The following is a 53,762-nucleotide window of genomic DNA, read 5'->3' on the forward strand; positions in this document are numbered from 1 at the left end:
GTGTATATATATATATATATATATATATATATATATATATATATATATATATTATAACAATGAAACACTCATTCTCCATTTCCTCATTGTATGTCTTTGGAGTGCAGCAGTAGAATCCTCTTTACCCATTTCTTTCTTCCAAGATAAACCTGCTACTCTCCGTATCCCCACCTGCATTTAACCAGGTGATTTTTTTTGTGGTTATGTGATAGAAATTAAAATGAATATTTTAATAACAAATACTCTATCATCCTACTGAGATTAATTTATACACCGGATAGAAAATTCTATATAGATTGCTATTACTTGCACAACTGCCAGGCGTATTCGCCCTCTGTGTAAGAAAGCAGGCCGTGTGACTTTCTGACTTGATTTAGAGACCATGTTAAGAATAAAATGAATTTTGTTTGTTTACATACTGTTTACAATGGCACAGATTTCCTTTTTAATATGCTTTATACAACTTAAAGGTATTTATTGCATAGGACTTAAAACAATGTTTGGTTAAACCTTTGGAATATGTTACATTTCTATGTACAGATATTGGGTGGCTTTGTTAACGTAGTTAGTAATTTTTATGACTACTAAGTGACCAGTTTTCTGTGCCTTTTTTTTCTCTGCTTGATGCATTATATCCTATTTATTAATGTATGGAAGTCACTGAGATGTGTATTTTTGTATTCTTATGGGGACAATGGTTGGTTTTGTTGTAAACAACTGAGTTGCCGCCTTTTGTTTGGCATTCAGTTGAGCTCTTCCGTATCAAATAAACATACATTCACTGTACATGAGCCCTGTGTTTGTGTCCGTATATTGTCTCAAATGGAAAACTCTGCAGATGGGTTGTACGTTAGCTGGGCCAAGTTTTTATTATTAATTATGAAGAACAACCATGTGGATGCATACAAGAAAATGTGTGAAATGGGTAATGTCTAACATCACTTAGTCTACCAATGTGAAGAACACCAGTCATGTTATTTAGTATCTGGGTTTAGGATACTTCAGAAATACTTATCTCCATTTCACAAATTCCTGCAAATTCAATTTGCTCAGGGCTTTCCAAGATGAAACTGATGTCAAACTGATGCCTGATTGCTGTTTTCCTCCCTGATTAATTACAAGTGCTCCACTTTCTCCATGTACATTATGACTTCTTTAGTACCCCAGAGTGTTAAATGGCTCATCCAGAAGACACCAGGGTTGTCTCTTTCCAAGTGTCATATTTGTGTTTCCTTATTATAAATACACTAAATCAGTGAATCCAAACCCTCAACAAGTCATATTTTGAAGATTTCTGTGTGTGGGGGCAAACAACATAATACTGACCCAGCCAAAGTATATGTGATTTAAAGAAATCCTTAAAACATGACTTGTTGTGGGTTCCTAAGAGCTGCAACTGAAAAACACTGTATTGTACTATATGGTATTCTATAAATTATGCACTTGGTTTATGTTATACCCATAGAGGAATCCGTATGTAATACCACCGGCCGCATGGCCGACTGTTCACATCCCGACAGCGGAAGCCCGGCAGGGGTGAAAATCCTGACAGCTAAAAAGGTATTATAACTAACCCTATTCTACACCCTAACCCTCCTTTAGGGGTGTCTAACCCTAACTTCCCCCCCCTAGTGCCTAACCCTCCTCTAAGTGCCTAAACCTAAGACTCCCCTTCTAAGCGCCTAACCCAAACGTCCCCTCGGGGTGCCTAACCCTAACCCCTCCTTCCCCTAGCCTAAACCTAGCCCTCTTGGTGGGGGGGGGGGTGCCTAACCCTAAGTCCCCCCAGGAGCCCTAAAACCTAAAGTGGTTGTCCGCGTCCGGCTTACCTTCGTTTGGTAACTGGGCGTCTGGCTCCCGGCATAGGTCTAATGACAGGCATCGGGATTTCAACGCCTGTCATTAGTATCTTGCCAGGATTTGACAGGAAGCCGGCGGTCGGCATTGCGACTGTTGGCTTCCTGACTGCATCCCCCCATAAAATGTGCAAACAGTGTTCATTGAAAATAAATCAAATCTGGTTCTTCTGCATGGTGGAAAAAGCACCACCTCTCAAATATTTTCCCATAATTTGGTAAGCAAATGACACAATTGCATAAAGATCATCCTCCAGAGCAGCACAAATCACTGCGCAGTCACATAAGACTTAGTGGAAGCATGAATCATGGTGTTATGTTGGGATGTAGTTATGATACCAACAGCCGGCATCCCGGCTGATGAAATCCTGACTGGAAGACCGGCGCCGGAATACTGAAATTAGTGGACATCCCTACACCGGAATACCGATAGCCGGGATGCTTGTTAGGACAGCCACGGGGGAGGGGGAGGTTAGGATTAGTTAACCCCGAGGGTGGGTTAGGCACCACTCCGGGTAGGGTGGGGGGGGGTAGGGCTAGGTTTAGGCACTATCGTGGAGGGTTACTATACTTGCCAGACCCTTGTCGGGATCTTGAGCATCGGGATGCCAATGTCGGTATATTGTCAGCAGGCACCCCGACTGCCGGGATTTCATACAGATTCCGTTCTGTCAAAACAAATGAGAAATTGGTTTTGAACTGCAGTGTTCTAAATTACGGTTTTCAATTAATATGAAGTTGTAACATGACTAAATATTATCTTTATATATCATTCCCTTTACTGTATAGATTAACATGAGAACAATTTGCATCAATAAATGGTCTGTTAGTGGTTCTCAACTCTAGTCCACAAGTACCAGCAACAGGTCATGTTTTGTGGATTTCTTTAATCATGCACCAATGAGTTAATCTATGTTGCTGGGTCAGTATTTATCCCACCTGCGTCCACAAACAGAAACCTTCAAAACATGACCTGTTGGAAAACATGAGAGTTGAGGCTGAGAATTACCTATTAAGGGTTACAAAGATGAATGTGGTCTAGAATATATGTCTGTTTTTAATGTCACTGGGACAGTCTGATTGCAAATGAAAACACTATAGTAGTAATATATTGTTAGAGTCTTCTGAAGATAGAATGAAAACCAGTGTCAGAGATGTGCAATGACAAATTAACCGTGTCACTTGTAAGGAAAATATTTACTTTTTAATCTACTAAATTTAATTTACACAAAGAGAATGGCCAATCATTCATTTTTCAGGTTGTTAAATAGTTTCTTTAAATGGCATTTTATTTAGGTTTTCAGAATCTGCTGAATATCTGTGCACAACATGTAATCTAGAACTGGCCATCTGGAGGAGACAAAAATAGATGGCGTAATTATATTATGGTGCCATGTATCCAGGCACTTCACCGCTTACCTATAAAAAATGTAGAAGCTCAACTATTATCTTATGGGTAAAATGCCTGTTACATGAACTGGATAGTTAGATGTCACACCAAGGTTTTGGTTGAAGATAAAGATAATTTTGAGAGAGATTGTGCTGGAAGAGGGGGGGTTCCAGGAGATATTTAAAGAACTGTTGACCTTGGTGCTAAAGCAGGTATCCAAATTCAGATTAGAATCTGGTTTACCCAAAGCAAAATAAAGTAGCAGAGGTATCCAACCAAATTGGCAAGGCATAGGTCTCAGATACTTATTGTTTGTGTAATTCCTAAAGTCATTGAGGGTGACTCAATTCAGCGGAACTTGAATAGTGCCGAGAGGGGTCCCATTCAATTCAATTCAGCACACTGTTTAGTCCGACTAATGATATGCCAACAGTAAAGCATCCCGAGACCATTCATGTGTGGGGTTGCTTCTCAACCAAGGGAGTGGGATCACTCACAATTTTGCCTAAGAACACAGCCATGAATAAAGAATGGTACCAAAACATCCTCCAAAAGCAACTTTTCCCAACCATTCAACAGTTTGGTGATGAACAATGCCTTTTCCAGCATGATGGAGCACCTTGCCATAAGGCAAAAGTAGTAACTATGTGGCTCAGGGAACAAAACATCGAAATTTTGGGTACATGGCCAGGAAACTCCCCATACCTTAATCCCATTGAGAACTTGTAGTCAATCCTCAAGAGGTCGGTGGACAAACAAAAACCCACAAATTCTGACAAACTCCAAGCATTGATTAGGCAAGAATGGGTGGCCATCAGTCAGTATGTGGCCCAGAAGTTGATTGACAGCGTTCCAGGGCGAATTGCAGAGGTCTTGAAAAAGAACGGTCAGCACTGCAAATATTGACTCTTTGCATAAACTTAATGTAATTGTCAATAAAAGCATTTGCCACTTATGAAATGCTTGTAATTTTACTTCAGTATACCATAGTAACATCTGACAAAAAGGTCTAAAAACACTGAAGCATTAAACTTTGAGAAAACCATACTTGTGTCATTCTCAAACTTTTGGTCATGGCTGTATATACAGTATGTGTTTAAAAAATGATATCCATAAATTATAACTTAAACAGTTTTTAAACTGATATCTACTCTTCTCCAACTAGTCAGTACTTTTAGGACCAAAGAAGAAGCAGCGCACTTCTCTCCACATTGAATTACAAGTGGGACTCTATATCCAGTGGGGCCCTTTAGTGTATTGTCATCAGCTTCCAAGCACTTCCGGTCTGCGGACCGGAACTGGAAGTGCCACCATCTTGTCTTACCTGCACTTTGCTATAAAAAGAGAATAGGTATCCTCTCTTTTTCAAGGCATAGAGGGAAAGGGCTATCTCTCGAAATGCGTCTGCCAGAGGAGGCTTTGAAGTGTGGACCTTCTGATCCTGCTGCCCAGAGGAAGGTATAATCTCTATTTTATACACATCTAGCAGCACAGGAACCAGACCTCTTGGGCTATTTGTTGTACTGGGGTGGGGGCTTTGTCTCTGGGTGGAGGATTAGTCACCACCTAGCAATGCTTTATGTTTTCACTCATATTTATTTTGTGTGATATGCTGAGATTCTCCCCTTTTTTATATGTGAATTATTAGTATGTCAATAAAGTACTTACCTTTTACGTGGCTGGACTGATTTCACACACAAATCACAAAGAAACCTTGATGGGAGTCAACACAGCCTACTAGTTGTATTGGTACGCATTCACACCAGCTAGTCTTAAAGATACTTTGATACTTGCTACATATGCTTAAGCTTTGTAAGTAAGGTACGCATCCTGTACCACACTTCTAAAGAAAACAGTTCTAGAATGTCAACATGTTTAAAATGTCAACAAGTACATCTTGTCTTCACCCAATATTGTGCCTAACCTTAAACCCTAAACCTATCCTTTCTATTGTTTAATAAATGTCGACACTTTGCAGGTGTTATCATTTTAACAATTTTGACATTATGGTGTTGACTGTATTGAAGTGCTTCACATTGCAACAATACAGAAGATATTTCATTAGTACAGAGATATTAGACGAATAAAAAAGAAATCAGATGACCAATAGATAAATAACACTGGAAGAATATATTCGTTTAACAGATAAGAATGAGATGTACTGCACAATAAACGGAAAAGCTGCCACTGATCTACAAATAGCAAATAAAAATGTAAGTGTGCCCAGCACAAGGTTTGGCAAGGGGGAGGGTGCAGTTTCCATAGTCCAATCATTGAAAATTGGACAATCATCCTAAGCGGTGTTTGTAAATTCTTGTGGATTTAATATCCAGTGGCATTGGGAAGTGTAATGCTGACAGATACATTGGCCGATCAATTGATCGGCCAATATATCTGCTGCACGTCAGCCAGTGTGTATCCGCGATATGTCGGTTAACGTCGTTCACCAACATATCGCATTGGCTGTGTTGCACAGCCGATGGACAGGTATGTCTGCAGACATATCTGTCCTTCGGCAGGTGTGTATGTACACACACAGCGGCAGCCGCGAGTAGGGGGGCGGGACACGCTCCAGATCTGCCCACTGGGTCCTGCCCCCCGGGACCCGAGGGCACAAGCAGATGATGGCCGTTCAGTGTGTAGGAACGACCATCATCTGCAGATCACTCGATCTGCAGATATGTCAGGTGTGTACCCACCTTATCTCTCCCGAACAAGAAAAAAAGTTTTTTCCCATTATGTGTCAATCCAGTCCATTCTAAAAAAATATGCCTGAACATCTCCCTGAAAAGAGAGGAGGGTAGTTTTGAATAATGTTTTTTCTACCAGCTGTGCTTATTGCTAAAGGTAGTTTCTTACTACCTCTAGTAAATCTCTGGCTCTTGGAAAAAGCCCCCAACACTGGGTCAAAAGGGACATAATGTATCTGATGTTTAGTGCAATTATGTACCAGTAACCAGAAGCTTCTAACTAGAGGACATTTGCATAAACAAATAGATCTGCCTAGCTGTGATTACATTTTGGATGATAGTGGAAGTCTGAAAGCGCCATCAGATAACGTCTCCTTGGTGAGAAGTAGATATAATGGAAAATGTTAGGGAATAATTTAATGATCATGCTAGATTGTAAGGGGTATATTTACTAAAGTGCGGGGTTTTAGAGGTGGAGATGTTGCCCATAGCAACCAATCAGATTCTACTTAACATTTATCTAGCACCTTCTAGAAAATTCTAGCTAGATTCTGATTGGTTGCTAGGGGTAACATCTCCACTTCCGAAAACCTGCACCTTAGTAAATATACCCCTAAGAGTCTACAGAAAGAATGAAAGGTATGAACCATTTGCGTAATAGTAAGGGAGGGGAAGTGAGGCAGCCATTGGGGCAGATGTATGAAGCTCTGGGAAGTGATAAAGTGTAGAGTGATAAACGACCCACTACTCAGCTCCCAACTGTCATATTACAGGCATTTTGAGAATTGACAGATGGGAGCTTATTGGTTCGTCATTTATCACTCTCCACTTTATCACTTCCCTGAGCTTCATACATCTGCCCCTTTGAGTCATACCAGTCTTAATTAAGGAATGATCTACTACCGCTCTTAAAAATGTGTAATATACATTAAAGAGCTTTTTCAAAGATGGGGGTTGTCTCAAAACAGGTACAAGTGCATTGTTCCAATCCAATTCTGAGAAAGCCCTCATAGTATTACTGTCATAAATATTGGGCTTGTAGGAAAGCCATATGATCAGATCTTAATCTCAAATTTGTCCGAGACCTCAGCAAATGTAAGTGGGCCTTTACCTGTGGTATTGACTAGAGAGGGATACTTAATGCACACCACCTACTCATCATATCGTATAAGTGGTAAGAAGCCATGCCACCTTGATAATCTAGATGGTTGATGAATGATGCATGGACTGATTTATGTGCGTTCAGATTGGCCTTACGGCGAAGAATGTGCCAAAGTTTACAAGTACGCCATAATACAGGATTCTCTGAGAAGTCTAAAAGAATCTCCTGGCCATGTTGTTTGGAGGAAACTATTAAGGTTTATAGGGTGAACAATGCACTGCTCTAGCCCAGTACAAGTATATACTTCTGTGTTATTCAGCCAATCATGCAGGTAACTTAAAACGGCTGCATGGTTACAATCAGTGATATTGGGAAGTTAATTCCTCCATTATTCAGCGCCGGCCTGACCATTAAACTTGGAACGCTGGTGTGTAAGGTGCCAGGCAAAACCCTGCCCATCCGCCTCATCTCCGGCTCGACCTGAAGGGGAAAGAGCGGCAGAGGGAGGGCACAAGAAATTTGCAGCTTCCCAGCTGTAATCGGGTCTGTTCATCCCTGCAGTTATTCTGATGTAACTTCCGAAGGCTGATCCAAGCACATTCACCTTTCCAAATAAAGTTGCAATACAAATAATATGTTTGGTATCTTTTTGAGTATGGAGAATGGAAAGGTACTGGAGTAAATACATCAGGTTAGAGAATGGGACCATTTTAATTTAGAGTGGCTCTGCCAAGTAATGAAAATAGTTAACGATTCCAACATTTTACCACTGGTAATATTTAAGTCATAAGGTTGAGCAGAGTTTTTAGGGAGCCTGATATAGAAGGCTTGTGGTGACCCATTGTAGAGGGATAGAGCTTCTCTAACATGGGCACGTTTGAGTGGTATTTAGAAGCATCGCAGACAATTTTTTTTGTTATTTATAGTAAAACCTGATATGGAGCCATATTCTTTACTTTTCTCCAGAATGGTCGCCAGAGACCATTATAAAAAAGGACATCAATAGTAAATGCAGTCAATTTAATCTCATTCCTAACTAAAGAAATACCCTGAAAGTGGTCCATTTCTGTAAGAGTTGTAAAAGGTGGTTCCCTGACAAGTTCCCCTTTCCAATTCAATGCACTCCCCATGTAGCCCATTTATTATGAGGACTTGGGACAGGTATAAAGAAACACAAAAAACTCAAATGAATAATTCCAGGTCGAAGGCCATTTGATCCAGTAAAGTGAACAGATGGGGCCATAACACAATATCGATTGTGTCTTATGTGCATCAAGAGTTGAAGGTCTCTATCTCTGGGAGGCCAGAATTATTATTACCAATTTATATAGCGCACACATATTCCGCAGTGCTTTACAGAGAATATCTTACCATTCACATCTGTCCGGCCCCAGTGGAGCTTACAATCTATATTCCCTTCCACATGCTCACAAACTATGGTCAATTTTGTGGAGAGCCAATTAACCTACCAGTATATTTTAGGAGTGTGGGAAGAAACCCACGCAAGCACAGGGAGAATATACAAACTCCACACAGAGCCATAGTGGGAATCGAACCCATGACCTCAGTGCTGTGAGGCATTAACACTAACCAGAATGGCCACAATAGCAGTGTGAATACCTTTCACTGTGTGACGAGTTGGTGTTCAGTTAACAAGTCAGGCAATATAGACTGGAATTCTTAATTTGGCTAGAATTTGTGTAATTAGAGTGATCAGTGTGTACAAGGTAAGTAGTTGTGATTCAGCATTTGACTCTGAGAGTAGTTTTAGTATGGGCATACTTATATGTGGGAAAAGGAGGTATATGTCTATGTAAACAATGACATAATTCAACCAAGACTGGTAATATGTTCCAGAAGCTTATAGTAATCGCCTGGTAGCCCTTCAGGACAAGACAATTTTGTGAGGTTGTAAGCCTGCAGTTGCCGTGTTGACCTTTTGCTAAAGAGATAACTTGAGCAAGAAATTCCCTCTGAGAGGAAGTTAGTGAGGGAAGTTGAGCTTTGCGAAATAGTTGTCTAAGCAGTGCTATCCACAGATGTACCCTTACAGAGGTTCTTCTAATACAGGTGTGTCCTGATACATCTGGCCTCAATACACTACATGTCTCGAGATGCCTGATGCAAGTGAGCAGCAAGGTCCCGTGCAACTCTGCTAGCGCTGGGCATCCTTTTTTTTGCCAAGAAATTAGTTATGGTAGACTTACCTAGATAACTCCTTTTCTTCGAGGTCCACATGGATACCATGGGGATATTATGATTGGAAGACCAGGCACCAAACAGTTAAAGCTTCTGCTCCCAGAATGCCCTGGGTCCTTCCCCATATATACCCTGCCCCTAGCCATAGAACTTCAGTTTAGTTAACAAGCCTCAAGGTAAGAGAAGGAAAAAGAAGAGATGCGGGCAGAGGCAGGCTGCCATGCCCTAATCATCATTTGAATTACAGAACTAAAAACCTTTCACCTTTAGGATGCAAGATTCAGGAGCCATGCCGTCAAAGCCAGAAGGGGTAAGTCCGGTTTTCGGCAGGGACCCTGTGTTAGCAAATCCTGCCATAGTGGAAGAGGGTATGGACTGTCTATGGACAGATTCTGTATGTCAAAGAACCAATGATGTCCGGGCCAAGCCGGACCAACCAGTATTACCGTTCCACCTTCCTGCTTGAATTTTCTAAGAACTCTTGGGAGTAGAGAAATCGAAGGAAAGAGATACGCCATCTTGAAATCCTTTCTTACTGCCAGTGCATCCACGAAGGCTGCTGATGGGTCTCTGGACCTGGACCTGTACCTAGGGACCTTCTGGTTGTGGCATGACGCCATGAGATTTATCTCTGGTAGACCCCATTGTTTACCAGGCGCTGAAGCACTCACGGATGGAGAGACCACTCTCCGGCATGTATGTCTTGGCGACTTAAGAAGTCTGCTTCCCAATTGATTACTCCTGGTATGTATTGCCGGGATAGCCGGAAGGTGACATTCTGCCCAATTCTGTCACTTTCTTCATGGCTGCAAAACTTCTTATGCCTCCCTGATGATTGATGTAGGCCACTGTAGTCGCGTTGTTGGTCTGGATCTGGACCGGCCTGCCCTGGAGCAGGTCCTGTTCCATAACAATGAGCTCAGTATACTGCTCGCAGTTCCAGAATATTTATTGGCAGATGACTTTCTTGATTTGTCTATCTTCCCTGAAAGGTGTGATGACCTGTTACTGCCTCCCATCCGCAAAGGTTGGTGTACGTGGTGAGAAACGCCCAATTTGGAATCCAGAACGGGTACCCTTGGTTTAGATGATCCTTTCTTAGCCACCACAGGAGGGAGTGACAAACCTCTGGAGTGAGAAGGAAGTGAGAAGGATCCTCTGAGATGATGATGTGGTCTGTTCCACCTGGAGAGAATCAATCTTTGTAGAGGCCTGGAATGGAACTGACAATACCCCACCATGTTGAAGGTGGATACCATTGATCCCAGGACCTGCATTGCTAACAGAATGGATACCCTTCGCTTGCGTAGCAGCTTGCGTATTCGCAATGATAGATCCGCAATCTTGTCCTCTGGCAGAAACACACTTTGTGCCCGAGAATCCAGAAACGCTCCCAGATGTACCATCTGCTGTGTTGGAATAGTGATGATTTCTTCCAATTGATTATTCAGCCATGCCTTTGTAGGCAGGCTATGGTCATTTGAAGATTGTTTTGTAACCTAACTGGAGTCTGCGCCAATATCAGAAGGTCTTCCAACTATGGCAGAATGCTGACTCCCTGACGACTGAGAGAGGCCGTCAAGACTGCCATTATTTTGGTAAATACTCGGGGAGCCGTAGATAGGCCAAAGGGTAGAGCCTGAAATTGGTAATGTTGCTGAAGGACAGCAAACTGTAAGAATTGGTGGGATGGTATAAAAGGAACATGCAGATATGTATCTTGAATGTCCAGAGAAACCATGTAATCCCTCTGCTCCATTACCAAAATAATTAACCGGAGAGTTTCCGTACGAAACTTGGGTACATGGATAAAGCTGTTGAGGATTTTTAGATTTAGGGCCGGATTCAATTAGACACGAAAAGCCGCAATCCGCGAAAGTTTTGCCTATTGCTGCTTTTTGCGTGTTTGCGTTTTATCTACAAATTCAATTCCAGGACGTTTTTCGCGTACGCGGAAACTCAATTCACTGAAATAGGCGGAAAGTGTAAGGCAGGTGTAAAAAAGTGCAAAATCTCTATTTTGGGGTGCAAATGGTGGCAATTGATTCAGAACCCTTTGGACACCAGCAAAAAATAGGTCAAGACAATAAAAAAATTGCCTCAGAACACCACAAAAATTTCATTTTTGAGGCAAAAATGAAAAAAGTGGGAGGACGAGGATAAAAATTAGTGACATAGGTTTCTTGGGGGGCTGTTTCAATGGGCCAGGTGTTTTTAGGATTGCAGGTGGATTTTTGACTCTTTTAAAAAGTGCACGTTAGAGATACAAATATATTCTAGTACCCATTTTCAAGTACCCCATATTTGACTGGACTATTTATTTTCACCAAAAAATACTGTTTTCGATCATTCTTCACCATTTTTACAAAAAACATTCTAGAAAGCTTTTAACACAGCTTAAGGACACAAAGTACATTTATTAGGGTTAATAGTAAACATCTATAATGATTTCCAGTGTCAGTGCATCTTATTTTGGGGTACAGAATGATTCCCCCAATCTATTCAGTACTTTCCGTCTGTTATGCATCCACCTATTTGCGTTTTCGCCTGTCCTGTAATTGAATAGGGCGAGGATGCGCATGTCGCAATTTCGCGTCTCAAACAGGCAAATGCAGCGGAAAGTACAATAGCCGAAAAGCTTCTGACTTTTCGCGTCTAATTGAATATAGGCCTTAATATAGCGCGATAAGCCCCATTCGGTTTCTGAACCAGAAAGATTGGAATAATAACCTCTTCCCTGTTGAGACACAGGAACTGGGCTTATTACCCCCGCCTGCAGCAGGGAGTGAATGGCTTCCTGAAGGGCCAAGGCCTTGAACACATCTGATGGAAGATTTGTGCAAAAAAAACTTCTGGTGGGGATGTCTAATGAAAGTGAGGGCATACCTCTGAGAGACTACTTCTCTGACCCAGGCATCTGTAGTTGTCTGATGGCAATAATCCGCAAACTGAAGAAGTCAGCCTCCCACCCTGGAATCCCCCATGAGGAGGCCCGCTCCATCAGGCCGAGGGCTTGTTGCCTGGCTTAGAAGCTGGACGTCTTGCCAGGCCAGACCTCTTAGTTTGTCGCTTAGACTTGTGGAAACTAGTTGGCCTAGAGAAAGACTGTTCCTTTCTAGTCTAGTCTTTGATGTAGATGGCAGACTTTCAGATTTTGAAGCTACTAGAGAAATAATTATATTATCCAACTCTGCACCAAAATGTACCTTTCCATAGAAACGTAAGACTTCCAGAGCCCTCTTTGATCCTGTATCAGCTTTCCAAGATCTTTACCAAAGGGCCCTCTGTGCCACTATTGATGCTGCTGATCCCCTAGAAGCTAAAATTCCAGCATCCAGTGCAGCCCCTCCCAGATAGGAAGCTGCTTCCCGTATGTGGGAGATATTCATCATCTGTTCTTTGGTAGCATTTGGTAGCGGATCCTCCATTGTTCCACAGCTTTGGCTACCCAGGCTCCAGCCATAGCTGGACGAGTAGCCACTCCAGATGATGAAAATATTGCTTTAAGACAGGCTTCAATATTTTAATCTGTGGAATCCTTCAGCGAAGACACTGATGGAATAGGCAATGTAGCATTTCTGATTAAATATGTTACATGAGCATCCACAGTAGGAGGTACATCCCATTTAGTACATACACAAGGTGGGAACGGATACAATGATGGTTTTTTAGTCACATAAAACAGTTTATCAGGATTACCCCATGCCTCCTCGATAAGCTCTGTAACCTGTTCAGACAGGGAACTCCGTTTTGACCACCTCCCAGTGGTGATTAAGCATTGGAGCCTTCTTACTATGAGCTGATTCATCAACCTGAATTTCTAGGACTGATTTAACCGCCCACACCAACGAAGGAACATTCACTGTGGATGGATAATCCTCCTCCCCAGAGCTAGATCCTGAAGAGGAACCCTGTGCATCATCTGATTGCCCTGATGATGTGTCTGAATCCATATGTTGAGCAGCCTTATAGAAAGTTAACTTGGATTAGGCGCTTTGGTCCCTACCAGTCTGTTATCAACATCAGATGGTCCCATACTCTCTCTAGAATGGCCATAAACATCCTTCCATGAAGAATGCATAGGAGATGCAAACATAGTATAGTGTGGACACCCCATCCAAGGAGGCATTGTAGGAGCAGCCATACGATCCACAACCTTCATCATAACCTGGGACATAGAGGAAACCCAAGATGGTTCTTGTCCAGGGACAGGTAAACTGGATTGGTGAAGTGACGCTTTGTAACAGACAACACAAACCATCCTTTACATCCTGAGAGGACACATAAGCCGTACATGCATTACATGGAACCAGCACAGGCTGCTCACCATCCTGTTTCCCTTTATATATTGACATGGTCAAAATCTTAATTGAATGGAAAGTACTTGGAAAGAAATCTCCACCCAAAAAGGATTGAGAGAACAGTGATAGTTATAATTGACAGATTTAGAAATAAAATACAGTGTCAATCAGCAGCTAGCAAACAGTCACATACAATGCACATGTAATATAATTACATTGGCTCTAAATCAACTACAGCAATGCAAAGGAATGGTAGGACATAGAGCACCATATACCTTAACCAAGGGAGAGGTATACAGGGAGACTGACCCAGACCCTCCTGAGACCACAGCTACAGGGCGCACTAAGCATGGATTGTGAGTGTCTCATATACACGTGGAGGGTAGCCTGAGCAACCCAGATGCGTGAAACCCTTTGTAGGGACTGCGTCTGGGTCTGGGGGGAGCGCCTACCTCACCTAGGCTGCGTTATCCAGTCAGGTACGCTGGCCTCGTGGCAGCGGAAGTGTCTGCTACCGATCCCCAGCATCAGACGATAAGGCACCGGCTGATGTAGTGAGGACGCGGACAATCACGGTCCCTGACAGCAGCGGCTTCTGATTTATCTCTGACACCAAAAGCAAAGACTGCCACGCGTGATTCCTTGTAAGCAAGGAATCGTCTTACCTTACATCTCCGAACATCCGGTGCAGTCCAGGTCGCAGCATTGCTGCTACCTAATCTCAGCTGCGACCCGCTGAAATCACCAGCACAATTACTGATGTTGCGGCCGGCGGAGGTAGATGGAGTTGCATGATCACGGAGTACTGCTGACTCAAACATAAGAAAATAAAATTAAACATAAAATAAAAGCCGACTTTCTGCACGATGCGGCCAAAACCAGGAGGTTTTGGTCGGAATGTGTAGAAAGTCTGCAAGTGGATAGCCGGCAAGGACCAGCGAAGCACGTGCATGCTGGGTCCTTGCTGACCCCAACTATCTATTGAACATGCCCGTCAACCTAACGACAGTCATCAGGTTCGGCATGTTAATAGATAGGGAGGTCAGGCTCCTGCACTGAAGACATTCAGTGAACGTCTTTCAGTGCGGTGCCCGCACCACAGCAACATGAAAGTCTGAATGCTGGATGTTCAGACTTTCATGTCGCTAAATGGATAGGCCCCTTTAGGACTGCCAAAGCAGTCCCCTGTTACAAAGGTGCGTCTTGATCCTGCCGCACCAAACTAACAACTAAAGTCCTATGGCTAGGGCTGGGGTATATATGGGCATTCTGGGGGCAAAAGCTTTAACTGTTTGGTGCTTGGTCTTCCAACCATAATATCCCCATGGTATCCCTGTGGATCCCTATGGACCCCGAAGAAGAAATGTCTTAGTCACAATTCGATGTACTAGGATGCACCACAAGACTGTGCTGATTAATTTGATATGTGACATTTGTATATCTGTATGCGAAGCACAGTGGAACTTGGCGTGGAAAAAAGCTGTGGCCACTGCATCGTAGCACTTCGTATATAGATTCAGAGACTCAACCGCACACATGTATACAAGTGTTGCATATCAAATTAATCATCAGAGTCTCCTGGTGCGTCCGTCCTACATGCAATGATGCATGAGGGAAGAATTTCCTTGGAGTCCGTATGTAGGATGTTAGAGAAAAGGTCCTTAAAGCCACATTATAATTCCTTACACTACCAGTTTTAGACGGTATCCAGTCAGAATGTCGACATGGAGTTTAGGTCACCAACCAATATGTCGAAATGATCATAATGTCGACATTTAATGTATCAATTAAACAAACATGCCCTTATCCTGTGCTCACACAATAACACAACAATACACAATCAGATGGCTGCACCTTTATACCCGACCCCCTGTTTGTATGTTGGGATCAACATACAAACAAATACAAAAAAAGGACAAAAAGGGCGCTTTAAGTGGAATACTCTTCACAGTTGCTACGAAGCATACAATGTGGCTTTAATATATGAAGAGAATTGCCGGCCAATATTTAGGAGGTGTAGACGGACCAATCGAAACTTCCAAACGTCTTTGTGTGAATTCTCCTTAAGATAATGTTTGGTTTACATGACCTTGGAAGCCATCAAAGGGAAGAATTTTGAAACACGGACTAATCCGGCGAGTTCCTGCAAGTACACCCTTGCACCAGAAGAAAACACCCAAACAATGGCCAAATGGCCAACCATTGCACAGTATTTAAAAAAAGGTTTATTTCCACATTAAAACCGACAAAGCATAATAAACTGTGCTTACATGGAATGTATTTGATAAGGTGCAGTTTCTGTTTGCTGAACCACTGGTGGATGGCACCGAAAAACCTCTTCCTCACCCAAAAGGGTGCGAGCTCGTGGTAGCGGACCCAAGGAGTTTAGCCCTAAACGGACACCTTCAACCCGACGCATTTCATCCCTTGATAGGACTTTATCAGGGGTAGATCTTAACAAAACATATAATGGGTGTATCTTCACAATGCATATTGAATACAAATATATATGTACAAGTTCTTAATAAGTTCAATTACATAAACAACGTGTGCTCATATTTGATATGCAATGCTACATACCTTAATATATCAACAAGCCACTGACATAAGCAGCTTCAGAATATTTCTACGCAGTAGAACCCGCAAGGGAAACAATCTGTCAAATGTATATAAACATTTTCATAGTATAAACATCAAAACTAATCTAGCTTCCATGGTGATAAAACTTCTTTAAATGCCTTAGCAACAATTCCAATAGGACCTTTCATTTAGTTGAATGGTTAAAATCTCATTAATTCAGATAATGTGATATTAACCTACATTTAAAGTTAAAATTGAAAAAGCTCCAAGAGACTTTATACATAAAAACTTTAAGACCTTTCCGTTAAGTCTAATGGTTGAAATGTCATTCACACAGTTAATGTGGAACTACATTTGTGATCAAAAATAGAATAGAACAAAGAGCTCAAATAAGGATATTATATACAAAACAATTAAGATCATAATAGAACATAGAAACAGAGTGACGAGAGACATCAAGCCCTTTTAAAGCATGCAACAAAATTCCATAGTAAGAATCTGCAGAAGGAATCCAATAAGTACTTAAACTCAGGGTGACTATACACGACCAACTCTGAACTAACCTAATCCCAACTGCCTTTTTATCCTTCTCTTGGGAATGACATCACTTCCTCTCATCAAAATATATACTGATAGAAGCCGCTTTTAAAAATGACTTAGGCGCCACTTAACAAGACTTGACTTCCTAAACATTAGAAAGCCACAGGTGGCCAATTCTCCCATTCGATGAACAATGGTATAAAAATGCTGCAAATTCATAATAAAACCTAAAAACTGAATACTTCCGGGAAAAATCTACATTACCCATCAGTCACCTGATCTGTGTTCCACATACCGGAAGTGCCGCGATGTGCGCAGCAGGTGATAGTGCACAGACTGAGGGCTGAATTACATGAGGGGACTATGATCTAAATGTCTGTGACGTATCCGACTACGGTGGACCTATGACTGGGATCTTAAACTAATACTTCAACGGAGCTGAATTGGAAAAATGGCAGCCATTTTCCGGGCGCCTTTTCCTCAAAGGTAAAGAACTTTACCCTTTCAAAATATCCACTAGAAAATGTGACTAAAAATAGGCATAACTAGTGATACCGTCACTTACAATGAAACTTAATAATATCTAGAAAATAATCTTAATAATATGTGATGTGCATATAATGTGGTCCTTTCAACCTTTTCTGATGAAAACGCAATAACTCACCCAATATTAATAAGGGAATATGAAACTGACCATACTCCGAATAAGTGAAAGATAATGAATGGATGTACCTGCTTGTGAACCCATTCATACTCAAATATGAAACAGACCTGATATCAACAAATGGAATGACCTATAAATGTGTGAATACTTACTTGTGAAACCATTAAAGCCTATGTGAAATAATATGGACACTGGTTTCTCTAAAATCAATCCCCTTAATGTGAGTGCCCTAGCACCCAAACCTTCTAAATATCCCAAAAAACTCTGATTAGATCAAACATTTAAATTAGCCTTAATGATATGGGGCGTAATAAATACAAATACAAAAAAGAATTGAAAAAATGAATATAAATATACTTGGATTCCATATGGGATTTTGACTTTACAACAACAAATTAATTTGGAATACAACTTTAGACAAGGTTATTTGGAATACAATTTAAGACACCTGTATCCAATGGAACGTCACTATAATCTACTACTACAGGAAGGAAACTATGTTGATACCTTCATTATGACCTAAAGGGTACAATGTGTTTAAGGAATAGATCCAAAAAGATTCTCTTTTGGAGAGCTCTAGCTCTCTATTACCCCCCTTGGATTTTCTCTAATGTTTTCCAATACAGTGAAGGATAAAGATTTCACTTCTGACTGATGAACTTCTGCAAAATGTCTTTGAAGACTATGGGTAGTTAACTTATTTTAAATATTCCGCATATGTTCCTGTATGCGTATTTTCAGGCATCTCTTTGTTTTACCTATGTATGCCTTATTACACCCACATATAATACTATAGATGACAAAATTGGTGTTACATGTAATGGTATCCCAAATCTGGTACTTTCTGCCTTCATCACTAACCCAAACAAAGGAAAACAACCTGACCTCTTCATCAAAAATCTCTGATTGTCTTCCACTCCTGTTTTAACGTTTGAATTAGATTTGAGCTTACTCAGGACTAATATACTTTTAAGATTGCTTGGTCTCTTAAAAATTAACTTGGGTTCTTTTGGAAGTTTAGGCCCCAAAATGGGGTCTGTAAGCAGAATGTTCAAATGGCGCTTCAAAATTCCAAAAATTAACTTGTTCTCCTTATTAAATTGTGTTATGAACGGTCTACTATTAAAGGCACATTTCTCTTTTACAAATGGTCGTTCCCTAAGTAAATCCTCCCTATTAAGCATTGAGGCTTTAATGGCAGCTTTTGTTATCAATTCTTCAGTATAACCCCTGTCAATAACCTCTGTTTAAGTTTCAACGATTGACTACAAAACATGGTGTCACTGTTAGTTTTTCTTCAATCTCAAAAATTGAGAGTAAGGTACGTTATTGATCCATGGTTGGAAATGGCAGCTGGAAGATGGTATAAAGCTGTTAGCATGTATCTCCTTAAAGTGTGTACTAGTTTTTATTATTTCGGTCGGTACACCTTCCAAATAAATATCCAGATATTCGATACAGTGTGGATGTTGTTTGAAAGTGAACTTTAAATTAAACTCACTCATTAATATAAGAGATAAACTGATCGATGCTATTTGACCCTCCCTCCCAAATGAGTATCAGGTCATCAATATAGCGTTGATATAGTTTAATATTAGTTAGATCAAATACAGAACCATAGATGTACCTTTTTTCCCTCTCACCCATCAGAATATTAGCATAAGACAGGGCAAACTTCGTACCCATAGCCATCCCGTTTTTTTAGGAGAAACACCCTCAAACTCGAAAAAGTTGTGTTCTAATATGAAGTTTATACTTTTTGTTAGGAATTCCTTCTCTGCCATGGAAACCTCTACATCACTAGACAGGATCTTATCTACAGCCTCAATGCCTTCTTTGTGAGGAATAGATGAGTATAGTGCCTGTACATCTACTGTAACCCAATGGAAAGCAGAGGACCATTCAAAATCTTTTAAAATTCCTAAGATGTCTGTGGAATCCTTTAAATAGGACCTCAATTTTCTGATGTATGGCTGCAGCTTTAAATCAATAAAGTGTGACAAATTTTCAGTTAAATTATCGGGTGACCCAGAGGGGTTTCCTTGTTCTTATGTATGGGATATGATAAAAAATGGGTGTTCTAGGATATTTGACAAAAAGGTGATCAAATTCCTCTCTGCTAATTAAACCTTCTATTCTTGCTTCATTTAACAGTTTAAACAGCTTCTCCTGATACACATTAGTGGGATTGGTTGGAAGTCTCTTTCAAATAATTAGCTTTAGAACCTAAAAACGGAATACTTCCGGGAAAAAACTACATTACCCATCAGTCATCTGATCTGCGTTCCACATACCGGAAGTGCCGCGATGTGCGCAGCAGGTGATAGTGCACAGACAGAGGGCTGAATTACATGAGGGGACTATGATCTAAATGTCTGTGACATGTCTGACTACGGAGGACCTATGACTGGGATCTTAAACTAATACTTCAACGGAGCTGAATTGGAAGAACGGCAGCCATTTTCCTGGCGCCTATTACATAAACAATTCTGGCTCTAGTGTAAGAACGGCGGCCATTTTTCAAGTGTCTATTACTCAGACAGCTTTGTAGTAAAGTAATGTGTTCATTAATGGACTGGATTTATATTTGAAGTTCTAGTGGGACAACAGTGACTCATTTGCACTGCTAAGATATATACAGCCTTTCAATGTACTGTTAAAGGATGATATTTAACACACATTTCCTCAAAGGTAAAGAACTGTACCCTCTCAAAATATCCACTAGAAAATGTGAATAAAAATAGGCATAAATAGTGATACCATCACTTACAGTGAAACTTAATAATATCTAGAAAATAATAATAATATGTGATGTGCATATAATGTGGTCCTTTCAATCCTATCTGATGAAAACTCAATAACTCGACTAATATTAATAAGGGAATATGAAACTGTGACTATACTCCTAATAAGTGAAAGATAATGAATGGCTGTACCTGCTTGTGAATCCATTCATACTCAAATATGAAACAGAACTGATATCAACAAATGGGATGACCTATAAATGTGTGAATATTTACTTGGGAACCCATTAAAGCCTACATGAAATAAAATGGACCCTGATTTCTCTAAAATAAATCCCCTTAAATGTGAGTGCCCTAGCACCCAAACCTTTAAATATCCCATAAAACTCTGATTAGATCAAACATTTAAATTAGCCTTAATGATATGGGGCATAATAAATACAAATACAAAAAAGAAATTAAAAAATGAATATAAATATACTTTGATTCCATACGGGATTCTTACTTTACAACAACAAATTTATTTGGAATATAACTTTAGACAAGGTCATTTGGAATACAACTTTAGACACCTGTATCCAATGGAACGTCACTATAATCTACTACTACAGGTAGGAAACTATGTTGATACCTTCATTATGACCTAAAGGGTACAATGCGTTTTTAAGGAATAGATCCAAAAAGATTCTCTTTCGGTGGTAAATTTACTAAGAATCGAGTTTGGTCAAGTTTTTTTAGCTTTTAAACTAACTTTAATTTTTACCTAAACTCACTTCTTAGTAAATTTGCGAGTTATTAAAGGATAAAGCAGTTTTTCGATGGTGAAGCAGATGGAGTTTTTTTTCCTCCAAAATGCAAGTTTAGAGGAGAGTTTCGAGGTGAGTTTAAGGAGAGCAAGCAGCCTGCACATATCATATCAATGTTAATTGTGTATAACCTTGTGGTTACATCAATGATACAATGTAGCGGGTCCCAGCATAACTTCAATGGAGATTAATCTACATAGAAGTCTATGGGGAGACGCGCTGACCGCATACAGCCCCAATAGCTGCTCCGATGGAGATTCCCGCTGATTGGCGGCCCCTTCAATGACTGGGCACACGTGTGCCTGGTCATTTGCGCAGAGTAAAGCTATATGTACACACACATACCTTTACTCAGTCCGCTTGGATTCGGGTACACTCGTTTTTATTTTAACCCTTTGGATGCCTACCTGGAGAAGAGGACGTGAACTACGCATAGGAGAGGTGAGTATGGATTTTTTTTTATAGGTACCCCTATGGATTACTTCGGATACTAGGTGGGTATGTATGCTATAATAAAATTATACTTTCACGGTGTATGTTGTGTTTATTTACATATTGCTTTGGTTGTGGAACTACAAGTGCCAGCGGGTCCGTAATGCTCCGCATGCTGGTATTTGTGGTTCTCCAAATACCAGCATATGGGGGAAGCTTGCTGGTATGTGTAGTTCCACAACTAAAGACAATATATAACCATTGATTTTACACTACACACTAACACTATCAACCTGGCACCCACCACCCTAGGGTGCTGGGGATAGCCCCGGCTATCAGCCTAGAACAGGGTGCCCTGGAGAGGGGGACCCCTTTATTGGAGGGCTCCCTAGGGATCCCTGGCCTGACTAGCGGTCAGGGCTGATGCTGTGGCTGGGGGGGGCCGGTGAAAGGGCTCCCCTGGCTGTGGCATCAGTCCCCCGCTATAAAGGGTCTGTAGCTGTTTTTAAATATACGGGGGATCTCACGCCATTTTTTTTCTCCGTATATTTAAAACCAGGTCTGGCCCTGCTGCCTGGTGCTGGTTCTTAAATTACGTTGGAACCCTAATCATTTTGTTCCCCATAATTTTAAGAGCCAGGACAGGCTGGCAAGTCTGGGGCTGGTTATGCTTTTTTTTTGGGGGGGGGGGCCCTATGTCATTTAAAAAAAAATAAAAACACTTTTTATATTAGGTATACAGGCAGAAACATACAAATCACACTAATCTGTGTATGTTTCTGCCAAACTCGCAACTCAGGAGGTGGTCTATTTGAAACTTCTATTTCACAGTGAGTTTTCTACAATCTCACACGAGATTGGAAACTCAATTCTTGGTAAATTTTCGAGTTGCTTCTTTTTCATCTAAAGTATTTCCTATTGTGGCCGATGGTGAGTTTTTTCGAGTTTGCAAACTCACATGAGTTTTAACAGTGAAAAAATAGAACTTCCAAACTCACTCGAGTTTGTCTTTAGTAAATTTACGAGATGATAAAAAATGCCAAAACTCACACAAACTCGATTCTTAGTAAATTTACCCCTTGGAGAGCTCTAGCTCTCTATTACCCCCCTTGGATTTTCTCTAAAGTATTACAATACAGTGAAGGATAAAGACTTCACTTCTGACTGATGAACTTCTGTAAAATGTCTTGAAAGACTATGGGTAGTTAACTTATTTTTAATATTCCGCATATGTTACTGTGTGTGTATTTTCAGGCATCTCTTTGTCTTACCTATGTATGCCTTATTACACCCAAATGTAATTCTATAGATGACAAAATTGGTGTTACATGTAATGGTATCCCAAATCTGGTACTTTCTGCCCTCATCACTAACCCAAACAAAGGGTTTCTTTTCCATAAATTTAACGTATCAACACTGGAAAGTCGACATGCAGTTTTTATGTTAGGGTTAGGCTAAAATAATAAAAAAAAACTATGTTGACATCCTCGTATTTACATGGTATATGTCAACATTTTTGAATGGCAATATATGAGTTGTTAATCTAAAGTCCATGTTGGCTTTCTGACCGTCAACATTCAGAACCTGTTGACATTCTGGATGTCGACTTTTCATACCATAGATGACAATTTACCAGTTTTGTTTCCCATATCGTATAGCACTTGTTTTTAGCAAAATATCTGTCTTCGCTTAAGACAGAATAAGTTCTTCCAAAAGGTGCCTGGCCTGTTTATAAGCCAGAAGGGAGGAGAGCCTTGCTTGGGAAGCATACGCATTAAAGGTCTCTGCAGTAGACCTCCTGGAGTTCGGTATATGCAGTTGTAGTTTCTTTTTTTTTTTAGCAACATAGTTAATATTTACAGATGTGTCCTCTTGCATCTTTGCTGCTCATGTTGCAAATGTGCGCATGTATCGTGCCATGTGATTAGCCGCAGCCGCCACAGTATGCCATGCACTGCGTTTGCACCATGCAATTCTATGGAGTCGCAGGTGTAAATGCAGCATGGTGCGATTTGTAGCACAAGCGGCAAAGATGCAAGAGGACATATCTGTATGTCCCCTTACAAGTCTCCAAAAAAAGCTGGAGATTATCCCAATTGTCTATAATTGATTGGGCAGAATTTCACAATAATATTAAGTCTTCTGATATAGACAAATCATGTGGGACACTGCAAAGGCAGTTGGGAGACTGATGTCAGGAATGCTTCAAGGATATTGATTTGGCAGCATGGTCTGATATGACTATCATAAATATCTGTCTGGTATACTACAGAAACAAGAGCACTGATTATAAATATGTAAAGCAGATGGTGATCTGCCACATGGAATGGATAGGTTTTATCAGTAGGGTTAAAAAGTCGCCAGAGACCTATCAGATGATGGTGGGGTTTTAAGAGAGTGCACATGTCTGCAAAAGGAAAGATTTAATATATAATCCTTCTATGACAGGAACAATTTGTCTGGGCGGGATCATAAACGGTGTTGAAATCTGCAACCAATAGAGAAAATTTGAAGCATTAGTGTCTCATTTTATGGAGTTTAGTAAAAAAAATAAAAGGTTGTGAAACCACATTAGGGGCATAAACATTAATCAAGATATAGTTCATATTATACATTTCTACAATTACATAGCGACCTTCTGGATCAACAACTTGGACAAGAATTGTATAGGGCAGCATTTAAGTCCTGTGTTCTATTTTAAATCACCCACGGAAAGTTTTTTTTTTTTTATCAGAGTACAATGAGCAGCTCAAAACAAGTAAATTAATATATAACTCTTATTACAACGTGAAGTTGGCAAAGAACAACAAGAATACAAGCATTGAGCAAGCCCCAAGTTCACTTTATTATTACTCTCCGAGGTCATTTTGCACCACTGTTTTAAGTGAGAAGTCTCATCTTTGAAGTACATTATCAAACTTTTAATTGAAGCCATCACTGTAGGTTAGAAATAAACAGAATATTATATCCCTTTTACACCAGAGTTAAAACCCGGGTTATTGCAGGGTTAACCCGGGTAGCTCCTTGGTGTAAAAGGGGACAGGGTTGGATTCCAGGGTCGAGTGACCTGGCAATCCAACCCAGGTAACTTGCAGGGTTTAACACTTGGAATGACCCATGAAACCCTGCAGTGTAAACGGTGCGGTCCGGGTCACAATGACCTGGAGCGCGCGCATGCCTGCTGATTGGCCAGCTTCAGTAGTGCTTGGAGATGACGTCATCTCCAAGCATCCACTTCCACGCTGGAATATCCTGGGTTGGCGCCGGCTAAATTCCAGGTCTGATCCGGTTTGAAGCCCTGTTCCAACGTCTGGGTCAGACCTGGAATTTAGGTATAAAAGCGATATTATCTACATATGAAACAGTAAGAAGATTAAATGTTTGATGCAAAATGGAAGGTAATTATTGGTATAGTTAGGGTGTAATTAAAGCAAAGCATCTGGTAACACTTTATTTCACTGTGGGTCAGGGTCTCAAATGTGACAATCCTTTAGACTGCACACATTCTGAAGCCACATGTACAAATAATTAATAATTATGAAAAACATCCTTAACCATTTGCCTGGCATGATATTATTTTTCCGACCACACCAGGCAGTGCTTTATCTGATCTGGTCGCAATAATGTCAGTCAGATAAACAGTGTGGGTGGCTGCAGCAAGAGAATCTTCCCACAGGTGCTGCTCTGAGGGACCTTCCAGTCCCTCTGCTTCCCTGCACCCACCCCCAATGTCTGCCGTGCTGCCAATCACTGTTGATCGGTCAGTACAGCAGGACCCCCCACCAAGCGGCTGCAGAGATTAGCAGGCGCAGGCATAAAGTCGATTAACCCCCCCCCCACACCCCCTAAAGTATACCTGGTGCCGCTATGAAAAGGGAAGTCTAGATGTTTTGATGGTGATGATCCCATGTTTGAAAAGAAATGATTTTTTACAAATATTAAACTCATTTTGGATAAGTTGAAATACATGTTCTTCTCTGGTTTTTAGAAGTTAAGTGGTTAGACTACATTTCAGGGTGTTTACTTTGAATATGGGATGGACCATGAAGTTACAATGCAGATATGTTATGAATTTACAGTGAACACATGTATTGCTTGACAGCCTGTTCTTTTCATGAAGCAATACAAGAACAAACAAGTAAAAAATAAAGACATACCTAACCATTAGGGTATAAGAAAGAAAAAAAAAAAACAAGATGCAACAGAGTGGACTACATATCAGAAATACCACATAAAGTAGCAATGAAAGGACATGACTGTGTATATTGTGTGTGAATTTACAAATAAAAGCAAATAATCAAACAATAGGAAATTACATAAATGCATAACAGCATAGTGGAAAATGAATAGTGTGCAGTACATGCCAGGTAACAGGGAGAAAAGAATGATGGGAATATAGCATACTTGCCGACAACCAGCTCCCTCCTCCTTGAAGTCTATTTCCCAAGCCTGGGAAATAGACTTCAAGAAACGTCAGCCTGAGGAAGGAGGCCTTATTTTGACTGACACCAATTAGCCCAAAGTTTATATTTGTAGACCGCATTTATAATGGAGTATAGGTATTGTTCATGATCAGCGCTATCATTAACTTCCACTTATCCAAACTGGGAGTTTCTGGCATGAGACAGGTTTCAGCTAATGTTACACTTTCTAGAGTAGACAGACACAGTATATACTGTATTTCTAAATAATGTGGTCAACCGTCTCCTCAAAAGGCACTGCCATCTGAGTCACTCTATTGGCAGGAAGAGCTGGCACAATGGCCCCTGATGAAAATAAAGTTGAGTAATAGGTTCTCTGTACGATATAAAAATTAAGTTGCTGAAAACAGAGGCAGGAGCTAGCATCCCTACTACAGTCAATAACTTGTGTTAAGGCTAGAGTAGAGGGGATATCTAGTTCCTGGAGCCTAGCCTGGCCACTTAGACTTAAGCAGGGAAATCTGCAATTGAGCCTCACTAAACTAGGCCCACAAAGCAAGATGAGGTGTAAATCATGATAAAATGAAGCATACGGAAACCCAAAGACGTAGCGGAGCTGACGATTGATTAATAAAAAAAAAAAACAGCATGGTAAATTAGACCAACTAAGGATATGCTGTATAAAAGTCAAATGGAGGTGTATATGGATCAATACTAGCACCATGGAGCAAAGCATAAGTAAAGCACCAGGGAAGGGGGACCTGCTGAACTATGGGAAATCCAAAAGAGTGCCTCCCAAGAATCCCACACCCACTGAACCTTCTGGCAAGCTGGGAGGCCACATAATAAAACTTTAAGTTATGGAGAGCCAGACCATCAGAGATTTTAGACCTGCACAGAGTAGTGAGTTCTGTCTCACTTGTCTCCCCAAATAAAGGAGACAATAATCCTGTTAATAGTGGAGAAAACTTTGTTCAGAATATAAAACTGAGAGTCTTGCAGTAGATTTAAGAATGAGAGTTATGGTAAAACTTACCTTTGTTAACTCTTCGAAGTCCATAGGGTCCACAGGGAGACCTTGGGGGTGTAGGTGGTGGTTGAAGACCAGGCACCATACAGCTAAAGCCTTCAGCTCCCAGGATGCACTTGTCCAACCACCAATACCCCGCCCCCGAGCCAGAGGCACCTCAGTTTGTGACAAGCCAAAGGCCACAGGAGGAGAAGAGAGAAGGATGACTGATAAACACAAGAATCACACGTTCAAGTAGAAGATGTGAAACCGGTGACCAGAAACATAGCCCATATGAAGCCAGGTGGGGCAGGGCGGGTGCCCTGTGGACTTCGAAGAAAGAGTTAACAAAGGTAAGTTTTACCATAACTCATTTTCTTCTTCAGGGTCCATAGGGCTCCACAAGGAGACCTTGTGGATGTCCCAAAGTAGTAATTTAAGGGAGGGGACGCTCCTGTGCTGAGAGGAGAATCCGGTGCCCAAATCTTGAGGGAAAAATGTATCACAGGCATAAAACCTCAGAAATGAATGGACAGAGGACCACGTGGCCACCTTACAAAGCTGTTCAGCTGAGGCGCCACAGCGAGCTGCCCACGAAGGACCCACAAAGCGAGTAGAGTGAGCAGTAACAGTAGCCAGTACAAGAAGGCCTTCCTGCATGTAAGCCTGTTAGATAGTCATCTTAAGCCATTTAGCCAATGTCTGTTTGTTGGCTGCCCATCCCTTCTTGTGAAATCCATAGAGCACAAATAAGGAGTCTGATCTCCGAAGGGAAATGGTACGGCCCACGTATATCCTGAGGGCACAGACCATATCCAAGGAGGCCTCACCTGCTGATAGGTCTAGTAATTGAAAGGCCGGGACTACAATTTCCTCAATAATGTGGAAACTAGTAACTACTAGAAGCACAGCCCTGTCCTGATGGAATATCAGAAATGGTGAGCGACAGGAGAGCACCCATACATCTGACACCCTTCTGGCAGACGCCATAGCAAGAAAAAAAGGGTCTTCACTGTGAGCCACTTGAATTCCACAGAATCCAGGGGTTCAAACGGAGGACCTTGGAGGGCACAAAGCACTACTGTCAAATCCCAAGGAGCCACTGGAGGAAGGTGTGGACATCCGGAAGTGGAGCAAGTCTACGCTGTAATCAAATGGATAGAGCAGAGACATGCACTTTCAGTGAGGCCAGGCGGAGTCCAAGCTCCAATCCAGCTTGAAGGAAGGCCAGGACTCTGGAAATCCTAAACACTTTTGGGTCATAGCTTCTGGTACGACACCATTGGAAATATGTATGCCACACTCTGTGGTAGATCCGAGCAGAGGCTGGCTTATGCGCTCTGAGCATAATTTTGACTAAAGAGCTAGAGAATCCTTTTGGACCGCAGGAGGAATGTCTCAAGAACCAAGCCATCAGAGACAGGTGACCCAGGCCTGGGTAAAGGCAAGGACCCTGAGACAAGAGAAAAGTTAGATTCCGCACAGAACTTAAACAATAATAATAAATACTATAGACCAACCATCTATCATCTAGATACTGATTGGATCATCAACTAATGTTGGTGATGCTCCCAAAGCCCAATAATATATAAGTTTAAACAAAAAAAGAGAGGGCTAGTTGCTGGTGTACTCTTTTAGACATATATCCAGTTAAAATATAATCTTTAATTATATATTAGTAAAAGTAATAAGGTACACCACACAAGACACAAATACTAAACAAACACAGTACATAAATCACCTATCATAGGCAAATTATCTATTTGGAAAATAGATTGGGGAATATATTGCCACCAATCTGATACAAAAAGTCTGGCGAAATATTATTAAATATAAGTATTATTATACTAAGCACCAAAATGTTTTTTTTAGGTCAGTCATATGGTGACCCATCACAAGTTCCAATTGGAGCACAATTTATTAAAACTCAAAATGCTCCACCATGTGTATTCTAATCCCAGTTATTCTCTTTAACCTACAGCACCTGATATTCCCAGGTGGTCTCCCATCCTGGTACTAACCAGGCCTATTACTTTATAGCTTCCAAGATCAGACTAGATTGGGCAGATCAAGTAATGTATGGCTGTAGATATAGTAAGGGGAATGGTGTCCGCACCTACACATGGTAAGAGCAAAAATGTAGGACTATTGTGATTGACTAGTCCATTTTAATAGTAAAATTACAATATTCAAAGAAGATTATGCATCGGCATACCTCCTTAGTTACACATCAACATATGCATACATCTGTGATTTACATGTGGTAAGTCGAGGAGGAATATATATATATATATATAAAGGAAAAGGGAAATGTATCTCAAGATTTGATGAAAAAACCAATATGTCACACACATCTGTGTTTCATCCTTGTTTAGTAATTATCATAACCTCCCTTGGTTGCTCAAATAATAGCAACTGTCACATGCAATCTTAGTGCTCACAATAATTTTAACAATTCAATTAATATCTGGGGGAAGGGAAATATATCTCAATATTTGATGAAAAAAAACAATATGTCACACACATTAATATATGGGTTACACTGTATGAACTCACTAAGTATTGAATCCAATTTAATTATAAAGAAAAACTAGTAATAATCCGATATTATTTATCATAAATGATAAATCATATATACAAAGCACAGTAAGCAACACTCTACTGAAGTGTCATGATAAGTTTATATATATATATGCTACTTCATATATTACTGCTACTTCAATTATAGTTACTAGGTATATGATTCACTTTGATATTAAACTACATATACCAGCATGCAAGGCACTTCATTACTATAGTGATTGGTCAACAGCTGTGTTTTGTTTTGGAGATGTGTCATGTATACGACTATTTGTGGCAATAGGATCTTGAAAGATATTCAAGTGACTCACCTTCTTTTAATCCATCTAGGATGATATATTAATTATGGATATAGGAGTTTCTGTCGGTTTGATTGTAGTCACCAGAGAGCTCTATGATATTTAGAGGTGTATCTATTCTGGCATATTTAAAGCTACAATAACCAGCATGCAATGCACACTACTCTTTTAATAATTGGTCGCTGTATGTGACCATTATCTAAACTGGAGGCGGGTCGTGTTTTCATGACAATGCTCCACCATATCCATTTGACATATTAAAACTATAACTACCAGCATGCTATATGCCCCAAGTTTGCAGTGATTGGGCGCTTTATGTCATCAAGACAATCTCTCACTATACCCACTTAATATATCAAAACTACAATTACCAGCATGCAACGCGCCCTATGTCTGCAGTGATTGGTCAGCATATGTGACCATCACTGACACTGAAGGTGCTTTGTCTCCATAACCCCTCATTAGCCTATAGCACTTCGAGATTTGCAGAGCCAATTCCTGGGCACACGTATTTAAAGTGGTTACTTCTTGACACAAGACATGGATGAGGTGAACAAGCCCTCAGCCGGACGAAACGCGCGTCTTTTCCACTGTTACATCTTCCCTGGGAAAATGGTCAGTGCACAGACCGGACTCCAGGATACTGAAGCACTGGTATTGTATTGCCACTTACACTAGCTGACAGACCTCCGTGTCTTATCAGCTAATAAGCCATACACACAGTAGGCACTGTGCGGCTGTGTATTATCTGCGATATATATCATTGATGTCAGTCTGAGCTGTCCAATACTTTGCTCCACAGCTACACAAATAGTAGGCACTGTGTGGCTATGTATTACCTGTAATGTGTATTATTGATGGTATGATATGCTGTACTAATTATTTCTGCTTTAGATAGTGCCTTCTAATTGTAGAACTTATTGGTGACCTATGGGGTCCGTCTGTCCGGTGCCGGAAGTGACGTTTACGTGTCACTCCGGACCGGATGTGATGGAGTTCTGCGTGTCACCAATTAGGTCACTTGACGCTACTTGCTTTTATGCAGACAGGAAGTGACACTTGCGTGTCACCATCAAACCGGAAGAGAGACACTTCTGCGTTCCTATTCAGCGTTATTCATCGTTTTAAAATGTTTTTTATGTTCTCTATGCACATATGATTATTCTATATATGTAACAGTACTTATTATGTGGATTTTACTATTTTACAGTGTATATTTGTTTATGCAAGCTATGTTTGTTAAGAATAATAACTAATGAAAGACTAACCAATGAGATACCTAGGGAGGGTATATATATGGACTTGATTCCACCATTTTTACACCTTGAAAAAGACTAAATCTATAGTTGAAACGCATCGGTGTTCCAGTCCAAGGCTTGATACAGGAAGTGGAGATTCTTCAGAGACACTGCAGGTCGTTGGGATTCCCTGTATTCCTGTTCCCAGGAAGGATTCTAAGCGATTTTGGTGTATTCTGTCTACACCCCCATTCTCTGATACACCTTGAATATTTTATATAATAAATGGTAATACACTATGATGGTCTTTTCTCCCTCTTTTTCATATGCACGAGTGTGATATGGGAGTGAGAAGATCTCTATGAAAAATACATCTTGGATATATATAGAAATAAACCCTCCTATTGTGACTACGGTGAAAGACTGCAAGAATTTTACATATTGACTATTTTTGAATATTGTGTATATTGTTATTATAGGGGTACCACTTACCTCATTGGATTTTCAGTTTATATTCTATATTCCTGTGCGCTCTGGTGACTGTTTTATATTCCGATTTACATGTTTTGTTTGGGGGTACTAATACGGAATTACCCTTTGACACCAGTACCTGCGCAGAGTCCTATATTTTTATTCTTGTTTACTATGTGGCTGTGTATTACATGTAATGTGTATTATTGATGGTATGATATGCTGTACTAATTATTTCTGCTTTAGATATATGTATCCTAGCAGATTACAGGAATATATAAAGTCAAAACTTATCATGACACTTCAGTAGAGTGTTGCTTACTGTGCTTTGCATATATGATCCATCATTTATGATAAATAATATCGATTACTTTTTCTTTATAATTAAATTGGATTCAATACTTAGTGAGTTCATACGGTGTAACCCATATATTAATGTGTGACATATTGATTTTTTCATCAAATATTGAGATATATTTCCTTTTTACTTTATATATATGCCTCGACTTATCACATGTAAATCACAGATGTATGCATATGTTGATGTGTAACTAAGCAAGTATGCCGATGCATAATCTTCTTTGAATATTGTATTTTTACTATTAAAATGGACTAGTCAATCACAATAGTCCTACATTTTTGCTCTTACCATGTGTAGGTGCAGACACCATTTCCCTTACTATATTTACAGCCATACATTACTTGATCTGCCGAATCTCGTCTGATCTTGGAAGCTATAAAGTAATAGGCCTGGTTAGTACCAGGATGGGAGACCACCTGGGAATATCAGGTGCTGTAGGTTAAAGAGAATAACTAGGATTAGAATACACATGGTGGAGCATTTTGAGTTTTAATAAATTGTGCTCAAATTGGAACTTGTGATGGGTCACCATGACTGACCTAAAAAAACATTTTGTGCTCAGTATAATACTTATATTTAATAATATTTCGCCAGACTTTTTGTATCAGATTGGTGGCAACATATTCCCCAATCTATTTTCCAAATAGCTAATTTGCCTATGATAGGCGATTTATGTACTATGTTTGTTTAGTATTTGGTGTCTTGTGTGGTGTACCTTATTACTTTCACTAATATAAAATTAAAGATTATATTTATTTATTTATATGTCTAAAAGATTGCCCCAGCAACTAGCCCTCTCTTTTTTTTGTTTAAAGGACCCTGAGACAACAGGTCTGGTCGTTGAGGCAGCAGGAACGGAGTGTCGATGGAGAGACTCCAAAGATCTGAGTACCAATGACGTCTGGGCCAAGCTGGAGCCATCAGCAGGACAAAGAACTTGAGAAAGAAGGGAGACTGGAGGGAAGAGGCACGCAAACTGGAAGGTCCACTTCACTTACAATGTGTCTACAAGGTTGCCTCGGCATCTCTTGTTCTGGACCCATACACTGGCAGTTTGTGATTGTGTAGGGAGGCCATGAGGTCCACCTCTGGGAAGCCCCATTTGCTCACTAGGAGTTGAAAAACCTTGTGGTGAAGAGACCATTCCCCGGGATGCACATTGTGATGGCTGAGGAAGTCTGCTTCCCAATTGAGAACTCCTAGAATGAACACCGCAGAGATGGCCAGGAGGTGACCCTCGGCCCATGTCAGAATGTATGACACTTCTGTCATTGCTGCCCCACTTTGAGTGCCTCCTTGATGGTTGATGTGAGCCACTGTTGTAGCATTGTCGGACTGTACCTGTACACGTTTTCCGTGAAGTATGTTCTGGGCCAGTATGAGGGCCCTGTAGCAGCTCAAAGTTCCAATATGTTGATTGGCAGGGTTGATTCAACCGATGTCCAGCAGCCTGAAAGGAGTGTGGACTGGTCACTGTGCCCCAGCCCTGGAGACTGGCGTCCATTGTTAGGAGTACCTAGTCCGGGATCCAAAGGGGCAACCCTTGGTTAGATGAGATGTCTGTAGCCACCAAGAGAGGGACAGACGCACCTTCGGAGAGAGTACCGTTGTCTGTGCTTTGATCCGATAGCCATGGATCCCAGAACCTGCATTGCTGAGTGGATCGACATCCGGCGACTGTGGAGACATCTGCGCACTCGTTATTATTATCCTTTGTTATTATTCTTTATTTATATGGCACCACAAGGGTTCCACAGCGCCTTACAAAGTACAGAAACAAATGAGCACACAAGACAACAGTTATTAACAGTACAGACAGTGCCGGACAAGTACATGATTTATAAACAATGCTGCATAACACCTAAATAAGCAGCAGGGTGTCAGTAACCAAGTTTTAGGTGCCATTGTAAATTAAAGTAAAAGTAAGGCAAGAAGAAGCATGTGAGAGAAGAGGGCCCTGCTCGCGAGAGCTTACATTCTAAAGGGGAGGGTCAGACAATCAGGGGTGACACAGATGGGCTAGATAGTGAGGAAGGAGCATAGAGTAGTTGGTTAGGATGAGTGCTGGAAAGCATTGAGTAAGAAATGGGTCTTGAGAGCCCATTTGAAGATTAAGAGCCAGGAAGCCAAGTGATGGAGGAATTTTGAGCGAAGGCCAGGGAGACTAAAAAGGCAGCTACTCAAAGAAGTTGGAAGAGGCAAATGTCATGAGTGTCGAATGGAAAGAATGAGATGGAGGGTTCAGAAGGTAAAAGTTGGTAGGAGTGACGCAAGGATAGAAGGACCCCAAGACCACCACCATGGAAACCTCCAGGCCAGGGTGAGTGAGAATGTGAGGCCCTCAAAGGAGATAGCTGCAGGAGCAGTGGTATCAGATGGGTAAATCCAGGGTTTGGTGATGGCAAGGAGAATCAAGGCATTGCAGATGAAGCGCTCATGAACGGGGACCAGTTTATTATAGACACAACTGGCCTTCCAGAGGGGGAACAGGAGAGAGGGACAGCGCTAAGAGGCGAGAGGAGAATGAGATTATTAGGGTTGATGTAGTGTGGAGGTGATATTGATCTAGAGCAGGGGGATAAGGAGTGTGGGGGTATGTGGCTGGCTTCTGAATGAGGGTGACAGCAGGTGGTGGGTAAGGTGGAGGTTTAGTGTGGTGTGGGGGGGGAAGAGGACAGATACAGTAACTTGGAGAAAAGAGAGGGTGCAGGGTTTAGTGGTGGTGCAACAGGACCAGGAGAAAATAATGTAGATGCTGAGTGAGGGAGGAGAAGAAAAGAGACATAGAGACGTATTCAATTTGAGCGGACCCGCGATACTTTTCCGCCTCCCGGACTTTTTGCCTGTTTTGCAGGCGGAAAAGTATTGCACGCGTATCCCCGTATTCAATTTGAAAGTACGCGAAAACGGGACCTGGCAAATCTGAAACGAGCAGAAAGTAGAGCCCCCATATAATGCCCCTGTCAGATTTGGGGAAATCAGCCTGACACCCCCCGAAAGATGCTCTGTCATGGGGGTTAGCTATGGTTACCCCAGATTTCGCTTGCTGAAGGTATTTGATGTTTTTAAACGGGCTCAATAGCTGCTAAATAGCGTTTTTGTACAAGTGGTGAAGAATACTATTCAGGTTTTTTTGTAGAAAATAACTTATCCCAGCAAATTTGGGGTACTTGAAAATGGGGGCCAGCATATTTAAAAGTTGATAAAGTTAAGTTTAAAAAATCGTTAAAAATCCACCTGCTGCAAGCACCTGCAATGAAAAAAACACCTGGGGCATACTTGGGGACCCACCTGGAGTTTAGTTCGCTAGTTTTGAACCTTGTCCCTCAACTTTTTTTTTCGCTCCCAAATTCAAAGTGATTTTTTGTGGTGGTGTTTTGTTTTTTTTTGACGCAGTTTACCTTTGGGGGACTGTCTGAAGGCTGCACGGGTGTTCCCGCAACGTTGCACCCCAATTCTGCACTTTTTTCCGCCTGCATTCATAGGCGAAACAAATTGAATACGGCAATACTTTTCCGCCTGGCAAAATGACGTCATCGGCGAAACTTTTTCGTCGATCTCGGCTTTTCGCCTCAAATTGAATACGGGGCATAGTGTAGATGAGGCAGTTGGGGGATGGAAAAGTCAGTAGCAGTAATGAGTGTGAGATTCAGGAGTAGAAAAGTTAAAATGTCAAAATCAGATAAAAGGGAGAACAGTGCTGGAAGATGTAAATGGTATATTATAAACAAAAGGAGTTTAGAACTGTTAAAGTTGCAGGACTTTAGAATTAGTATAAAGTATGATTATAAAAAAAAAGATGAAACAATGGTAAATACTACAGTGGTATAGAGATAAATTGACAGTGGTACTGGAAAGATTTAAACAGTGTAGAGTAGAAACACAAACATACAAGAATTAAATGTTCAGCAAGCAGATAGTTGCTTGCAATGCTGAAGCAGGGTGTTGGCAAAAGGTGTGTCCAGGTTATAATGAAAGCTGGTGGCTGAGTTGCAGGGTATCCAGAAGCTCAGAAGATCTTTTGCAATTTTTAGAGAGTTCTTTTAAAATGTTGTCCTCCTGTCTAACTCTTTAATTCAGGGGTCAGGGAACATTTTTACCCTTTACCCCAAAATATATTTAGATACGCCGATGTTACCCCCTTGATTTGAAAGGAAGGAAATCTTATAGTAGTGCCCCCATATAGTGCCCCTGTAGTAGTGCCCCCATAGTTATGACCCTGTAGCAGTGCTCCCATATAATGCCCCTGTAGTAGTGCCCGCATATAGGGCCTCATTCAGAGGCGGTCGGAGGATGCAAGCGGTCGCTCAGAAACTGGGCGGCCGCTTGCATCCTGACCGCCCGCCTCTGTTGCGGTCATTAGGCTGTGGGTTAACACCCACAGCTCTAACGACCGCTCCGGTGATGGGTCGCGATGGTCATAGACCATCACGACCATCGGGGCTTACGACGAGACCCTAGGGTAGGGTCTCCCTTTTCGTAAGCCCCGGAGAGCTTCTGGCTCTGTCTGAGCCGGAAGCTCTCCACTGACATCACTAGTGATGTCAGTGGGGCCTCCCCCAAACGGTAGGCGTTCCCATGGGAACGCCTCCATTTGGGCTGCCACCCCCCCCGGCCCACCTTCCAAACGGGGCGAGCTGTCAATCAACATCGACAGCTCGCCCCCTTTGGATCGAGACCCGCTACGACCGGCGATGTCGGTCGTAGCGGGTCTCACGCATGCGCACGACGGTGCCGGCGCCGTCGTGCGCATGCTCTGTGGGGGGCCATCGACCCGGTCCGAGCGCATCGGCGCTAACGACCGGGTCTGAATGACCCCCATAGTGCCCCTGTAGTAGAGCCCCCATATAATGCCCCTCTAGCAGTGCCCCCATATAGTGCCCCTGTAGCAGAGCCCCCATATAATGCCCCTGTAGCAGTGCCCCCATATAATACCCCTGTAGTAGAGCCCCCATATAATGCCTCTTTAGTAGTCTAGTGCCCCATATAATGCCCCTTTAGTAGTGCCCCTGTAGTGCCACTTGTATAAAGAAAAAAAAAAAAACTTACCTTAATCCCCGCTCCTGCATCCGCCGCCATCCTGTCCGCCCGGCTGCTCCTCGGAACTATGGGAGAGACATCATGACGTCTCTCCCATAGTGCGCATGGGGCGAGCCGGAAGCTGGAGTCCAGAAGTGAACTCCAGCCTCCGGCTAATGTGGCGCTGCAGGGAAGGAGCCGGGCACCCGCTGGTAATAACATCTCAGCGAGCATCCGGCTTAGAGCCTCCCTGCGGCGCCGGGCTGGAGGTCACAGGCGCCGCACCCGGCGCCAGTGACCACCATTCCTGGGGGTAATGGATGGACAGCCAGGCATGCAATGATTAATATACATGCCCGGCTGTCCGTCCATTACCTCCAGGAATTTCATTTTTACCCCATTTGGGGTAATTTACCCCTGTTCCCCGACCAGTGCTTTAAGTTATGCTGTACATGTAGTCCCACTTAGAAAAAAAAAACCTATGCAGCCTTGTAACCTACTGAGTATATAGTGAAGCATAACGTGTAGTCACTGATTGCACCCACCCCCAATAACCTCACCCACACCAGATACAAGTCATAAAATGTTAATACAAACAGAGCCTATACAGCATCCCTTGAATCTAGGAGATAATATATAATTGTATAGTCAGATCTTAAGTCACTCTGGAGTTTACAGATATTAATTAAAGACAATATACCTAGAAAATCAGTGTATTCCAGACAGCATTGGTATTTCTATAATAGATGCCTGGTGCAAATAGATGTTTACCTAGAAAATCACTGTATTCCGGACAGCATTGGTATTTCTATAATAGATGCCTGGTGCAAATAGATGTTTACCTAGAAAATCAGTGCATTCCAGACAGTATTGGTATTTCTCTAATAGATGCCTGGTGCAAATAGATGTTTACCTGCAATGAAAGAATAGGAAAATACATCAAATCATCATCTCTCACTGATCGCAGAGAATATAGCTAGTAAGAACTCCTGTATAGCTCTTTAAGTTATGCTGTACATGTAGTCCCACTTAGAAAGAAAAACCCCACTTTGAAATAAAAACCTATGCAGCCTTGTACAGGCCTGCAGCCTTGTAACCTACAGTTGAAGTGTGGAGATCTTGTCTGATGTCAAAAAGATTCTCTGATCCTGAGAATCCAGCAGGAATCCCAGGGATTCAGGGAGGACTATTTCCAGTTGATTAATCATCCATGCTTGTGAAAGAAAGCAAAGGTTAGCCGCAGATGGCGGTGAAGCACTTTTGGGGATCCTGCTAGGAGCAGGAAGTAGTCCAGATATGGTAACAGTCAGACACCCAGCCACGCAGGTGGGCCGCCATGACAGCCATAATTTTGGTAAACACCCATGGAGCTGTGGATAGGTCAAAGGGCAGAGCCTGAAATTGGAAGTATTGCTGTAGTATAGTAAAACCGGAGATATCACTGATGTGAGGGCACTATAGGTACATGTAGGTACGCGTCCTGAATATCCAGAGATACCATAAAGTCCCCAGGCTCCATAGCTAGGATAGAGCGTAGGGTTTCCATCCTGAACCTGGGTACCCTGAGGAATCTGGGTACCCTGAGGAATCTGTTCAGAGATTTGAGGTTGAGGATAGGCTGATGAGACCCATTCGGCTTTTGAACCAGAAAGAGAGTTGAATAGTAACCGGTCCCCTGCTGAGAAAGCGGGACTGGCACAATTACCCCTGCTTGCAGCAAGGACTGTATGGCTTTCTGGATTTGTAAGACCTTGCTTGGGTCTGAAGGAGGGCCTGAGTAGAATAACTGGTGGGGTGGCCGTCGAAGAAATGAGAGGGCGTACCCATGAGAGACAACTTCTCTTACCCAAGCATCTGTGGTGGTTTGACACCAGCACTGGGCAAACTGAAGCAGTCGGCCTCCCACTCTGGGATCCCCCAAAGGGAGGCCGGTCCCGTCAGGCTGAGGGCTTATCCTTGGATTTTGAAGCAGGGTGTCTGGTGGTCCAGGTCTGCTTGGTCCTGGGCTTGGTGGCCCTAGTGGAAGCTGATTGCCTAGGATAGGACTGACCTTTAGGTTTTCCTTAAGGACGAAAGGACCTAAAAGATGTAGTCCGAGGTTTTGCAGTAGTAGTTGCTGAAGGCAGAAATGCAGTTTTTGATGCCGCCAATGTGGTTACAATCTTGTCAAGGTCTGGGCCAAACAAGATCTCCCCATTGTAGGGCAACACTTCTAGGCCTTTCTTGGAGTTCACGTAGCCTTCCATGAGCGTAGCCACAGAGTACAGCGGCCAGACACTGCCGTGACCGAGACTCTGGAGGTTAAGGAGACTGGCATCCAATGTCGCTTCTCCAATATAAGAAGATGCATCTCATATGTGAGCAACTAAAGACATCTTGTCACGCTGGGAGGCGGTTTTCTGGAAGCTGAGGCCTGAGGCTGCGGGAGGAAACGGAGGCGAGGGGCCTGAATGTACGACCTCCGCATCCACGGGTCTTGGTCGTTGGCGAGACCTAGTCAAAGGTGCTGAATCTAACCCACGAGATGGTGTTCGCCAGTGACCCCACCAATCGGGATATTGGCTTGAGCTGCACCTCGTAAGCAGGTCGCGGTCCTTTGACTAGGTGACCAAAGCCTGCGGGAAAAAGGAGAGACGAACACTCGTGGCCCAAAGGGTCGGTGCCAGTAAGGGGCCCGTAGGGACACTGTACTTGAGGTACAAGGAAGTGTGCACTGCGGACACGCTCTACCGGGTTGCCGGTCAGAAAGAGTGCACCACAGTGCAATACTGTAACACATAGGTAGGGACCACAGAGTCCAGTAATGAGGTGGGTAGTAGTACTGAAGCCAGCCAGAGATCATAATGCTGGAGATTTTGGTACGTATAACTACACTCAGGCTGTGATGGTAAAGCACTGGTGAAATGGATAGTATACTGCACACAGGCGGCGGTGGTAACGCACTGATGAGATGAATGATATAGCTAAACACAGGCTGGGGTGGTAAAGCACTGGTGAGATGAATGATATAGCTGCACACAGGCTGAGGTGGTAAAGCACTGATGATATAGCTGCACACAGGCTGAGGTGGTTAAGCACTGATGATATAGCTGCACACAGGCTGAGGTGGTTAAGCACTGGAGAAATGGATGATATAGCTGCACACAGGCTGAGGTGGTAAAGTACTGGTGAGACGGATGATATAGCTGCACACAGGAATAGATCACTGGAAGCAAGGGAACCTGGAACGAGAGACCACTAGTAATACTAGCAGCGACAATGGTTGTTCAGGCAACTACCTGATACACAGGAGCTGGAGATATAGCCCTGGAAGCCCACTGATTGGTCCACAGCGTCAGCTGACCGGCCAGACTGTCAGGGAAGGAAGGACAGTCAGAAAAGGAAGTGTCATGGCGGCGCCCATGACAGGGACTCCGATCCCCGCGCACCAGGCGGCCCGAGACACCAGTATCAGGGAGAATGCTCAGCACCTCCCACGTCGCCGCACCAGCCGCCCGACTGCCCGGGAAGTCAGAGGAAGCCGGCGGGATGGCCGATCCCTGGCTGAACTCTGACACATCTGATCCCTTGAAGCATCTGAGGGAAAAGAGCCTTCAAGTGCGTCAGCCCAGCTCTCTATAGTTTTAGCCACCCATGCAATAGCCATGGTTGGACGGGCAACAGCCCCTGAAAGAGAGTATATCAATTTAAGGCAAGATTCAACCTTTCTATCCATAGGGTCCTTCAAAGAGGATACTGTAGGGATAGGCAACGTAGCGCTTTTAATTAACGCGTAAAATGCGAATCCACCGCAGGGGGGGTCTCCCATTTTGAACAGTGAGCCGCTGGAAATGGATAACAGGAGTTCAGATATTTTTTGGGCTGAAACCTGTGTTCAGCTAATTGATCCGATAGAGGGAATTCTGCTGAAGCCACTTTCTGTCGTTTAAACAGTGGGGGCTTTGATTTAGGGGCTGGCTCGTCATCATCTATTAGTAAGATGGATTTAACAGCTCGCCCCAAGACAGGAATATTAATTTTAGACTGACTCTCGTCCTCCCCCTGAGGGGAGTCAGTGTTAGAGAGATCATCATCTTCTGCCTCCTCAGATGGCACTTCAGAATCTGAGAGCTGCATGGACTGTGAAGATAACACAGGACGCTAAGAAGGCTTACTGGGTAGGGGCTTCTCACCTTGCAACATAGTTTGAAAGGCTGTAGAGATAGCCACCAGACTCCGTACCGAGCTAGAGAATAAGTCTACCCATGGAGGGGGCACAGGAAGTACCTGTATTGGCTGAACCTGCTGTGGCAGACCCAGAGGGGGAATTATGGCCTGTTGTGGTAACCCCATATGGGAAATTACAGTCGGTACTGCTAGGCGGTCCGCAATAGTGCCTGATGGGCCTGGTGGAGTATAACATTTAACACATAACCCATCTTGTATCAAATCCTCCTCATTTAAGCCTGCAGCACATAATTTGCATGATAGCAGTATGGGTGCAGATGCTTGCTTGCTACTCTTGCCTTTGCTAGACATAGCTGTAGAGCAGTATAGCACACAATATGGCACTGGGTATAATGCAACCACTGGGTATGTAGGATACAAGTAGGAATGCAATATACTGATCCTGTCTTAGGCTTGGACAAGCTGCAGGAGGGCACAGCACAAATATGGCACTGTGCAGTAACCAACTGTATGTGACAACCCTCACCAATACATTTATTGATACTGGGAAAAACTCTGAATACACCTGTATGTTAGCGCAAAGTCAGAAAAAAGGGAAAAATATATACTGACATCATAGAGAAATATACTGACAGGCAGCGCTAGCATAAGTCACAAACAATGCAGAAATACAATATAACTGCAGAATGGGACTACAATCAACTACACAGATTCTGTGGTCAGTGACTCAACATCTGGTAGGCTATAGCACTACATAACCTGACTCCAAGGAGAGGTATGCGTTTCCCTGAGAGAGCTGTGGCTTAGCATGGAGGAAATGGCCACCGGAGACCTCTGAGGGGGCGTGGTTGGAGCAGTTCAGGGAAGCGAGACCTCAGAGGAATGGTGCCCTGAGCTGAGAGGCCGCTTTAATGGGGAAAGCTGACCTCCCCATGCTGATTTTTTAACCACTGGGATGCTGGATTCCCACTCCATATGTACCCTGGTGGTCTAGTGGATCACTGTGGACAAAGCCTGTATCAATTCCCAGCTCCTCCGGTCTGTCCCCTGAGATCGGAGGTATGACTGCCAATCCGCGGGTCACCGCGATAACATGCCTTACTTGTACCCTTGTGTCCGGGCAGCAGTCTGGGTTCGTCCTCGGGGCCGGCTAGCAAGGACCAAAGCTGGTGTTGCAGCGCGCGAAAGGGTGATGGAGCAGCAGCGCAGACATCCTGTGGACAGTTGCTGCTGCTCGCTCAACAGGAAAAGTATAAATAAATAAATAAATCATAAAATAAAAGCTTCTTGGGCTGCCTAAGCAGCCCACTGCATAATGGTGACCTGACTCCGGCCGGGCACTGATGAAAACTGAGGTGCCTCTGGCTCGGGGTATAGGGGGTTGGACCAGTGTATCCTGGGAGCTGAAAGCTTTAACTGTGTGGTGCCCGGTCCTCAACCACCACCTACACCCCCAAGGTCATCCTGTGGAGCCCTATGGACCCTGAAGAAGAAATATGTCGTGACTGACAATGTTTTGGTGAACATAATCAGAAGATTGAGATGTAATACAAATCTTCAGATAGTGAAACAATATGGTCCAAAGGAAAAGACAAAGGGCAGATAAACCAGTTATAGGATAGAGCCCATGCTGAAGAAATATATTAGTCCAAATTATCCTAAGGCCCGAAAAAGAACCAAAGCTATCGATAACCTGCAGGAGTCTGTCCACCGAGCCATCTGCGTCAGCCAAGAACAGGAGTATGTCATCAGCATAAAGAGCTATGTTCTCAACAATATTACTAATTTGCAGATTCTAGGGTCTGTTCAAATCAAACGCCAATGTCTCTTTGGCTAACAGAAATGGAATGGGGAAAACTGGTAGCCTTGCCAATTGCCCCTACTGAGAACGGAGTCATAGTGAGACCATTACTGCATTTTCGGCAGCAGAGACAGAATATAGCAATTTGACCTACTGAATAAAATGAGGCCTAAAGAAAAATTTTTGAAGCACCTACCAGATAGTTGAAGGCGCCTACGCAGCATCCAAGTACACCACTCCTGTCCCACTCTCAGCTTTGTGAGACATCTGTGGATGGCAAAACAACCTGTGGAGACTCTAATGGTGCGTACACACTGGGCGATTAAAGTGGACGACTGAACGATATCGTTATCGTTCAGTCATCCACTTTATCGTCCATTTTTAACACAAAAAAGATGAACGATGATGACGACGCGCGTTCCCGCGGGTCGTTCGTCATCATCGTTCATCGCGCTGACATGCAGGCCAACCTGACGACCTCGTCAGGTTGCTGCATGTCAGGGAATGGGTTAGAGAGCCCGGCGCTGAACGATATCGCTAATGATATCGTTCAGCGGCTGTGCTCTATGTCATGAACGACATTGAGCACAGCCTGCCGGGGACACACTAGACGATATCGCTCAGGGAGCATATCGTCTAGTGTGTATGCACCTTAAGTGGTAGGCTTACCAGGAATAAAACCTATCTGATATATATGTCTGAACGACTCCGTTAGAAGAGGGTCCTTAGGAAGTTTGTGGAGAACAACAATAAAAGCCTCAGACATGGAAGAAGGAAGCGCACCATCGCAATTTAGATCATTAAAAGTGTAAAATAGGTGGAGGACAAAAGTTATTTTTATAAAATTCTTCAGGAACACTATCCACACCAGGTGCCTTAGAGTTTGTTAAAGAGATCAGTGCCAAATTTAGTTCTTTGAATATAAGACGGGATTCTAAAAAAAAAAAAAAAATCAACTGCCTCCTGAGAAAATGTCGGTAATTTGACCCCAGCAAGATAATTGTCACGGCCAGGGTATTTCAGCATGGCGCTAGGCGAGTGTTACCTGTGAGGTCGTTGTGGCGCGGGCTGTCTGGCGGGGGGCTTTGGCTGCGCGCGTTGTTGTGCGGGCCTGTTGTCACTCTGTGCTGGTAAGGCCTGGAGGCGTCTCCGTTCCGTTTGGCATGGGCGCCGCCATTTTGCCTTCTGCCATTCCTGGTGAGTCACGTTTGCTCCGGCCAGTAACAGCACGGCATGGGGTATTTAGGAAGGGTCAGTGCCTTCCTTCTTTGCCAGTGCAACGTGTATCTCAGCCTAGCTGAGGGATTTCTATGTGCTTATCCTGTTCCTATGTAATTCGCTGTCTGCCAGTCTGCCTGTCAGCTCCTAGCTTCCACTGGACTACCCTGCTTCCTCCACCACCCTTGCCCATACCTGAGCCTGCTGACATCCTGCTCAATTGCCTTAGTTCACTACCTGCATACCTGCCTATTATTTTCCTGCATCACTACCTGCATACCTGGTTGATTATTCCAGTCTCACTACCTGCACACCTGGACAGCTCTAATTGTTTCTACTTGGACATTAACCCATTACTCCCATCACAGAACTCTAGTGCACGTTTATATATACCTGGACTTTTATTTACTGCCATATTTTATGTCTGCTCAAGCACATATTAAAAAATCTAGTTTTTTTATTCCAACCCGCTTCTGTGATCGCTCCTGCTACCACCCCGGGTCCACAAACAACCCAGAACATAACAGTTTGCACTGGCCCCATGGAGCCGGCCACGGATCAGGAGTCAGGAGTGGATTTATTCCGGTGCATTTCTGGTCGTTTAGAAAATCTGGAAAACATGCAGCATCAGATGGCTCAATTCCTGCAAGAGATGTCTAAGCAACAGGATAGTTTGCAAACTTCCTTTTCTACCCCTGGAGTACCAGCAACTACATCCGCATCAGCATCTGGGAATACAGGAGGCAGATCATCTCCCCGCTTACATCTTCCTTTACCAAGTAAATTTGACGGCAACACTAAACTCTGCCGAGGATTCCTAAATCAGTGTGACATACATTTTACCCTGCAGCCTGACAACTTTCTAACTGCAAGAACTAAAGTGGCTTATATAGTCTCTCTGTTATCCGGCCAGGCCTTGGAATGGGCTTCCCCACTCTGGGAGCGCTCAGATCCGCTGCTGGATAATTACACAGGCTTTGTGTCATCCTTCAGGAGGATTTTCGATGAACCTGGGCGTACTGTATCAGCATCATCAAACATCATGACACTGAGACAAGGGGTCTGTCCTGTCAGTCAATATGCCGTGCAATTTAAAATTTTAGCAACAGAGCTCAAATGGAATGAGGAAGCCCTCATCTCGGCCTTCTGGCATGGGTTGTCAGACCGACTAAAGAATAATCTAGTCACTCGAGAGCTTCCTACTAATCTGAACTACATGATTTTGTTGTGTATCAAAGTTAACCTACGCTTCAGGGAAAGTCAGGCTGAAAAACACAGAACTGACCGGCAAAGGTCATTTGCCCCCTCCATTTCTACCTATCCCATTCCTTCTCCTACTGAAGAGGAGCCTATGCAGGTGAATCATACACACCTCTCCAAAGAAGAACGTCAGAGAAGAATGCAAAAGTACCTCTGTCTGTACTGTGGAGAGTCCAGTCACCTGCTCATCTCCTGCCCCCGTAAAACCGGGAAATTCCAAATCCTAACTGACCCTGGAGACAACAAGTTAGGAGTTATGAGCCCGTCTCCAAAAATTAAAGATTTCATGATTACCCTAGCTTTGGATCTTAAACCCAAACCTGTCTTTGCTACTGCTCTACTTGACTCGGGAGCAGCCGGAAATTTCATAACGTCTAGTTTCACAGATAAATTTCAGATTCCTTGTTTGTCTCTCAACCATGCCATCTCTCTGACCTCTATAGACGGACGCCCTCTAACTAACGGGATAGTCACCAAGGAGACTCAAGCAGTATTGGTCCGAATTGGGGCACTTCATTCTGAGTCCTTAAAATTCCTGGTGATATCAGAGGCCTCTCAAGAAATTGTTCTTTGTCTACCCTGGTTGCGTCAACATAATCCCAGGATAGATTGAACTTCTATGCAGATTCTGTCATGGGGTATGGACTGTCAGAAATCCTGTCTTCCAAAAATTCGACCAGTAAGAAAGACAGTTCCATTAGTTTCTTCTGCCATTCCCAAGGAATATCAGATGTTCGCCAACGTGTTCTCTGAGCAGCAAGCAAATATCTTACCTCCTCATAGGGAATGGGACTATCCAATTGATTTGATACCTGATAAGATACCACCTCATGGTTGTACCTATCCGCTGTCCTTGCCTGAGACTCAAGCCATGACCGAGCACATCCGGGACAACCTGGCAAAGGGGTTCATTCGCTCCTCTACTTCACCTGCCGGAGCTGGGTTTTTCTTCGTTGGCAAGGACAGTGGTTTAAGACCATGTATCGATTATCGAGGCTTTAATGATATTACTGTAAAGAATGGATACCCTCTTCCCCTGATTACTGAGTTGTTTGATAGGGTCAAGGGCTCTGTCATTTTTTTCTAAATTAGATCTGAGAGGGGCTTACAATCTCATTCGTATTCGAGCTGGCGATGAATGGAAGACTGCTTTTAATACCAGAGATGGACATTTAGTAATGCCTTTTGGATTGTGCAACGCCCCTGCTGTCTTTCAGAGTTTCGTTAATGAGATTTTCCGGGACCTGTTATGTGTTTCAGTTGTTGTCTATCTGGACGATATACTGATTTTTTTCATCCTCTGTAGCTAAACATCATAAAGATGTTAAAGAAGTTTTGACCCGTTTGAGAGAGAACCACCTTTACTGCAAACTGGAGAAGTGTGTCTTTGGAGTGTCCAGTGTACCTTTTCTCGGCTATGTAATTTCTGGCTCCAGTTTGGAAATGGACCCCAAGAAGGTACAAGCAATTCTGGATTGGACCCGACCTCAGACGCTGAAAGCCATCCAGAGATTGTTGGGCTTCGCCAATTATTATAGACGCTTCATTAAGGGATTTTCTACATTGCTGGCTCCCATTACAGCCTTGACCCGCAAAGGTGCTAATCCTGCCCAATGGTCACCTGAGGCAGAGTCTGCTTTTCATCTTCTAAAACAGGCCTTTACCTCAGCACCTGTTCTTCGACAACCAGATCTGGACAGGCCTTTTTTCTTGGAAGTAGACGCATCATCTGAAGCTGTGGGAGCAGTCCTGTCTCAACGTTATGAGGACAATCGAGTCCATCCTTGTGGGTTCTTTTCTAAGATATTCTCACCTGCCGAAAGGAACTACGTTGGCGTTGAAGGAATGGAGATATTTGCTAGAAGGCGCTAAGTTTCCTTTTACTGTATTTACGGACCATAGAAATCTCCTATTTCTCAAAAACCTTCAATGCGTGAGTCCTCGTTTGGCCCGCTGGGCAATATTTTTTGCCAGGTTTCAGTTCACCCTGACCTTCCGGTCTGGAGCACTTAATCAGAAGGCTGATGCCCTTTCGAGATCTCTCCTCTGTGATGATCAATCTGAAAATCAAAGCAATACCCCCGTCTTGGAATCAAGAGTTTTCGTCGCATTACAGGTTCAGCCTCCTACAGGAAAATAGTTTGTGGCCCCGGAATTAAGGAGGTGGCTTCTCACTTTGGCACATTCCTCTCGCTTTGCAGGGCACTCAGGCACTCGGAAGACCTTGGAGTTCCTGAAAAGACACTAGTGGTGGCCTTCTATGAAGGCAGATATAGTGGAGTTCATCTCTTCCTGCTCCTTCTGTGCCCAGCATAAATCATCACGACAAGCTCCAGCTGGGGAATTGCTTCCACTACCTACTCCATCACATCCATGGACGCATCTCTTTATGGATTTCGTCACAGTCCTGCCAGTCTCTCAAGGCTTCAATACTATCTGGGTTGTAATAGATCGATTCTCTAAGATGGTCCACTATATACCTTTGAAGAAGTTACCTTCTGCTCATGACCTGGTAGTTGTTAGTTCAACACATATTTCGTCTTCATGGCCTTCCTGCCGAAATTGTCTCTGACTGTGGTGTGCAATTTACTGCAAAATTCTGGAGGGCTTTGTGTTCTGTTCTTCAAGTGAAGTTAAACTTTTCCACAGCCAACCATCCGCAAAGCAACGGCTCCACCGAGTTAATCAAGATCTAGAGACTTTCTTAGGAATCTTTATGACATGTTCCCAGGACAATTGGGCTGCCTTGCTGCCGTGGGCCGAGTTTGCACATAATGCTTCCTACCACTCGTCAACTAACCAAACACCATTTCAGGTTGTTTATGGCCTTCATCCTTGTGTTCCCGAATTCCGAAGCCTGCCTGTTTTTGATGTTCCGGCCGTGGAGGACACGGTGCGGAATTTTGCTGCTATCTGGACTAAAGTACGGTCTGATTTGCTGAAGGCATCCTCTCGCTATAAGACCCAGGCCGATAAGAAGCGTAGAATAGTTCCACGCATACAAGTTGGAAGCCAGGTCTGGTTGTCCACCCGCAATCTTCGTCTGAGAGTTCCTTCAATGAAATTTGCACCACGCTTTATTGGTCCCTGCACCATAACAGAAGTCATTAATCCAGTGGCCTATCGTCTACAGTTACCCCCATACCTAAAAACCCCTAATTTCTTCCGTTTCCTTATTAAAGCCCCTAGTTCTGAATAGGTTCCACAGTGCTCTACCTGCTTCTCCTTGAGTCCAGACGGAGAGAGGAGTTGAGTTTGAGGTCGCCCAGGTCTTGGATTCTCGTCTACGCAGAGGTCATCTACAGTATTTGCTAGATTGGAAAGGTTACGATCCAGAGGAACGTTGCTGGACCGATGCTCGTGATGTCCACGCTCCCACACTCATCAGGAGATTCCATTCTGCCCATCCGGAGAAGCCTGGTGAGTGTCCTGAGGCCACCCCAAAAGGGGGGGGGTACTGTCACGGCCAGGGTATTTCAGCATGGCGCTAGGCGGGTGTTACCTGTGAGGTCGTTGTGGCGTGGACTGTCTGGTGGCGGAGCCGGTGTCTGGCGGGGGGCTTTGGCTGCGCACATTGTTGTGCGGGCCTGTTGTCACTCTGCGCTGGTAAGGCCTGGCGGCGTCTCCGTTCTGTTCGGCATGGGCGCCGCCATTTTGCCTTCTGGCCATGTGATGCGGCTGGCCAATCCTGTTGAGCCACATGTTCCCTCCGGCCAGTAACAGCACGGCATGGGGTGCCTGAGCCTGCTGACATCCTGCTCAATGGCCTTAGTTCACTACCTGCATACCTGACTATTATTTTCCTGCATCACTACCTGCATACCTGGTTGATTATTCCAGTCTCACTACCTGCACAGCTCTAATTGTTTCTACTTGGACATTAACCCATTACTCCCATCACAGAACTCTAGTGCACGTTTATATATACCTGGACTTTTATTTACTGCCATATGTTATCTCTGCTCAAGCACATATTGAAAAACCTAGTTTTTTATTCCAACCCGCTTCTGTGATCACTCCTGCTACCACCCCGGGTCCACAAACAACCCAGAACATAACAATTATGAGGTTGGGCATGAGTATATGTTGACCGGGTTGTGTATAGCGATTTAGAACACTGCAAAAATGTATCAGCTATCTCAACACCAGAAAAGTGTTTATCATTCTGGGAGTCCAGTATAGCGGGCATAGTTCTACTAGAATAGTCTTCTCTAGTCAAATGCACAGAAAACTGCCTCCTGAGAAAAAGTAAATGTCTGGTGAATAGACTATGGACTCGATTCAATTGAACGCAAAATAAATAGCGCCAAGAGGGAGCTGCGGGAGATATTAAATTCTGCACGCTGTTATGTCGGAGAATGCCCATTCTCCCGCCCCAACAGGGTGTTTAGTCGCGAGAATGGGCATTCTCCAACTAAACTTCCCAGCCCAATGCTGTTTTTGCTGCGCACCTGTAGTTTTGCCGGATTTCTGCTCGCACCCCAGAAGGGATGCGAGAAGAAATCCGTAATCGGGTTTAACAGCGCGCTGAATTGAATAGATCCGGGAGCTCCTTCCCGGCGCTATTCAATTCACGTTGAATTGAATCAAGCCCTATACAGATTGAGTCTCCCATATCCAAAATGCTTGGGACCAGGGGTATTTTGGATATCGGAATATTCCGTATTTTGGAATATCTGCATAAAATAATGAAATATCTTGGGAATGGGACCCGAATCTAAACACACAATGCATGTGTTATATATATATATATACCTTATACACACAACCTGCAGGTCATTTTATACTATATTTTTAATAATTTTGTGCATGTAAAAAAAAATTTGTGTACATACATGAAATTAATTTGTTTCATATACACACAGACTGAAGGTTATTTTATACTATATTTTTAATAATTTGTGCTTTAAAAAAAGTTTGTGTACATTGAACCATCAGAAAGCAAAGGTTTCACTTTCTCAGTCATGCTAAAAATATTCCGTATTTCGGAACATTTGGATATGGGAGATTCAACCTGTATATGGATTTATCAAAGAGGTAATAAGTTGTCCTTATCCCACACACTATGAAAAACAAAGTATCGGGCCTCCAAATCCCTACATTGCACCTCAAGCTCTGCCTCCTTCCGCCTATTACACTGCTTTATATCCGCTGAGTTACTATGGCCAAAGTGCACTTTAGAATAGAAATATAGTGGTTGCTCATGATCGACCTAATTTTTTTACAGACGCTTGGAAAGAGGGGTCTACTCTAGAATAGAAAAGAAAAAAAATTCCCTCCAGCACACTGCAAAAAACAAGCAAAAACACTTGAATACTGCACGATAATAGAAATTCAGAGATCTTTGTTGCATATATTTGCAAATACATGATTAAGCACCGGGCCACGTCAAGGCTTTTCTGTACCGGCGTCCCTAACGCTACATGATAATAGCACCCACTCTGGGTCGTATAATTAATTAAACCCACCCAAACAATAGATCTGCCTGTGGCAGGAGAGTTTGGGTGAAGCACAAGCGAGTTATACTGATCAGTGCAGGCTTTGTTAGGTAAAAAAGTATAGAAAGAGTTAAATGTAAAAAATATAAATGCGTTGCCCCCCATCCCGCACCCCCAAATCAATAACCAGCCCTGGAGCTGAGCCTAGGCTGGTATTGGAAAATAAGGGGAAAACAGTGTGGGGTTCACCATATTTTCCAATAACCAGCATTAGCCTGAACTAGCCAGTGCGACAATCAGATGGACTACAAGCACCAGTGAGCCCTTGTCTGGGCATGCTTGCACTGATTCTACAAGTGCCATCACCCAGAGACAGGCTTGCTGGGACTTGTAGGCTGCCTATAAAGAACAATATTAACTATTTAATTACCATTACCCTCACACCCACTATAACCAGGAATGCGGTGAACAGCCCTTGTCTCTTGAGAGAGAGAGACACCTCATTTTTTTGGAAGGCTCTTGACTTTCTGTGGGATTACAGCCCTGGGCTAATTAGGTTGGAGCTGGATAACATTATGGCAGGGAGACCCCCGAGCTGTATGTCTCTCTGCTACTGGTCTTGGACTGTTTTTTTCACCCTGTTTTTCCAATATCCTCCCAGGCTCAGAGGTCAAGGACTGCTTATTGATTTGGAAGGGGAGCCCCACATATTTTTTTTTTTATAAATTAACTATTTCTATACTTTTAAACATAACAAGGCCTGCACAGAACATACTGATCTCTGCAGTGCTTGTCTATTGCTTAGCTCAGAGGTTCCCAAACGCAGTCCTTAAGGCTCCCCAACAGTTCAGGTTTTAGAGATATCCATGGCTGAACACAGGTGGTTAAATCAAATTGACTGAGGTATTAATTAAGGCCCTAATTCAGCAGTGCAGAATGGGTCTGCGATCCCGCATGCAGACTGTCAGTGATTGACAGTCTGCTGGCGTTTGTGGATGGAGATGGCCTCAGTTTCCTGAAACGGAGGCGTCTTGCCGCCACTGGGGGAGAGGGAAGAGGCCAGAATCTCCGTCGGCTGACGGAGATTTCCTGGCCTCTTACTCTAATCCCATGGGTCACGAAGAGGGCTGATGGTCCGCGTTGGACAACACAGCTCGGATACGTATTGCAGCAGGAGGCGTGAAGCCTCCTGCTGCATTACCATAATTGCAAAGATGCCTGCGTGCAGCTTTGCAATTGCAGTCCTTGCTGAATCAGGCCCGAAGTCACTTATGGGATATTTCTAAAACGGGTGGGCAATAAGCGGCCCTCCAGGTGTTCTTGAACTATACATCCCAGCATGCCTTGCAACAGTTTTAGCAAGGAAAAAATATGAGATATGGTAAGAACTTACCCTTGTTATCTCTATTTCTACGAAGTCCATAGGGTTCCACAGGATACCTTGGGGTATAGGTGTGACGTCAGTCGCAGGGCACCAAAGAGTTAAGCTTTCAGCCTCCCAGGATGCACTGGGTCCCCCTCCTATACCCCGCCCCCGAGCCAAGGCACCTCAGTTAGTTACCAAGCCATAGGCCGGAGGAGGAGAAGGAAGAGAGAGAACAAAGATCTGGACACATACAAGAATCACATTCTCACCAGAGGGAGACGGAAAACCGGTGACCAGAGCAAAGCCCATCTGCAGCACAGGTGCGACAGGGCGGGAGTCCTGTGGAACCCTATGGACTTCGTAGAAATAGAGATAACAAGGGTAAGTTCTTACCATATCTCATATTTTCTACTTCAGGGTCCATAGGGTATCCACAGGATACCTTGGGAATGTCCCAAAGCAGTATCCTTTAAGGGGGGGACGCTCCTGTGCTGAAAGGAGAATCCGCCGCCCGAAGGAAGCATCCTGAGAGGCGAAGGTGTCAAACCTGTAATACCTCACGAAGGTATGGACAGAGGACCACGTAGCAGCCTTGCAGATCTGGACTGCAGAGGCACCACGTCGAGCTGCCCACGAAGGACCCACAGACCTAGTGGAATGAGCCTTCACAGAAGGAGGAACCGGCAGGCCTTCATGAAGATAAGCTTCAGAAATAGCCATACGGATCCAGGCTGCCAAAGTTTGCTTTGAAGCAGGACAACCCTTTTTACGGAAGCCATAGAGGACAAACAAAGTGTCCGACTTCCTAAACGAAGAAGTGCGGTCAACATAAGTCCATAAGGCCCGCACAACATCCAAAGAGGCCTCACCCACGGAAAGACCCGGTGAGTTAAAGGCCGGAACAACGATTTCCTCGTTAACATGAAACTGGGAAACAACTTTGGGAAGAAACTCGGGCCGAGTGCGGAGCACTGCCCTGTTCCCATGAAAAACCAAGAAAGGGGGTCTACAAGAAAGAGCCCCTAACTCAGAAACACGTCTGGCCGAAGCAATAGTCAGAAGGAAAACAGTCTTAGCTGTTAGCCATTTAAGATCCACTGAGCCCAGTGGTTCAAACGGCGGTCCTTGGAGAGCCCTCAGGACCACAGCCAAATCCCAAGGTGGAACAAAGGGCGGCTGAATGCGGACAACACCTTGCATAAAGGTGCGCACATCCGGGATTGTAGCAATCCTACGGTGAAACCAGACAGGGCCGAAACCTGTACCTTCAAAGAAGCAAGGCGAAGCCCATGATCTAGTCCCGCTTGCAGGAAGGCGAGAATCCGAGACAGATGAAACTCCCGCGGTGCATAACCTCTCGGTCGACACCACTGGAAGAACGTATGCCACACGCGATGGTATATCCTCGCGGAAGACGGTTTCCGAGCTCGCAACATGGTACGCACCACAGAGCTGGAAAACCCCCGGGACCTCAGCATGGCCGTCTCAACAGCCACGCCGTCAAAGACAGCCGAGTCAGGTCCGGGTGACGACAAGGACCCTGAGACAAGAGGTCTGGTCGTAGCGGCAACCGCAGAGGACTGTCCACGGACAGACCCTGAAGGTCTGAGAACCAGTGCCGTCTGGGCCACGCGGGAGCTATCAACAGGAGCGTCCCTCCTTCCTGTTTGAATTTCCGGATTACCCGTGGAAGAAGGGAGACCGGAGGGAACAGATATGCGAACCGGAACGTCCACCGGATGGACAGAGCATCCACCAGAGACGCCCCTTCGTCTCTTGTGCGAGACCCGTACACCGGCAACTTGTTGTT

The 53,762-nt window shown here is 43.4% G+C and overlaps 2 pseudogenes; one reads left to right on the top strand and one right to left on the bottom strand.

Moving 5' to 3' along the window:
- Positions 1-28,706: 28,706 nt before the first annotated feature.
- LOC148543212 (5S ribosomal RNA) lies at positions 28,707-28,825 on the bottom strand (annotated as a pseudogene).
- A 3,180-nt stretch (positions 28,826-32,005) lies between these two features.
- Positions 32,006-32,124, top strand: LOC148543213 (5S ribosomal RNA; annotated as a pseudogene).
- Positions 32,125-53,762: the final 21,638 nt, after the last annotated feature.

Source organism: Taudactylus pleione, unplaced genomic scaffold (assembly GCF_031769625.1).
Source record: "Taudactylus pleione unplaced genomic scaffold, aTauple2 ptg000005l, whole genome shotgun sequence".
NCBI classification, from domain to species: domain Eukaryota; kingdom Metazoa; phylum Chordata; class Amphibia; order Anura; family Myobatrachidae; genus Taudactylus; species Taudactylus pleione.